The 52,318-nt window shown below is 38.3% G+C and overlaps 7 protein-coding genes and 1 long non-coding RNA gene across 9 annotated transcripts in view; 1 reads left to right on the forward strand and 7 right to left on the reverse strand.

The window, feature by feature from the left end:
• Positions 1-5,979: 5,979 nt before the first annotated feature.
• On the reverse strand, positions 5,980-11,398 carry LOC137721291 (uncharacterized). Its single transcript, XR_011066618.1, has 4 exons — positions 11,311-11,398; positions 11,119-11,179; positions 10,642-10,686; positions 5,980-8,268 (listed from the first exon to the last, which is right to left on the reverse strand). It is a non-coding gene; the product is annotated as an uncharacterized lncRNA (long non-coding RNA).
• A 4,278-nt stretch (positions 11,399-15,676) lies between these two features.
• LOC137720337 (uncharacterized) lies at positions 15,677-18,785 on the forward strand. The gene is made up of 2 exons (XM_068459393.1): positions 15,677-16,603; positions 18,440-18,785. Exons 1-2 carry the CDS (start codon positions 15,815-15,817, stop codon positions 18,470-18,472), a joined length of 822 nt encoding a protein of 273 aa, XP_068315494.1. The 5' UTR covers positions 15,677-15,814; the 3' UTR covers positions 18,473-18,785.
• Positions 18,786-19,693: 908 nt separating this feature from the next.
• On the reverse strand, positions 19,694-20,669 carry LOC137720338 (NDR1/HIN1-like protein 26). Its single transcript, XM_068459394.1, has one exon. The coding sequence runs from the start codon at positions 20,577-20,579 to the stop codon at positions 19,944-19,946; it is 636 nt and encodes a 211-aa protein (XP_068315495.1). The 5' UTR covers positions 20,580-20,669; the 3' UTR covers positions 19,694-19,943.
• Positions 20,670-24,279: 3,610 nt separating this feature from the next.
• LOC137720114 (two-component response regulator-like APRR5) lies at positions 24,280-28,141 on the reverse strand. The gene is made up of 8 exons (XM_068459125.1): positions 27,825-28,141; positions 26,948-27,109; positions 26,712-26,842; positions 26,477-26,617; positions 26,140-26,293; positions 25,701-26,043; positions 24,847-25,597; positions 24,280-24,726 (listed from the first exon to the last, which is right to left on the reverse strand). The coding sequence occupies exons 1-8, from the start codon at positions 28,033-28,035 to the stop codon at positions 24,604-24,606; spliced, it is 2,016 nt and encodes a 671-aa protein (XP_068315226.1). The 5' UTR covers positions 28,036-28,141; the 3' UTR covers positions 24,280-24,603.
• Positions 28,142-36,847: 8,706 nt separating this feature from the next.
• On the reverse strand, positions 36,848-37,828 carry LOC137721034 (F-box/kelch-repeat protein At3g23880-like). Its single transcript, XM_068460156.1, has one exon. It carries the CDS (start codon positions 37,826-37,828, stop codon positions 36,848-36,850), a length of 981 nt encoding a protein of 326 aa, XP_068316257.1.
• Positions 37,829-39,728: 1,900 nt separating this feature from the next.
• Positions 39,729-42,343, reverse strand: LOC137721534 (uncharacterized). Its single transcript, XM_068460627.1, has 3 exons — positions 41,370-42,343; positions 40,273-40,373; positions 39,729-40,184 (listed from the first exon to the last, which is right to left on the reverse strand). The coding sequence occupies exons 1-3, from the start codon at positions 42,219-42,221 to the stop codon at positions 40,079-40,081; spliced, it is 1,059 nt and encodes a 352-aa protein (XP_068316728.1). The 5' UTR covers positions 42,222-42,343; the 3' UTR covers positions 39,729-40,078.
• A 6,692-nt stretch (positions 42,344-49,035) lies between these two features.
• On the reverse strand, positions 49,036-50,424 carry LOC137720953 (large ribosomal subunit protein P1-like). The gene is made up of 3 exons (XM_068460079.1): positions 50,271-50,424; positions 49,506-49,721; positions 49,036-49,235 (listed from the first exon to the last, which is right to left on the reverse strand). Exons 1-3 carry the CDS (start codon positions 50,337-50,339, stop codon positions 49,182-49,184), a joined length of 339 nt encoding a protein of 112 aa, XP_068316180.1. The 5' UTR covers positions 50,340-50,424; the 3' UTR covers positions 49,036-49,181.
• Positions 50,425-50,845: 421 nt separating this feature from the next.
• The window catches only part of LOC137720545 (serine/arginine-rich splicing factor SR34A-like), a 4,915-nt gene continuing 3,442 nt past the window's right edge, over positions 50,846-52,318 (reverse strand). For both annotated transcript variants that reach the window (XM_068459629.1, XM_068459630.1), the window contains 4 exons: positions 52,074-52,153; positions 51,868-51,951; positions 51,720-51,774; positions 50,846-51,241 (listed from right to left, as the gene is read on the reverse strand). In XM_068459629.1, coding sequence (XP_068315730.1) covers positions 51,221-51,241; positions 51,720-51,774; positions 51,868-51,951; positions 52,074-52,153 — 240 coding nt within the window. In that variant the 3' untranslated portion in view covers positions 50,846-51,220. The remainder of the gene's footprint in view (positions 51,242-51,719; positions 51,775-51,867; positions 51,952-52,073; positions 52,154-52,318) is intronic.

The following is a 52,318-nucleotide window of genomic DNA, read 5'->3' on the forward strand; positions in this document are numbered from 1 at the left end:
GAGAACAAAGTCACATTGAGGATATAATAAAATAATAATACAGTTTGTGTGGAAGCTTTGATTGTATCACACTTTGTGATAAATCCGTACATAGTAAAAAGTAGTCAAGTTAGAAATTATATCGATGATGTAGGTAATAGATTACAACAAGAAAATATGTCCGCGCATTGTTGCGGGAATTTGTTGTTTCAGGTGTAATCAGATGAATAAAATACATTTAAGTTGAATAAATTCAACACAATTATAAACAAACAGAGGGATAATGAGTGAATGAGATCGATAAGATAAGCAGTTTTTTTTTTTTTTTTTTTATATACATTCAAGTGAGCTGGCATATAAATATTAAGAATATATTGTAATTAATGTATAATATTGTGTTTGTCTAAACTAAGAAAGATTATTCCATGAATTGTGGATCGCATCTTTATAGGATTAGAATTAGGGTTTGACTCTTCTATTTTGTATTTGTATATATGGCTTACATAGCCTCTGTTAAACATATGAAATATTCAGCCATTCAGCCGTATTGCTTCTTCACACGTTCTCACATACATCCCAGAACCTACCTAGCTCTTTCTTTAATTTGGTATCATAGCCTAGCAAAGTTCCCCTTCATCAAACTCTAGCAAAGTTTCCAACACCATGACAGACAATTCAACATCCAACACCAACACAAACAATAGCCCTAGTATGGATTTATCACATCCATACTACATTCATCCTTCAAATCACCCTGGCCATATCCTTGTTTCTGAAAAACTGAATGGCACTAATTATTCCTCCTGGAGCAAGTCCATGCTCCATGCCTTACGTGCTAAAAATAAAATCGGGTTCATCGATGGTTCCCTTCAACCCCCTTCGGAAGATAAACAACCAGGAGACTATGCCTTATGGGCACGCTGCAACAGCATGATCCTATCATGGATCTCCAACTCAGTCGAATCTCATCTCTTTAACAGAGTTGTTCATGCCGCATTTGCGTACAAGATTTGGGAAGATTTCAAGCATTAGTTTTCCCAGCAAAACACACCAACAATTTACCAAATCCAGAAACAGATTGCCTCTCTGTCTCAAGGCTCCATGACTGTCTCAGCATACTTTACTGAACTTAAGCATCTCTGGACCCAACTCGATGCTTATGAAGACCCCGTCATCTGTAACCTGATGGATAAGCATCATGAGCAACGAGAACAGTACCAGATTATGCAATTTCTTATGGGTCTCAACGACGTTCACGACACCGTTCGCACTAGCATCCTTATGATGACACCATTGCCCAATATTCATCAAGCTTATTCCTTTGTCAGCAATCATGAGCAACAACGTCAGTTGACATCAGAACAACGTCAACAATCGCCATCCGATAATTTTTCCCTTGCTGCCGCAGCACAGACCTGCAACTCTACCCAACGCTGTGATCATTGCAACCGAGAGGGACATACCATTGACAATTGTCGTACTCTGAAATACCATTGCAGTTTCTGTGACAAACGGGGACATACAGATGATAGGTGCAAGATTAAGAATGGCACATGGGTCCCTAACCCTAATGGAGGACACGGCAACAAAAACGGTCGACAGCAACGAGGCCCTTCTTCACGTCCCGTGCATGCTGCTCATGCAGCAGAAACCATCTCAGGTCCTCAAGGGCCATCCATGCCGCAGCCAGCATGCCCTCCTGCATCCACCACTACCAATCTGTTGAGTGCACTCTCTGCGGATCAGATTCAACAATTAACTCATGCTTTCTCTTTACTTTCCTCTGGTAATGGGAACGCATATGCAAATGCCGCAGGTTTGAATTCCTTTACTTCCATTAATTCTGCGTTTACTAAACCATGGATCTTGGATAGTGGAGCTACAGATCATATCATTTCTGATTCTACTTTATTTACCACCACCAAACCTCCACCTATACCCGCTGTTAATTTGCCCATTGGTTATTCAATTCCCATCACTTGCACTGGTACCATACCATTTAATTCTGACATACCTTTGGCCGATGTTTTGTGTGTTCCGTCCTTTAACCTCAATCTCATGTCCGCTAGCAAAGTGACTGACTCTCTCAATTGCTGTGCTATTTTGTTTCCCTCCTTTTGTGTTTTGCATGACTTGGCTTCAGGGAAGATGATTGGTTCGGGTAAGATGCGTGATGGTCTTTACTACATGTCACCTATTCCACAGCCACCGGCCTCTCATCAAGTCTCAAATGCCTCCCATTTATGGCACCAACGACTTGGATATTCATCCCCTTATCGTCTCAAATTAGCTTCTTCCTTGTTATCTCCTCATACTATTTCATTTGACAATAATTGTAGTGTTTGCCCTTTGGCCAAACAGACAAGACTTCCATTTTCTTTAAGTTCAATATCAACTTATGCACCATTTGTTTTATTACATTGTGACATATGGTGTCCTTACAAAATTCCCACTCACACTGGGGCTCGTTTCTTTCTCACAATTGTGGACGATTTTAGTCGATGCACCTGGGTATTTTTAATGTCTCACAAATCTGAAACACAAAATCTTTTAAAGTCCTTTATCACATTTGCTCACACTCAATTTAATGCCACTGTTAAAGCCATCCGCGTAGACAATGGGTCTGAATTCCTATCCATGAGAGGTTATTTTCAATCCACTGGCATCGAACTTCAACGCACTTGCGTTTACACCCCCCAACAGAATGGGGTTGTTGAGCGCAAACATCACCATATCCTTACAGTGGCCGGTGCTTTACGTTTTCAGTCCAACGTTCCCCTCATATTTTGGGGTGATTGCGTACTCACTGCCGTCTACCTCATCAACCGTTTACCTTCACCCTTACTTTCCAACAAATCACCCTTTGAACTCTTGTACAACCGTCCATCATCCCTTGAGCATCTACGTGTTTTTGGATGTCTCAATTATGCTACCACTGTTCATCCTACCCACAAATTTGAACCTAGAGCTCACCGGTGTGTTTTCTTTGGCTATCCCACAGGTCACAAAGGGTATAAGCTCTACAATTTGGAAACAAAAAAATTTTTGATCAGTCGTGACGTCAAGTTTCATGAGACTTCCTTCCCATTTTATAACCTTTCATCTCCTAGTTTCCCTCCAACTACCCTTAACCCTCCTACTCCAGACCCTACGTCATTTTCTCCCATTTCCACTTTACCCCCACAACTTGATGTACCTCCCACCATCCCTGCTGACACTGCCCATTCCCAGGCCGACATTTCCTCTCCCACTACCCCACCTATTACCCCCTTCCCTGACACTATTCCAGAACCCATGCCCCATTCTCCAGAACCCGTGCCCCACTCTCCTCACCCTGAACCCCCTCCACCTTCCACTGACATTCCCACTTCTTCCCTGCCCCTACTCCCTTCTCTTAGGCAATCCACTCGTTCCAAACAACCCCCAACATGGACTAAAGACCACCACATGTCTCACTCTGTCCATCATCCTTCTCTGGTGCCACGTTCTACCCCAGGTACCCGTTATCCCCTCTCTAATTTTCTTTCCAACTCTCGTTTTTCTCCTGCCCATTGCTCTTTTTTAGCTAACATTACAGGTCTCTCTGAGCCCACCACCTATGCAGAAGCTATCCTCGATCCACATTGGCAACAAGCTATGTGCACTGAATTAGATGCCTTACACCATAATCACACTTGGGACTTGGTTCCCCTTCCTGTTGGTCACAAGCCTATCGGCTCCAAATGGGTTTTCAAAAAGAAGTACAAGTCTGACGGTTCTCTTAATCGTTACAAGGCTCGTGTTGTTGCCAAAGGATACACCCAGGTTGAAGGTGTTGATTACCAAGAAACCTTTTCACCCACTGCCAAACTCACCACCCTGTATTGTTTTCTTACTATTGCTGCTGCCCGTACTTGGTTCATCCACCAGTTAGATGTTCAGAATGCCTTTCTTCATGGCACTCTTCTTGAAGAGGTCTACATGGAACCCCCTCCAGGTCTTCGCCGACAGGGGGAGACTCTTGTATGTCGGCTCAACAAGTCCCTTTACGGACTCAAACAGGCATCTAGAACCTAGTTCACTACTTTCTCAGAGGCTATTCAAAAGGCCGGATATCATCAATCGAAAGCAGACTATTCCTTGTTCACCAAGGTCCGAGGTACCTCAATCACCGTTGTTCTTATTTATGTTGATGACATACTTATCACAGGAAATGATCTCCAAGAGATGGAACAACTCAAAGCTTTTCTTCTTAAATGCTTCCGCATCAAAGACCTTGGTGATCTTAAGTATTTTCTGGGTATTGAGTTCGCACGCTCAGAAAAGGGAATTTTTATGTCACAACGAAAGTATGCACTCGATATTCTACAGGATTCTGGACTACTTAGTGCACGGCCAGATCATTTTCCAATGGAACAAAACTTAGTACTTACATCCACTGATGGTGCATTGTTGAATGACCCAACCAAATACAGAAGGTTAATTGGGAGGTTGATATATCTCACAGTTACTAGACCAGACATCGTTTATCCCATTCGTACTTTGAGCCAGTTCATGCACGAGCCACGAAAACCACATTGGGATGCAGCTATGAGGATTCTTAGGTATATTAAAGGCACTCCAGGTCAAGGTTTACTATTTTCAGCGAACAATAATCTAGACTTAAAAGCCTTTTGTGATTCTGACTGGGGAAGATGTCGTGCCACAAGAAGATCAGTTACGGGATATTGTGTTTTTCTCGGCAACTCACTCATTTCGTGGAGGTCCAAGAAGCAAGATAATGTGTCTAGATCATCAGCTGAGGCGGAATATCGTGCTATGGCAAATACTTGCCTAGAAATAACTTGGCTGCGATACATATTACAAGATTTACAAGTTCCCTAGAAAACTCCTGCTTCATTGTTTTGTGATAATTAAGCAGCTTTGTATATCGCAGCAAATCCTGTTTTTCACGAACGTACCAAGCATATTGAGATAGACTGTCACATTGTTCGTGAAAAATTACAAGCTGGAATAATCCGTCCTACGTATGTGCCTACACTCTTCCAGTTGGCTGATAAACTTACGAAGGCTTTAGGGAAGGATCAATTTATGAAGCTGCGAGACAAGTTGGGCGTTCCTAATCTTCACTCTCCAACTTGAGGGGGAGTATTAAGAATATATTGTAATTAATGTATAATATTGTGTTTGTCTAAACTAGGAAAGATTATTCCATGAATTGTGGATCGCATCTTTATAGGATTAGAATTAGGGTTTGACTCTTCTATTTTGTATTTGTATATATGGCTTACATAGCCTCTGTTAAACATATGAAATATTCAGCCATTCAGCCGTATTGCTTCTTCACACGTTCTCACATACATCCTAGAACCTACCTAGCTCTTTCTTTAATTATAAACACATTGTACAATGAGTGGGAAGAAATTGAATGTCTTTGATTAGAAATAGATGGTTTCCAAAAAAGTTCTGTTTCCTGAAGAAACATGTAGTTCACACATAAAATTTCAGTTACCAAATCCAAAAAAAAAAAAAAAAAAAAAAAAAAACAAAAACACAAATGTGACTCTCTATATGGCTTTCTTACTACACAAAATTATCCCTTAGTTAAAGCATGCCACACATCATGACATTGCTATTATATGAAGTATATTCCTGAGTGGCAAGGAATATACTCTCCTTAGCATGACCTCTCAATCCCCTCTCCTTATCTCCCTAAAATCGTACAACCCATAAATACGGTGCCCCTTTAAAGTCCAAGCATACATTAAAAATTCAACAACAGTTACAAAATATCTATAAATGAATATACCTCAAAAAGCCAACGGCCCAAGTGATACACTGCATGCACTCACACTCACACACTGAAGAATGAACGCATTATATTCAGTTAGCACCATTCAACTTTAAAAGCAGTGAGACCTTCCAAAGGCATAGCCTAACTGGCTTCGGTTCAAATAACCAAATTGAGAACAGTTGAATTTTAGAAAAGCTGTACAGAGGGAAAAAAAAAGAAAAAAAAAAGAGAGACAAAACAATCCTATAACCACAACTGAAAAAAAAAATCAAAATGAACAGAATAAAATATCAGCGGAGCATGAACACTAACATCCTTTGAAAACATGTGCTGGTTATGTATAATATATATGCGCATAAATTAAGAAAATGACTTGAGTGCCCTAGCAGTAGTCTTTACGTTGAACCAAATCACTATTAGGTTAATTGTAATGATTCACGCATCTTCTTTTATGTGCTAAATCTCTCCCCATACCTATACCTCCCTTACCCGTTCGCTTTACCCTTGCAGAAAATCCTCCCATCTCTCTCTCTCACCCTTGTCCCATCTCTCTGTCTGCAAATCGCAAAAAAGAAACCCTAAACAAATCCCTAAAATCCCTTGCCTAAATCCTCCCACATTTCTCTTGGACACCCCCTATCTCTCTCTCTCTGCAAAACCTAAACCAGATCTCCTAAATCCTATCTCAAACACTTGACATACAGCCAAGAAGCCAAGATATTAAAGCAATCTCTACATAATACTTTGGAACAATCAAGCAAAATGGTACTTACTCAGATCATTGCCAACAAAAAACATCCATGATTAATAACATAAGTGCATTGAGAAGGTGTAAAAAAGAGCAATGACCCTAAAACTAATGATTTCATTCATCACTCACATAGAGACAAATTGGTTTGTGGGCTTCACATCGAGGCATAAAGGGACTTATCAAAATAGATCCCACTAACCTCCCCATTTAAAAACATAACATGATTTAGGTAATTAAAACTCATTTGAACAATTAGCAAAACTTGAGTGAAAACAATTAACTAATTAACCATTTGCACCCTGCTCACAGCGAAAAGCAATTTCAAATCAACAGCCATATGAATCGAGATTCATTAACATGGATGATTGGCGGATAAAAATTCAGGGCACGGATGAAACCTGGCTAAACTTGGCATTTGGTAATTCAAACAACAAAATGAAAGAACAAAATTATGTCCAATCATTCCCAAACCACCACTTTTGCCATAATTTTATTCTTTCATTCAATTGTTTGAATGACTAAATGGCTAGTTTGCCACGGTTTCATCTGTGCCCTAGATGATGTCAATCTTAAACTCCACAGGCTATTCATGTTTGAGAAGGCATCAGACATGCCGGTCAAAATAATTACCAAGCTTACATACTTTTAGAGGGTTTACTTAATAGACATAAACTATAGGTGCACAAATTTGCATTTCTGCTATCGTATTAAACTATCAATCATAATGGCCTATGAGGAGTGTTAAAAAAGAATTAAATCTCAGACAGAGAGCACCAATTGGTATTTAACCTCACTTCCAGAAAATTACTCAAAAAACAATGAGATAAAGAGTTTCAAAAATATGATGCACATTTCAATCGAGCCTTATTAAGAACAGAAAATATAGCAGCACAAAGCATAACAGAATGTTTCTGCTACCGTATTAAACTGTTAATCATAATGGCCTATGAGGAGTGTTAAAAACTAATTAAAAAATTATGCATATTTCAATCGAATCGATGCATATTTCAATCGAGGCTCATTAACAACAGAAAAAACACAGCAGCACAAAGCATAACAGAAAATTTGAAATGGAAATGGAACCTGCAATAGGGTTTTTTCAGAAGCAAAAATGGCATTACGGAATACAGAATCACATAGAGAATCAGAGACAGAGAGAGAGCGGAGTAAGCCAATCTGAGCAAAAATAAAGAAAATGAGCTTTACAAAGTAGGAAAGGATGTCGTTCAACAAACTGAACAGTCAATAAACCATCTCTAAATTTGAGTCAGAGGACACACCAACTGAAAACAGTGCATTACCGTGGGGCACACAGCATGTATATACGATGAATCATTGTATTTTTAGCAAGCTAAAATAAGATCACACGTTAAAATCTCTATCATTTTTTCAGTGAAGCACCGTAAGTTGGAAAGGAGTAAAATTTAAATTGAAAACATTAATCTAATAGGAACAAATTTAAAAACAGAAAACCATTAGAATCTTTACAGAAACCAACTAAAATTGGAATATGAAAACAAAACTGCTTCATCAGGTGCTGTTGCATATATTGGCTTTTTCAGAATTAAATGATAAAAAAACACATGCACCCAATGTATTGTTTTTTCACAAACCAATCACATATTTAAAATCCAAGTACGAAAGCTTTGCAAATATAAATAAAAAATTTATATAACTAATTAGACTTTGAACATGCAATCAGGGTGCATAATCGCATACCTAAAAATAGCAAGGGATCGGCTTCTTCCTCCCACAACCAGAGTTCCTGAAATTTCCAAAGAAAGTAAATCCGTTCGCAATTCAGAGAAATTGGAGGACCAAATATTATTAAATTTGAGTTAAATGAGCAAAGGTACACCAATTAAATGAGATACTATACACATTTGGAATCTATGAAATAGAAGAACAATCATGTTAAGACTCCCAAGATGGTGTCCAGAGCACAAAATTATAGCTTAATAAAGGTAAATCCCAATCCAAAGCTCCAACCTTTTAACCCAAAATGAAAACAAAAGGCATGGAACATGTATTTCTGTTTTATTATTAGATTTTCTAAATCCTCAATTTGAATGTGTTGTAAAGATAATACCACAAACTAAGGGTGGCAATCTGACCATGGTTGTGTATGTCATGTCGACTCTATGCAATTGAATATATAAAATTTAAGCAGCCCCAGACAGTCTCCTAAGCATCTACAAACCATTAACATTATTTCCCCAATTTTATCAAATGCTGGATAAACAATCACAATTTACTCGCTTCCAATTTCCACCTAACTCCGAATAAACAATATTGATAAATCTTTATCATCACCTTTAACAAAACAGATTACAGCGAAAAGAAAAAACAAAGTTCCTATGCAAACAAATTTAAGCAGTTTCAGATAGTCTCCTAAGCACAAAATTATAGTTCAATAAAGAAAAATCCCGATCCAAAGCTCCAACTTTTTAAATGAAAACGAAAAGCATGGAACATATAATTTAGTTTTGTTATTAGATTCTCCAAATCCCCAATTTAAATCCATTGTAAAGATAATACCATCAACTAAGGGTGGCAATCACAGAAATGGAATCCAGGTAAAACCAAAATACATTAAGAATCCTCAATAGTTAAACTGCAAGCTAAATCGATTAAGTGCTCCGAAGATAAACGCACAAATTTCCAAACAAAGCAAAGAAATTGAAACTGTGACATGAAAACTCATTCAAGTTCATATAATGTGATTGTATCATTAGCTAAGAGGCCACATAGAATGTCGGTACTGCATGGCACAAAAGCAGTGTAAAATCTACATGTTTAGGCAATATCATCACGCTTGAGAATTTGAAATGCACAAACACTGCACACACTCACACACCAAAATTCATATTATGATCCAGAAGCTTTCAAATTATGCATCAAAAGCAAAAGCAAGATATAAGAAATGAAAATGAAAAAACAAAATGAAAGCTAACATATGTCTTGGCCAACATATTTATAAGATATGGATACCAATCCACTGGACTCCAAACACCAAATAATTATGAACTAGCTTCTTCCTCCCACGACCTGAGTTTTTGAAATTTCCAAAGAAAATAAATCCTTTAGCAATTCAGAGAAATTTGAGGACCAAATTTGATTAAATTCTAGTTAAATGAGCAAAGCTACACCAATTAAATGAGAAATTAAAAACAGGTCGAATCTAAGAAATAGAAGAACGATCACACCACGACTCCCAAGATGACTATATTCAAACATTTTAGAGACGAAAGGCGCATAGGCAGGTCAAATACCTCTGGTAAAATGCAATGATTTACCAATCTGACCACCAGAAAGGAGCACACAACACCAATCCGAGAAATAGGAACTTCGGGATTGAATCCAAAATCACATGGTCAATGAATTTAATAAGTTTAGGGATTAGGTTGCTGAAAGATAATTGAAATCATAAAGAAACCAAAAATAAGGGTAAAATTCTATACATGGAAAGACAGTGAAACCTAAACCCTTATTTTCAAGTTCAATATATTTTCCGTTTTTATCATGCGAAACACATCAAAAACTAAAGTTCCCGATCATGTTTACAACGACAAACACATCACAACTTGCTGTTTTTAAGCGAAACACGTCCAAAAGTCAATAAATTTGTTGTTTTTTTTTTTTTCATGAACCAAGCTCAACCCACTTTATGATTGCAAGAAACACCAAAAAAAAAAAAAAAAAAAAAAAAAAGCACACAGCATGAACCTTACCAAAAAAATCTTCAAGAAACAACACAATCTCACCAGCGGTGAAACAATAATGGCCTTGAGCCAATAACCATCAATAACCAATGGGTCTGTGCCTTAAAACTTGTTAATAATAATTAACAAACAATGGGAGCAACAAGAGCTTGTTAATAATAATTCTACAAACCATTAACATTATTTCTCGACCCAATTTCATCGATGGCAATTTTATTGATGGCAATAGATGGTCTCCTAAGCATCTGCAAACCATTAACATTACACCAACTTAAGACATAGCAATTATACATTCCACTATTATCGTGGTCATACATAGTCAAAGGATGCCACAATTACATAGCCAAATCCAGTCCCAACGTGCGCAAAAAAAAAAAATGCAACAACAGTCATGAAACCACCGTAAATAAATATACCTCAAAAGCCAAAGGGCCAAGTGCTCCATCCAACGATCCAAGTTTCTGAAAACCGCAAACACAGCAAATCCATTAGCACTAACTCACAAAACAACGACGAAAATAATAGCTCAGAAACAATGCTGAAATTCCATTAGCACTAATCACACACTGCCGGAACAGAGATGCTAGCAAAGCTACACCAATTAAATGACAAAGACTAAAAACCACAAACAGGAAAAAAATAAAAACAGAGTTATCAGACAGGAGGAAACTGCCAGAATGACTCTGGCAGGTGGAGAGAAATATATATATATACACACACACTCAAAAATTAGAAGAAAAAGAAACATGATCTTATTTGTCAACAAACAGGAAAAAGAATACAAAGAAGGCGTGGAAAGCTTCAACAACAAAAAAAAAAAAACAAAGAAAATGCTCAACTTGTAACCACACTTATGGAGGTAATTACACACGTAAGTTTGAAAGTCATTATACCTCATGTTAGTTTCTCATATCCTCACTTGGGCTCCATATGGAAATATTTTCTTGACAGTTCCTGAAACATTATATAGCAAACCAATGTCAGTTCTTATGAAAATTAAGATCACAGAATCTCAGCACAAACAATGAGAGAACATAGCAAGCAACAAAAAACATGAATAAATTAAATGTCGAAATCCAACTGACCCAAGCTTCCTTCTCACTCAATACCAAGTCATTCTTAGCTTCGTCTATTCGAGTAATCTGCGCATGCATCCGGCAACCCACCTTCACCATTAGGAAACAACATGTGTAAGAAGCAGATTAACAAATCAAACATATGCAACTATCTAAGGGAGGAAAAAGTTAAACAATGAAAAGTTGTCAGTGCCCTGTTTAGAGGCTGAGGCAGGATGCGAATACCCGGCCTACCCTGCCTGTTGCCATTCCTAGTCTCATTACTTGTACAAATAGCTTCACCAAAAAGAAGATTTTCAAACTTGAATTTAAAAATTTCACTTAAGTTCAAACACGTCAGGGGACGAATTGATTAACTACAATATCTGCTGAAAATATATGACAAAAAGTTAAATTTGAATACTGATCAGGAGGTCAAATACCTTCACCTAAATACAATGCTTTAGCAAGCTGACCACCAGTAATCTGCACACAACACCAATTCGAGAAATACGAACTTCGGGATTGTGTGAAATATCACCTGGTTAATAAATTTGGATTAGTATTCTGAAAGAGGATTGAAATATAAAATAAAAAAAACAAATAAAAGGGGTGAAATTCTATAAATTGAATGATAGTCAACCCTAAACCCTGGTTTTGAAGATCAATATATTTGTTGTTTTTATCATATAAAACGCATAGAAAGCCAAAGTTGCTGATCATGTTTACGATGAGAAACACTTGACAACAACTTTAAAAGCATGCTTGTTAAAAGACATAAGCTATAATCAAACCAAACAGAAAAATTAAATCTATTTCTAACAACAGCAACCATAATTTGCCACCAAAAATAACATATCTCAACATATTTGTCAGGAAATGATTCACAGTGCATCATATGTGAATGAACAAAAACCAAATGCATGATGTATTTTAGAGGGATAAAAAAACTAACTATTTGATTCATAGGGTCAGCACAACAACAAATAATAGGGTAATGAACAAAAAGGGCCAAATTGCATACAGTTTGATTTCTGCAGAGAAGCTATAACACTGAAAGACCAACACAACATGAAGAAAAAGAGACATGAAGAGGAAGTGGTATTATCAGACAGTGAAGAAAGCAGCACAAAATATCTGTTTTTCTGTCCCAATTTAATAATTTAAAAACATATCTTGCACTCCCAACTAAAATTTGAATAACCGAACCAGAACCAGACAGAAAACAAAGCAGGAAAAAAAATAAACAAGTTTCTAAGCAGGTTCAAACCAGAAACAGTGAAATAAGGGAAAATTCGGTTCAAAAGGGACACTTAGCTTTGAAAGGAAATGAAGCTGCCAGCTGGGAGAAATCCTCATCAATGCTTGCAGAGATAGCTTCCAGCTGGGACCAAATCTCTGAAACCAACCCTCGGTTTAGGTGTCCCTTCATGCCTCACCGCTTCTCTAAGCTTACCTCACCGAGAAAAAACAAAACCCAAACTCCGAGCAGCCCTACCTATTGCTTTGCTCATCCTACCCCTCCCTCTCTCCTTCAATTTTTCCTTCCAAGAGTTCTGCTCTCTCTTCTCTCTGGCATCGCACGACCCCTCTCTCTTCTCTCTGCCATCGGACGACTCCTCCTCTCTCTCTTCTCTCTGGCATCATTGCAGGCTAGGCCTGCCCGTGTCAGCTATCCATCCGAAAAACCCAACCACAAACAAAACCCACCAACCTGGTGACAGCCCAAACCTGCAAAAGCCCATACAACTAAACCTGAAGAAAAAAAAAAAAAAAAAAAAAAACCCAGACAAAATTCTTAGAGTAATGGCATGTCCGTAAATAGAGTGAAATTGGGATCCAAAAGCTATTCATTTGTACAGTGCAATTGAAAAGCCTTCTTTAGACTAAAGTAATTTAACTTAAAAAGTAAAATTAATTGTTTTTATTTTAGTTTTAGTTATTTTTTTTAAAACCTGAAGACAATCGTCAAATGAGTTTTTAGTTTTGAGTTTTAAAATAAATAAATAAATAAAAACAAAATAATTATTAAATGGTAGCAACCTTTACAAGTGAGAGTAAAACGGTATGATAATCAAACGGGTCACGGAAGAGCTAGCATTGTTGCCCTAGCACATCTCAGTGGTCCTCATGCATGATAGAATGTTACTCGATCTTCTCATTCTACTAAACATGATCAGGTTGCACTACTGCTCACTCATTAAACTACGCCATCAGTTTAACAAGCTACATATGTACTGAACACAGTCCGCTAGAACGATTCATTCCCACCACAAGCAGCCACTCCTTCATGGCGGCCTTCTCCTTCGGTTGGCACCGTTACTTGTTCACCGCATAGTTAAATCCGTCAAGAACCAACTGCTGGTGCTGCAGCCGTAATACCAAGACTCTCTCTAGGAAACAAGACGCCAAGCAGAAGCAGAAGCAGAAGAGGAGGACTGCCATGTGATAATGTGCATTGTGTGCACGGATAGCATGGAGGAAGGCCAAGCGGTGAGAGCGCCATGCAATTGTTTGCATGCTTTGTTTGTCGATTATTCCAGTAATAGAGATTCTTACTTAATATGTGGCCTTTCATTTTAGCCCTTAAGTTTATACCTTAAAATGGACAAATTCTAGTGTAGGGAAACCGAACCACTGGTTCCCTACGACACTCACTTAAAAACACCCATGGCTCACCTAACTCTGGTTTTTTTTATTTTTATGTTCACCCGATTCCATGTGTCCTACCCCTCTCACAATACTCATAGCTCAACACCAACGGTGATCTCATACAAGAACCTCTTCTTAAAATGATAACGTATTATTCTTCTTTTTCATGACACATCAAGTCTTTATTGACGCACACAAGCAATAAAAATCAATTAATACTAAATCAATTAGATATAAAATTCCCAGAGAATTGTTTATTTCATGGCTGAACAACTGGTATCATTCTTATTCATTACTCCATCCTTTCGTAAATGAATAAACATGCCCAATGACCAATGCTCTCAACAAACTTTGAGCCGTCTAAATCTTTTTCCTTTGTTAAATTTTTTAAACTGAAAATATGACTTTAACCCCTCAAACTCAATTTCTTTCATATAAAACCCGACATAAATTTTTTACTCGAATAAAACCCAATGACTAGACTTCACATAAGCAAATTCATTAATTATGTTTGACTTTACACATTTTAAATTTTTCGAATGCCTAAAATACCCCTTTTTGCATGTTTAATGTGCACAATTAAACATATGTAGATTTTAAGGAGGATTAATGATTTTACAAAAATAAAAAATAATAAAAAGGGTACTTCTAAATGCATTGCATGTTATATGAGAATTCAAGATTTCCACGTTTTGTAATTAATTCGGTTGATTCATGTTGCTCTCACTCCATAAAATTTGCTTGTAATTTGATATAGGAATTAATTTGGCAAGTTTTCTTAATCTTAACAACATTTTTCAATTTAAATATATACATTTTTTAGTGAAATAGTCTATCTTTTAAAATATTTATCAATAAAATAATGTACCTATTGTTCAAATTTTAGGACAAAAATTTACCTGTTCTTATTTAAGAATAATGTATCCACAATGTTATTTTTGTATGAATATAATTTACCTACTTTTTTATTTTATATGAAACTAATTTACCTACTGTGACAATAATGTATCTACAATACTACATAAAAGATTTACTTTTTTTAACAACAATAGTGTATCTACAATTTTGTTTTCGTATGAATATAATTTACCTACAATTTAACTTTTCAAAAAATGTATCTTCTATTTTATGTTTTACTATCATATGTATGTTTATGTGTTCGCAAAATAATTTATCTAAAGTTATATAGTTAAGAGATATTGTAATGCATTATATTAATCCATTATTAGATTGGTAAAAGAAATTGTTAAAATTGTTAGCCATAATGGTTAGCTAATAATGGTTGTATGAGAACAGTTATAGAAAGTTGTGGCATAAATTGTAAATAACTTATATTAATAGGTTACTTGTTTTCTTATGTGGCAAGTTATTTAAATTTTGGGTTTTTATTGGATGTTGATTCATAGGTGGGTTTTTATCCGAGATATATGAGTTGCATGGGCCTATATCTAAACAACCCTTTTTTAAATGGTTTCTTGAAGGAAAAAAGGGACAGATAAAAACTTAGAATGAGATTATAAGAAAATATATAAAATATTTGAAGCTAACGGAAGATTTGACACAGAGTCAAGGACAGTAACATTCTAGAATTCATTAAATCAATTCTACTTAGTGAAATAAGACTTGATTATTGTTGTTGTTTGTTTCCTTGAAGGCCTGTTGTTTCATCTTAGTTGATATGCTCAAATTCCCACCTCTTATTTTTTCCCCATCAAACACCAACACAACCCTTTCCCTCATTTCGTCTTGACTCTTCTCCATCTTCGGTGTTGACTCAGTTCGAAGAGAAGAATGGAGCTGATCACCAAAATTTCATCGCCCCTTCGCCCACAACAAATACCTCCAATTGCGATTTGTTATCATCATCTTCGCAGTTGTTGACATGTCGCCGCAAGAAGTAGTCAGCAACAACCTCCAAACGCTACCCGATCTCCTCCTGACGGGGTTCTCCATCTGCTTCCTCTTCTCCTTCTCCGCCCGAGCTACCCTGTTCTCCAAAACCCCATTTCTCCATTTTCCTTCCTACCCTCGGCGCCTATTCAAAATCCCCACCATGTCCCTCCGCCAGCAGCAGCAGCGCTTCCCCACCCCACAGTCCCTCTCCGAGTGGCTCAAGCCTCGATTGCTCTCCGATTCTCTGGCCTCTTGGGGGGTCAAGCCCGGGACCAAGAACGTCCACAACCTCTGGCTCGAGCTCTCCGAAGGCGAAAGCTCTTTAGCCAATTCATCCCCTCCGGTTCGAACGGTTCAGGTTGTGACGGTACGGATCATCGACAATAAATCCCGGGTTTTGGTGGAATCCCACCAAGAATTATCGGATGGCAGCGTCAGGAGCCGAGGCCGGCCATTGTCAGAGAAAATGAAGCCGGGAGAGGACCACGAATCTGCGGCGAACCGGGCGGTTATGGAAGAGCTCGGTTCAATATTGAATTCGGAAAGCAGCGGAATTGTGAAGATTGTTCCAGGTTCTTATGAGAAGAGGGTGGAGGAGCGGCATTCGATGTCGTACCCGGGGTTGCCGGCGTGTTATGTGCTGCACTCGGTGGATGCTTGGGTGGAGGGCTTGCCGGAAGGTGAGTTTTGCACCGAGGAGGAGCACGAGTATTCGGATGGCGGTGCGATGAGCATTGCTCACGAGGCTGTGTACGTCAAGAAGCATTTTTGGAAATGGGTTAGTCTTGATTCCCTAAATTGTTGATTAGTTACTGATCAAGTGATGAACTTTTTTGTTTTTTTGATATAAGGAAATTGTCTCTTTACAAATTAACAACGTAGTTCTTGTTAATACTGTAAAATACTGTGAAATTTACACAATACTGTACTGTAAGACGTTGTTTTGTGGCTTTCAGCTGCTATATAGTATATACTGCATAATTGATGTCTTTGTTCGGTTCATTGCGAACTGATTGATGCAGTTTTCGGGTGAATGTTACGAAATTCGTCAATGTTTGAGACTCTGATTGTGATAACTTTTCCTTTAGTTATATATTTGCATGATTTCTTTGCAGTTTTCAGTTTTGTCAAACTCCTGTATTCACTTGGTAGTTGATCATTCACTCACACAAGTCACATATGAACGAAATGAACCGAGCTAGTAACCAACTTAAGGAAGAAAAGAGGCGGAGTCTGTTCGGGCATATGCAGAGTAGGGCCTCTACCCAAACTAATAGATAGATTTATCAAACGTACACCCCCAGCTATAAGCCCTTTGAGGTCAATCAGGGCTGAGAGAGCCCTCACCGTAGTAGCCTCGGGTTGGAAAGTGCTCTGTATGGGAGAGCAGGGAGTGACCAATAATGGTTGTTTGGGAAGCAGTTAACATTGCCGCAATATACTGTACCGATGATTTTGATCATTTGACGATGTACAATGAATGCTTGACCTTGGCAGTTGTTACTTGCGACTTGCGAGCGCCTGTAAGAGCAAGTCCAGCATTTGTAGTAGCTCGGTGGACCGGTTACTTTTTCTATCCAATTGCTCTAGCTCCTTGCTCCAACCCGGGCAATTGGGCTTAGGGGGGGCCCGAGTGAGAGGGTGGGCTCGAATCGCAGACCCGAGTGCCTTAGGGCAAGCTGATGCAAGGCTGATGTCAAGATAACCTTAGCCATATTATAAAATTAATAAAAAAGTAAAAAAAAAAAATGTAAAAAAGCAATAACTTTTTTTTTAATGTAAAAAATTAATAAAAAATGTAAAGAATTAATAAAAATCCGAAAAAAAATTAAAAAATTAAAAAAAAAAAAAAAGATTTAATTTTTCTATAAATATCTTATCATTATCTTCCACCTTACACCACAATTTTATATTTTCTCAAATACTTTGGGTTATAATTTCTTATTTAATGAAATGTGGTACAACGAGACCGATTAAAAATCATATCCGAAATTTGAAATAAAATTATTTTTTATTATTTTATAAAATAAAAAATACTAATATTTTATTGTATATTGCCATGGCTATTCAGTTTAGGGGTAGAGATGCAAAAGATAATTATTGTTCATTAAAGGTAGTTACTGTTCATTGGAGGGGTTTCAATAGGTAGTTGCCCTGGGGGCCTTTCCTACACTGGAGCTGCTCTAAGGAAGAGGGCTTCTCGCCCGACCCAAATAATCATATATAGTATACTACCTTTCTTAACCTGAACTCTAAGCACAATAAAGTAGCCTCAATGCAGCACTATAACTAACACTAATACTTGTTGACCTCCCTTAAACTACCGGAACACAAGTAGGTTTCTCCACCCGGGTATGTATAGAGTATGCATAGATTTGGTTCAAATAGTGTTGCTGCGTTAACTTGGCCATTGTTTACAAATGCTAATATGTGCCTGTAAAGTGGTGAAATTGCTATAGCCAGAGACAGAGGTGCAGTGAAGGTTAATAGTAAACAGTGAGAAGTAGTTCAGTAGTTCCTGTTTATGTCTTCGCTTGGTTGGTTAAAGCTTGGTTGGTGTTGTTGTACAGAATTTACTCGATTGATGTTGAAATGCAAGTTTTTTTTTTATCAGGTTGGAGACGCAAGCTATCTTTCGTATCGTTAAAAAGGTACTTTTCCTTTTGATATTTCTTTTGAGGACGCACTGAAAGTTGAAGCGTTTGTGTGTTGCAAGATACGCCAAGAGACGGTCGTGCTTAAGTGCTAAACACTCTAATTGCTATAATCTAATGGCTTTTCGCAACTGCGCACGGGAGAAATCTTGCGTGGTAGTTGCCGGATCTGAATGTTGACAGGCTACGATCTCGCAAGATTTGTCCTGCACGGGAGAATTTTTGATAGATTACCGCTTTCAGCTGCCATTGAATTGGAGTCTCGGGGGTTGTGTTATTCACTCCCTTTACCTTCTACACAATTCATGTTAATTTCTGTTTTTTGTTTTTCTTTAAATCATTTAATCCAACGGTAAAAAATTATTCAAAGATAACAAAAGGTGTGCGGTTTGCAACACACTTTCGCCAATTGACGGAACTAAAAAGTTTGACATAAAGTTAATGAAACTGAAGGTGGTAAAAGGTGAAAAGCATCTTTACCACAAAGGCTGTAAAGGCAAACCATATTTGGTCATATTTTCTTCCATAATAGGTTGTAGTTTCAAAGTGGTCAATTAGTCGACTAACTGCAGTTTAAAAGCATTTTGATATCTTAAATGGTACAGTTTAATTTGTGTAGAACTCTGCAGAAAGTATACGAAGTACGACTTCTTAATTTTTCGATACAAGCGTGAGAGTTATTTTAATCAGACATCTCTATCAGATATTTTTCGTTTATTTTTTTTTCACTGGAATTAGGACATTCTGATGTATGTTCAATTGACAAATTCATTTCCATTGTTGGGTTGGTAGAATTATGCCCAACGATTCTGCTGCGACGTTGCTTCCATGCATTACAAGTCCACATGATTATTAAAGGTTAAGGGTTGAAGTGTAAATTTGGGAATTCCTTAACGTAGAAAACAATGAATTTTCCCTCCTTTTTGTTTCTCCTTTTCTTTCTTGTTGGCATGTTAGCTATCAATATCACTACTCTTTTATGTCCTTATACCCCTCAATCTCTTTCCTTTTCTCCTCCCCACAAAACTACCACCAAAACCCACTATTGAAAAAGAGTCTATGAGAACATGATCTTCATTTTCTATGTTTTCTACCCGCATCACTTTTCGAGCATATTCATCGTTACAGTCGAGGTTCTGTTTTTGAGTTCATTCTCACTCAGTATTGCTTGTATTGTAAAGAAAATAAAAAGAAGATAAGATCAATGGTACAATTGAGCAAGCTTATCATTCTCACTCATATATGATCATTACTTCCAGTCCCATATGTCAATCATATGATTGTTACAAATTTACAAGCACTTAAGTGCAGAACAAAAGATCAACAAACATGACCAAGCAAATATTCAAGAACCAAACAACAAACATATAGTAGTACGAAGTAGTCTTTGTAGTCCAAGGAAGAACTTCTCGATGCCACTACGGCGTTATCCCAAGCATGATATAGGTAAGTTTCTCTCGCAATTCAGACGTTGGTAGAACACTGAGTCCCTTGCCTTGTAGTGAGAGGACCAGTTGGAACAGAAGGACCAAAAGCCATGACAGCAAGACAATCTACGTTGACCCTATACTTCCCGGAAACCCAAGCTCCGACCTTCCATCGAAGCCGTCCGAACACTTTGAGATTCAAAACCAGTCTACCAGCCGTTTGATCACGTCCCATTTCATAACCGAAAGAGGGACCCACTGGCAGACCGATTCCCACCAAAGAAGCTGTCAAGATGTTACTGTCTTCATGTCCTTGGTAAAACGGAGGAAGAGAAGTGTAGACAGTGATTTGCTGGCCCTTGTATGCAGCATAGACTTGAAGCTCGTCGTAGTAAATCCCGACTTTCTGATTAGGGTTTTTTGAAAGTAGGGTGAGTTGGACGGAGGAGTTGAGGAGGTAGCTGCTGGAGAGGTTGAGCTGGTAGATATCGGCTTCCTTGAGGGAGAACTCGGGTTTCGTGGGGCGGAGGATAAGCCAAACGACTAGTATTATGGAGAGAATTGTGGTGGCAAATGTAGAGAATAGTAATAAAAGATTCTTGTAGAGCTTGCAAATGTTAAGTCCGTGTTTGTTGCCACAGTGTTTAGGAGATTTTGTGAGGGCTGGAGACATTTGGAGCTACAAATATTTAGAGAGAGAGAGTTAGAGGAAGAGAGAGAGAAAGAGAGAGAGAGAGAGAGAGGAGGTTTCCAGGGTTAAGTAAGAGGGGAGGGAGGTGACGGGGTTAATAAAGGGAGCAAAAAGTATCAATAATTTAGGGCTTGAGACATTTGGAGCTACAAATATTTAGAGAGAGAGAGAGAGAGAGAGAGAGAGAGAGAGGAGGTTTCCAGGGTTAAGCAAGAGGGGAGGGATGTGACGGGGTTAATAAAGGGTGCAAAAAGTAGCAATAATTTTGCTCTCTCTTGGACTTTTGACTGGCAGCTTCCTCATATTGTGGTGGGAAGGGGCTGTAAGTTATATATTTGCTTGTAAACTTCTACGCTTCTACTTTAAAAAGGTGATTGAAAAAATCTTATACTATACGACCGTGAATCTGTACTATTGTCAGGTAGTAGCATGTATTCGAATATATATACCTATATATATATGTGTGTGTGTGACATTAGATCAATTGATAGTCAGCAACATAACATACTTAATTATCCAAAAACAAAGAGAAAATATTACATGTTTATGTAAAATCATGCACATATATCAACAGTTGGATCATTGTACACCTGTTGATCGATGTTGAATGGTTGATCATGCTTCGTGGTTGATGTGCCTTGCTGTGGATCGACGCAGCACATCAGATAGGGTACTTTTGGGATGATTCACGAATGGGATGGACCGTGAGGTGAAGAGCTTAGCCTTTTCCTAAAAGCAAATTGCATTTCTATATATATTTGTCCATTTACTAACTTGCAAATGCAAAAGTTTGCATGAAGGAAATAGTAGTGCTGCTTGAAAACGACATGAAAACATAGGAAGTTGTGCTGGTTCAAGTAAACCCCTTTGCGGCTTAAGAGTCCTAAACAACTTACGACTTAGGGTTAGGGTGGAAAAGTTCTTGTTAATTTGGAAAATAGAGTAATCAAACCAATAGACCATCCATCATCTGTCTTGATTAATTCATGAATATTCTAGGTTGTTCATATTATTGTCAATATCCATGCACGTAACATTGATGTGTAAATGAATGTTAGGTCAATTGACTTACACGGATGTCGCCTTCTTGTTGAGAAAAAGAAATATATATATATATATATATATATATGCGGGAATATACATCATTGAGTAGGTCTCAAGATATGCATGATGATTCATGAATGTACATGTTGTGTGCCATGCAACAAAGTTTCAAAAGTTGAAATTATGGACGCTTCTTATACCTTTTTATGCTTTACCAAGAAATATAATGTAAAAATATATATAGGGTACCATGATGGTGATGATCAAAATTCAAAAGCAGACAGATGATACTGGGGATATCTCTGTCGATCAATCTTAGCCAGAATGAGAGATTGGGAAGCACTTTTGGAATAATTGAGAGGAAAGTGAAGGCTTTTAAAAGAGCAATGAGATATAGCCGGTCTTATTGATTGAATGCGAGTGAGAAGAAAATGGTGCAATATAGCCTAGTGGCAGCGCCCCCCCCCCCCCCCCCCCCCCCTCTTCTCCTCTCTCTCCTCAGCTTTGTCCTCCCTTGTTCTAGTAAATGGAAGATTAATCATTAAAACTTTGAGATTAGGGATTAAGATATGATTAATTGACAGCGAAAATCTTGCTTAACTAGGGTCTAAAGTCTAAACACAATCAGAGAGGGGGAGTTTTCAAATATATTTACCAGAGAGAGTTCATAAGGAGAGAAGACATGGAGAATCTGTAAACAGGCTTTTTGGAAGCCACTGGGAGACATCACCAATCATTCATTTTCTTGGGTTTATTATGTCTTTTTAGGTGTTTTTTAGTTAAGAAAATGCCACAAGACTGTTAGTTGATGAGCCCCAGCATTTTTTTTTTTATTCGAGAGATATTCTAATCACATCTAAATTATTAGGAGATGATTCAAACTTGAGCGTCATGGAGAGCACGCTATTCTAGTCAACTTGACTATACATATGTCTACGATATCAAAGTGAAACTCAACCTAAACTAAGGCTTACTTTGTTTTGTATTATGATTTGGTTCATTATTAGGAGGGACCCTCTTGTTAAGAATCTTGAAGAGAATATTATACAGTTGCTGTTCAATTGTTTGAAAGCTGGGAGGTACTTTGTTTTTTGGTTTATTGGAACTTTTCACTTGAGTGATTTCTCATCCACTCATCTGACTAGTCTTTTTTCCTCTTAAATTTTGCTTCTTTCTTCCATCTGGGTCCGAAAAAGAAAGCTCCTTTATGACTTTGATTATAATAGGGAAAAAGGAAAAAAAAAAAGATTTAGGGTTTTTATAATTCACTGATTGTTTAGAGATAAACATGTTCTTTTGGGGGCGTATGATAGTAGCCCTCTGGTTCCACCACCATCATATTCAGCCAATCCAGGCTAATAGAGTGTGTTGAGTCATTGATGAACTGGAGGACGAAGAGAAACTTCGGTAGGTGTGTCACATGGTTGGACATGCAGGACAAGTCACTAATGAAGAAGTTACCATGTCGATACAAACACAGCCATGGAGAGGGTGGGGGTGGTGGTGGGGATGGTTGTTGTAAGAGAAAATGAAAGACCCTTCTTTTCCTAAAGTTTACTTATACCTGAGATGTCACCGTATACATAAAAAAATTAAATACACGACAATATGGATTGATTTGAGATACTGTCGTAATGACATACTGAGTTTTTCGCTGGTTTAGTTGGGCCTAGAATGATTGCATTGAGAAGATAACCATATGATATACCTGCAAATTGGTGGTGGCGAAGACCACATGTTGTTCATTTGCATCCGTATCTTTCTATCCCAACATCTGCAAATATATCCCATGCATGCATTATTTCAACTAATGCACTGCACAACTTAAGCACGGCATGCATTAGTGATGGTATGAATTATTGACGAAGCCATATTTTCGTACTAGAAAAAGATGGAACGTGCCTTTGAGTTGAGTTGCCTATAAACTAAGACTTGTTTACAAGTTGGGAAATTACCTACCACAATTAGTGGGGAAAGAGAGAAGGCAATCATCAAGTTGTGGACACTGACGACTTTGACAAGGCCTTTTGTTTTTGGACAGCATGCAAGTAATCGTAGGCTGTATCCAAGACGACGACGTATCTATATCCATAGGTTGGTAGAAAATGATGTTTATGAATTCAAGCTGCAGAGTGGACTGGAGCACTCAGTTTTTGCTCACCACAATCAGAATTTAAATGTACAAAAACAACTCATGCTTATTTGTTTACGGAATGAGCAGGTATAGAAAGTAGCCTGCATGACGTAATTCACGTGTGGCAACATTTCAAGCTTGACACATGGGTGAACATGTTCGATGTTGTGAAAGAAGTTAAAGTTCGACCAAAAAACTAATCAGTAACAGGTAAGTAGCTCAACTCGTATAACAGCTTGAAAGCTGATACATGTGTGAACCTATTCTGATCTTGTGAAAGAAGTAGAAGTCTGACTCAAAAACTAATCAATAATAGGTAAGTAGCTCAACTCCTTATAACAGCTTGCAAAGCTTTTAAACTTTCCGACGTGGATTCTTCACAACCTCATGGTGGGGCACTTGATCTTAACAAAGGCGTAGTTAAACGTCGATAATATACAACTTATACCTAATACCTAATGGGGTTCTTTCAAAATATATGGTTAGTGATAATAACACAAGCAATGATCAAATGAAGTTTGTATACCCACTGAGATTTGAAATCTTGAATGAACAAACCTATGTGATAACAAACAAAAATACAATGACTAAAACATCCCTAGGAAGAAAAATATACAACCCCATTTTACAGAGGATACATTGGTAAAATAAGTTAATACATATATACTTGAAAGATGAAAGTAGAACTGATGTCAGAAGCTTCTTCAGGCCTGTACTATTCTCCTCACCTGTGTTTCTTGGCATCAAAAACTGAAAAACGGTATAACAAAGCTATATACTCTACCCATCCGCCATCTTAACTTGAAGTACAAGAAACTCTATAAGTAGTTAACCCTCATATGTATTGCCATCAGTGTCTGCAGGTGAAGGATCAGTACTCGCTTGACGAACAAACTGCCCTTTTATTCTGGGGCGCTGCTCTGCGAGTTTCTTTCTGCTCTCGTAGCGAACCTGAAAAATGAAACATCTCATGTTAAAATGCGAGTTTCTTTGGGGACTAGGGTAGGAGAGGCAGAAATAGTAGTAAAAATGAGAACAATGAGAGAAAGGTTGACAAAGATAGTGATGTACCTTCTTGTCATAGCATCTATCTTTGCGCTTCAAGCGGAACTTGTTTAGAGCTGCTTCTCTTTGGTTGGATCGATGAGAATTTCCATTTTGATTAAAGAAACTGTCTTCGTTCTTGTGCTCTGGAGCAGCCCTAAACATAGCCACCTGATCAACATTGTTGCTTCCACAAGCACTTCCATACCCCTTGCTACTGAGATGACCTGTATTGCCATTACAGAAACTGTTACTTGCACTTTGATCGGTTGCTGAGGACATATGCCCTTGATCCTCATTGAATCTCTGATCCTGATTCTGCATTGCTTGGTCCATTGTAACTTTGGCATTTTGATAAAGTGTGCCGTATACTTTCTCAGATTTATCTGTTTGAAGATTTGCGGGGTAAAATGTATTCATTAGGAATGAGGGTTCCTGCTGGGCAGCTGAACTAGCAATTGGTGATGGACTTGATTGTGCACAAAACATTGGAGGCAGTACCGTACCATACCCATTGCTTAGATTGTTAACCCTTATGCCTTTCACGGGAACTGGAAGAGGAAATAGTCTCTGCTCAGGGCATGACATTCCAACTTCGGATTGGTTAGATTGACCGGTAGCTAGAGTAATAATACTCCTGGGAGTACTAAAAGTCGTAGCAGGAGTACCACAATCAGCATTGGTATTAGATGTTTGCTTCTTCTCGCACGTAGTTTCATATGCCTTTTGCTGATCACACAGTGAAGTTTTCTGGGGCTGCACTGGCTTGTTGATGTATCTGCAAGACAGATCGTTAATTGATATAGAAAATAAGTCTGGTGGAAGAGCAAAACTGATGTGCACAAGTCACCAAATTCCAAGTGTACAAAATGGAAACTCACCTTGAAAAGGCGGAAGCATCAGAGTGGCCAAGGGCGTGCCTTTTCTCAGTAACTCGATTCTTAAAGCCACTGGAGTCGGGTCTTTTCAAGGACAGATCCAATTGTGGAGCAGAATCAAACATGCTAGGTGCATTACTTGAAGAAGAATTTCTCTGGTTGCTACTTGGATATTTACTGAATGCTCCAATAAAGTCAGTGATATCTCTAGAAGAGTTGACAAGTAGATCGTTATTGTCACAAGCTTCACTAGTCATATTATCATCCCTCCTCTGACTTTCTGCCTTGGCACCCTCGCCTGGTGAAACTGCTGTGTCAGTGATTTCATCGGCAGCCTCAGTTGTTCCTAATTGGATTGATACAATCATAAAATGTTAGCAGGCCTTCCTACATAGCTGAACAGACAAGAAGCTATTAAAATGGAAAGGTATAGATGTTAAACCTCTAGCTGCATTTCCATGCGTAAGAAATTTCTTGCCAAAATTGGCGTGTGCTTCATCTTTCTTCATTCTCAAGTCACCAAGAGAAGTTTTTCCCTGTATTTGCTTATCCACAGGGGCATTCTCAGTTTCGAAGTCTGGCTTTGTACAAGAGCTCTGCAAGAGAATAAATCGTACAGTCAGTCTACTGAAAAATTCAACCTAAATTGAAAGGAAGTTCCTATCATCAAGCATTTGAAGCATTATGATAGGATAGTCATAAAAAATCTACACTGTTAGAATTCAAATGCATGCTAAGAATGCTTTTTCTGTGCCATTTAGAAATTATAAAACACGAACCTGAGAATCAGTCCCTTTTCCCATGTCCTCGTTAACACGTGCCATATAGCCACTTGAATGATTGCTTGCACCATCGTTTTTGCAAGTGGCTTTGATCTTTTGTTGTCCAACACTCTCATTAAGGGGGCCATTTCGGGCTAACTGACAGACAATAAAATTTAGGTTTGTTCAGAAACCATACGACAAAAATTACAAGCTAAACCAAAGAACAGAACAGAAAGTTGAGCAGGCATACAGATTGTCTTCTCCAAACATGCTGCCATAGATTTGTCAGCTCATTCTTCCTAATAGGCTTGACTAGATAGTCAGAAACACCTCTCGTCATGCATTTGTAAACCGTACTAATTGAATCCTGAGAGGACATCACTGCAAGATCACAAAAGAAGAGCAAATTTGTTAAGCACCACCATTTTGAAAAAATCAAATCAGTTATTAATCAAAATCCACGTTTATTTGTTCTTCGTATCGTACTTATAACAGGAATATTTTTGCAGATCTCGTGCTCCATGATTAGCGTAAGCAAAGCAAATCCAGATATCGATGGCAGATCGACCTCTGTCAGTATCAGGTCTATGTTATGAGGCCTTGCTTTCAGTATCTCCCAAGCCTTTAAGCCATCAGCTACAGCAGCAACTGCTCAAACAAAAAACAGGAGCCTTCATAAGAACAGTTCAAAACATTCATGCTTAAGCAGAATATATAATCCTTTTCGTCAATAACGAATGAAGGCCAAAGCGAGTGACTTTAACCATTAATTCCTTTGTTCACTGAACTCAGAACAAGTGACAGTAAAAAAAGAAATCATTCTGTTTATGTAACTAGTGCTAAACGCCTTCATCGATATCGTTAAATTATAAAATTTACAGCCTTTTAATTGCTTAACAATTTGGTATGAATGCAAACTTATAAGATTTAAAGAACACACAATATATAGTTGACCTTACAGACTTTACATCCATTTCTATAACTGGCCTATGTTTCTTTCCATTAAGATAAGCCCAATATAAAAGCTTCCACTTCATGCTAATTCAAGTTCAACAATAATCTTCAATTCCTCATCCAAAATCTTTCCTTTTTTTTCTTATCCAACAAGTTAATATATTAAAAAGAGAAAAGCAGCAAAGAATCCAACTGACGGGATCATAAAAATTCAAACACCTAAAAATCCACCCAAAAATCGCCAAATAAACAAAAACCCAGTTCATCATTCATCAAGATCCACCACAAAATCCATCAAAACCGAAACTTTAATCAAATTAAACAAAATCCCAGATCATCATTCAGCAGAATCCGCTATAAATTCCATCAAAACAAAAACTTTAAGCAAATTAAAGCAAACCCCACTAACCTCTGTAGCTACATTTCCTGAGAAGCACAGCTATAATATGCCTGGTGGAGTCATCCGCTTCCACAAGCAACACCCGCATGTTCATCGTCGGCAGCAGCTTCTCCCACCGCATCGTCCCGACGGAAGAGTCGCACTCGCCGCCGTCCTTCTTCTCCGCCTCTGCTCGCAGCCTCGCCTCCACGTCCTCGCTATTGATACCCACCTCGCCCATTTCTCTCTAAATTTCTATTTGCACCCACCGGAGGAAACAGAGCGTCGCAATGTCTCAGCGATGCTTGAGAGTTTGGGAAATTCTCTCAATGCTTCTCATCCTTTCTTGCTCAATGTTCAGACCTTTTTGTCCGTAAAAATATCTGAAACTTCTAGTCCCAAATCAATCGGACGGCGAAGATGCCGATTCCCAATCAATCTAACGGTGAAAAATATCTCAGCCTACCAGTGGGTAGGAAAATATCTACGGCCCTGTTGCGGTGGGGCCGATCTGCCACGTCATCAACCCAATCGAAGACAAGTGGCCATAGATTGATCAGAAGGCGCGGCGTCATTGGCTTCGGCATCTGGTGGTCCAAATTAAAAGAAATCTCTTTTTTCCCGGGAGATTTTTTGGGTGAGGACAGCTGGCAGGGCGGGCCCGGCGTGGTAGATATTTTTGAGTGCCTGGGGGCGGCGATGATGAGATTTTTTAATGTGATTGGCACACGAAAGGTAGTACATCATGTGTTATTATACAAATTGTGGAATATGTGTATTAAAAAATTAATAACTTAATAAAATTTCCTACCACTTAGATAAAAACACGTAGTATACCATTTGTATTCCTATCACAATTAAAATTTTCTCGCGGCGATGGATCGCATGTGTAGGATCGAGCCACGTGGAGTGCTAGTGGAGGGAGTCTGATTTGTGGCCTTGGGAGTGGTCTTGGACTAATAGGGGCATCTTACGTTTTAATTGCGTTTTTCTGTGTACTCTCAATGGCTGTCCTCGCCTTCTTATTGGGGAAGGCTAGCGTGTGGTTGTTAGCTTCTAATTGGGCTGGCTTTACTCGTTTAACAGTCTTCGGCCAATGTCAAAAAGTCGCTAGCCTAAACATACCGTCTAGAGGATTAGATGAGGCCTAGGGGATTTTTTTTTTAGTTTAATTAAATATATTATATAATATATAAGTTAAAAAAAATTATATAATTATATCATAAATCATAAATTACAAAATAAAATGATATATAAATTATAAAGTACTATAGATTTAACGCCATGGTTAAGATTTTATAAATTTATAGTCATGGTTAAGATTCTATAGATAGAATTTATCTCTGAAACTAAAACTGAAAAAGAAGAGTGTCAAAAAGTTCTTAAACAAACACACTATGATAACTTTTTGTCGATATCGTACAATTGTGTCCTCAGTAGATAAAACAAGTTCACTTAATATAACATCATCACTAGGTAAGCAATATCACATAGAGGTTTAGTCGTTACACTTAAATTTTTTTTATTTATATAGACGTTATTTTACACTAAAAAAAAAAAGAAAAAAAATAGTCTCGGAATATTACGAATTAGAAAGGAAAAAAAAACCCTAATTACCAGGGTAATTCTCCAGTTACTACATTCAAAACTTTATAGATAACAAGATGGCACACGGAGGTAGGTAGACATGCAGCTAATGACCCGCATTAGTGGCTCTTAATCCTTCATTATAGCGTCTAATATTGTTTGTTTAATGGATAAGGATGAAAGAAAGTTGACTCTTCTTATAGGGCCATGCTAGATGGCATCCACTGATTGAGTCCTCACATTCTCAAAAAACATTTGTGTGATTGTCGTTTTCACTTTTTATGTAAACCTAGTTTTTTATTTTGGTGGAACGATTGTCGTTATTTGCACAAAAGATTATCGAACTCCGGTTGGATTTGAGTGTGGTATTTGGTACAAATGATGGACTAATTAGAATCATAAAATAATGGCACATGCTCTAATTATGTCGCAATCTTAAATTATTGGAGTGGATTGTGTCTAACCAATCACTTATGCCTTCACTATACCTCATGATTTTCTAGCAAACCCATTATTTATATATGACCCTCTTACATGGGGGCGAGTTTTGGTGCAACGAAATGTTGCTCTTTTGTAATTGAAAAGTCATAGGTTATAGGCGTGAAAACAGTCTTTTTGCAAAGCAAGAGTAAGACTATGTATGATACGCTCTTTTCTAACTTTTACAAAACGGAAAACCTTATTGGCTTATGGTCGCCTCCCTTTTATGGCTTCCTTATCATGTTATCATAGACATAATTCCATCAAGTCCGTGGTTACGTGCTAGCAATACAAGTTGGATAGCATGGGGAGATATTACTCCTACAAACTAACTTATAAGGGGAAGGTGCTTCTGAATATTCCATTATGCTTCCGTATTCAACGTCCTCATTGGTCTACTCTAGCTATTAGCACTGTCACAACAAAAACTCTTTCATTTGTATTAAACATATACGTGGAGAAGAACTTGTATGTCACGAAGACTAATTATCTTGTTCCTTTCTCACTCTCGTAAAGATTGGAAAACGAGAAAAGAATGTACATTCAGATTAACAGGCAAGTTGTTGTTCCATGTGGCTCCACTTATTATTGTCATCATGTGCTTCAGAGATATCAAGCTTCCACAAGCAAGCCTTTGAGAACCCCTTCTAAGCTTCATACCAAAATGCTTATTGTACGTTGTGAAGATGGAAATGCTTGTATACTTCTAGAGTAACGGCACCAGTCGGTCGGGATTAATTTTGAAGGTTTCGTGTCTTGTTGGATCTATTTACTTCTACTACAGAAACTTCCATAGGAATGCAGATAATGTATAAATTTTCAAACTCATTCATTCTCTTCCAGAACTATATGTAAACAATCTGATGAAGGTAAACATGCATGTTTCAATATTTGTTTTTCCCTACACTAACAGATCTCATTCTCTTCCACAACTATATGTATGCATAAATGCAGCTTGGATTTGCATCGATCGGGCTAGGTATACACACCGCACACAAATGTACATGATCATGAAAGGAGTAAATAACAATGGATAATAGCCAGTATCTTAATATGTACGACAATTACGTTATATTTTTACATTAATAGAAAGAGCAAGGCAAAGGAAAGGCTCATAATACCAGCTGGTATGCTTCAAATCAAAGCATGAGCTATCCGCCGCCAATGACCGGTAAAACCAAAGTTTCCACGTACTTTACCACTTGTGCGTTCCGGGCAGGAGTGTCGAGTACAATCCTGCAAATGTCTTGTTCCGGTATATATAATATCAAGTCACCTTTACTCGATTCCATCAAAACTTCATCATCGTCTTCCATAATGGATATAAGCTTCAACCACTTCACTTTTGGAGGGAAAATCTCCGGACGAATTTTCGCCAAAATAGTCCAAGATTGATCGACCCCATATTCCATCATCACCCATATGGTGAATGTTGAATAAGTGGCCAAGTGGCCATTCTTTAAAATTAACAATCCAAAGGTGGAAACACCTTTCCTTATTTTGGGGAGGAAAATGGGAAAAGATGTTTTGTTGTCTCTTAAACACCCGTGAGTGTTGGCTAAAAGAAAAGGAAATATTGGTTCAAAGCAAGGGAGTTCATTCATTTCGGTTTTGGTAGGAAACAAGTGAGAGAAAAAAAGCTCCTTTTGCAAAGAGAAAAGATAGAGTTTTGCAGAGAGTTTTGCAGAGAGCAAGGGAGTCTTGCAGTCAGCCCAAAAAGAAGAACAAGTTGCTGCTTCAATTGGTTAGTAATCATCCACCAAAGTAGGTGTTGTTGTAATAGCCGAGAGCTATATGTATAGAGAAGAAATTATTCATTATATTTCTTTCTCTATTTGTTTCTTTGGTGTGTGAGAGCTATTGGGTGTATTGGGCTTTTGGGTTGAGAGATTGTCAACACTTTGTAAACTCCCATTTGGTTGATAGTGGATTATTGGGTAAGCTCCTACTGCTCCGAGGACGTACTCCAGTTACACTGACTGTGGAGGAACCTCGTTAAAATCTTGGTGTCTTTTATATTTTGTTCTTGCATTTTATTTGATATATTTCCTGTGGGTTAGCTTGAGTTGGTTCCAAAATAGATTTGGTGCTATCCTAGCACAACAATTGGTATCAGAGCACTGGTTGCTCTTGGGTACTGTCTAGTTGCCAAAGATGTCAGACGGGCAAGATGAGAATCCTTTTGGAAGCAGCTCCGGGTTTGCAAGAACTACGGTGCAAAATGCAAAGTTCGAAGTGGAAAAGTTTGATGGCACAAACAACTTCGGGATGTGGCAATGTGAGGTTAAAGATGTGTTGGCTCAACAAGATCTTCTTGCCGCCTTGGGAGAGAAGCCTGAAGCTATGTCGAAACTGGAATGGGAGAAATTAAATTTGTGGGCTTGCTCTTCAATTCGGTTGTGCCTTGCAAAAACTCAGAAGTATTTTGTGATGCGGGAGACTTTGGCAAGTGTGTTGTGGCAAAAATTGGAAGACAAGTATATGACGAAGAGTGCAGAGAACCGGCTACACTTGAAGAAAAAGCTCTACCGCTTCCAATACAAAGAAGGTACAAAAATGATTAGACACCTTGATGCTTTTAATAAGTTGATTGCCGACTTGTTAAATTTAGATGAGGATATTAAGGATGAAGATAAGGCCTTAATATTGTTGAATTCTTTGCCGGACTCTTATGAGCATTTTGTTACCACTATTATGCATGGTAAAGAAACTGTGAAATTTGAAGATGTGTCAAATGCCTTGATGAATTATGAAATGAGGCATAGAGATAAAAATCATGATAGTACCTCTGAAGCTTTATTTGTTAGAGGTAGATCATCGGAGAGGAGATCCTCTTCTAGCAGGAAAAAATCACAGTCTCGACCTAGAGGAAACTCTAAAGGTAGAAAACCTTTGGAAAGGGATGAATGTGCCTTTTGTCGTAATAAGGGCCATTGGAAGAAAGATTGTCCTAGATTGAAGACCAAAGGCAAAGAAAGTTCTGAAGCTAATGTTGCTGAGGTTGAAACAGATTTTTCTGATTTTGCTTTAACCACTTCCTCATCATTTGATTGTGCTACTAAGTGGGTGTTGGATACGGGTTGTACTCATCATATGACTCCTCACAAGGATTGGTTTTCAAGCTTGAACGAGTTTGATGGTGGTGTTGTGTTCATGGGAGATGACAATCCTTGCACAACAAAAGGGATTGGTACAGTTCGTTTGAAGTTGCATGATGGCATGGTTAAAGAGTTGACAGGTGTTCGGTATGTACCGAATTTGAAGAAAAATCTTATTTCTTTGGGAACTTTGGAAGCCAAGGGCTTCAGGTTTCATTCAGATGGGCAGACATTGAAGGTGACTTATGGTGCACTTGTTGTGATGAAAGCTCCTCGAAGTGGCCATTTGTATTTATTGCAAGGAAACACTGTGACAGGTGAAGCATCTGTAGTCTCAGAAAATATGGGCACATCCGATTCTGATACTACTAGATTGTGGCATATGAGATTAGGCCATGCCGGTGAGAAAGCTCTACAAGGGCTTGTGAAACAAGGTCTTCTAAAAGGTGCCACGACTTGTAAGCTTGATTTCTGTGAGCATTGTGTCTTGGGAAAGCAAACTAGAGTGAAGTTTGGTACTGCTGTACATCAGACGAAGGGCATTCTTGATTATGTGCATTCAGATGTTTGGGGTCCTACAAAGACTCCCTCTTTGAGTGGTAGACATTGGTTCGTGACCTTTGTTGATGATTATTCAAGAAGGTCTTGGGTCTACACTATGAAGCACAAGAGTGAGGTGTTGAGTATTTTCTTGGGTTGGAAGAAAATGGTTGAGAACCAGACTGGGAGAAAGATTAAGATTTTGAGATCGGATAATGGTGGTGAATACACATCCGACCCTTTCTTTAAAGTTTGCAAAGAAGAAGGGATTGTAAGACATTTCAGTGTCAAGGGAACTCCACAACAAAATGGAGTTGCAGAAAGATTGAATCGAACCTTGCTTGAGAAGGTTAGATGCATGTTGTCTCAGTCGGGTTTGAGCAAGTCGTTTTGGGCAGAGGCAGTTACTTATGCATGTCACATCATCAACCGATTACCCTCAGCTGTTATTCAGGGTCAGACGCCAATAGAGGTATGGACTGGAAAACCTTCTAATGATTATAATTATATTCGTATTTTTGGTTCACCTGCTTATTTTCATGTAACTGAAAATAAACTTGATCCTAGAGCCAAAAAGGCTATCTTTCTTGGTTTTAGTAGTGGTGTCAAAGGTTACAGGTTATGGTGCCCGGAGATGAAGAAACTCGTAATCAGCAGAGATGTGACATTTGATGAAGAAAATATGTTCAGAGACTCTGAAAAGAATGTGAAAAATATCCAACAGGTGGAGCTTGAGAAAGTTGCCTCTAGTACTTCAAATCCTATTTCCGCTGATGTCGAAGCCACTACAAGTGAAGAAGTGGGAGACCATGAGGATGTTGAAGAAGTTGAACTTGAAGATTCTATTCAAGTTGAAGAGCAAGTTTCACCTCAAGAGTCTATTGCCAAGAACAGAGGAAAAAGACAAATTACCAAGCCAGCTCGGTATAGTGACTATGTTGCTTTTGCTCTTCCTATTATCACTGATGAGATTCCATCCAATTTTGAGGAAGCCATTGAGAGTGAGGAAAAGGAGAAGTGGTGCAATGCCATGGGTGATGAGATGAATTCTCTCTTGAAGAACAAAACTTGGGAGTTAGCTAAATTGCCTAAGGGTAAGAAAGCTATTGGTTGCAAATGGGTGTATGCCAAGAAGGAAGATGCTGATGAGAAAAGCAATGTAAGATTTAAAGCAAGATTAGTTGCTAAAGGGTATGCACAAAAGGAGGGCATTGACTACAACGAAATATTTTCTCCAGTTGTGAAGCACTCCTCAATTCGTATTATGTTAGCTCTTGTTGCACAATATGATCTTGAGCTTGTGCAACTCGATGTGAAAACGGTTTTCCTACATGGTGATTTGAATGAAGAGATCTATATGTGTCAACCGGATGGATATATGGTGAAAGGGAAAGAAAATTTGTTTTGCAAGTTGAAGAAATCACTTTATGGCTTGAAGCAATCTCCAAGACAATGGTATTTGAGGTTTGATAAATTTATGAGAGGCCAAAATTATTCTAGAAGTCAATATGATCATTGTGTGTACTTCAAGAAGTTGCAAGATGGGTCTTTCATTTATTTGTTGATATATGTTGATGATATGTTGATTGCCTCAAAGAATGTTGAAGAGATTGAGAAATTGAAGAATCAAATGAAGAATGAGTTCGAGATGAAGGATCTTGGTGAAGCAAAGAAGATCCTTGGCATGGAGATCACTAGAGACAGAGAGAAGGGTTTGGTTTGTTTGAATCAAAGACAATACCTTGAGAAGTTGATTCGGAAGTTTGGAGTTCATGATTCAACTAAACCGGTTAGTACCCCTTTGGCTCCTCATTTTAAATTGAGTTCTCTACAATGTCCTAAAACTGATCAAGAGAAGCTACAAATGAAAAATATACCATATGCAAATTTGGTTGGTAGTTTGATGTATGCAATGGTATGCTCTAGACCGGATATTGCTCATGCAGTTGGCATGGTGAGTCGATATATGCATAATCCTGGTAAAGAGCATTGGAATGCAGCTAAGTGGATATTGAGGTATCTCCATGGTACTCGAGATGTTGGTTTATGCTTTGAGAGGGATGACTCTGGTATTGGTCATTTTGCTGTTGGTTATGTTGATTCAGATTATGCAGGTGATCTGGATGGAAGAAAGTCTACTACAGGCTATGTGTTTACTATGGCTAAAGGGCCAGTTTGTTGGAGGTCCATTTTGCAGTCGTCTGTTGCTTTGTCTACTACAGAGGCTGAATATATGGCAGTTGCTGAAGCTATAAAGGAGGCCATTTGGATACATGGGCTGATTAGAGATTTGGGGGTTGATCAGAAGCAGGTGGAGGTGCATTGTGATAGTCAGAGTGCCATTTATTTGGCTAAGTATCAGGTTCATCATGCGAGGACCAAGCACATAGATGTGCGTTATCACTTTGTTCGTGAAGTTGTTGGTGAAGGAGAAATCATTCTCCAGAAGATTCCAACTAAAGACAACCCCGCTGATATGTTGACTAAGGTTGTTGGTGTAGCCAAGTTTGTTCATTGCTTGAACTTGGCTCACATTTTGCCTATATAAAGAAGGCGTTGAGCAGTAGGAGTTTTGGAGAATTGGCTCGGCATGAGTTGTTCTCTTGCTAGTGATTGGGAGTGATGTTGTGTGTTAATTGTGTTGTTTGGCTTATCATGACGTTTTTCGGAACTTGGCCAAGGTGGAGATTGTTGAATAAGTGGCCAAGTGGCCATTCTTTAAAATTAACAATCCAAAGGTGGAAACACCTTTCCTTATTTTGGGGAGGAAAATGGGAAAAGATGTTTTGTTGTCTCTTAAACACCCGTGAGTGTTGGCTAAAAGAAAAGGAAATATTGGTTCAAAGCAAGGGAGTTCATTCATTTCGGTTTTGGTAGGAAACAAGTGAGAGAAAAAAAGCTCCTTTTGCAAAGAGAAAAGATAGAGTTTTGCAGAGAGTTTTGCAGAGAGCAAGGGAGTCTTGCAGTCAGCCCAAAAAGAAGAACAAGTTGCTGCTTCAATTGGTTAGTAATCATCCACCAAAGTAGGTGTTGTTGTAATAGCCGAGAGCTATATGTATAGAGAAGAAATTATTCATTATATTTCTTTCTCTATTTGTTTCTTTGGTGTGTGAGAGCTATTGGGTGTATTGGGCTTTTGGGTTGAGAGATTGTCAACACTTTGTAAACTCCCATTTGGTTGATAGTGGATTATTGGGTAAGCTCCTACTGCTCCGAGGACGTACTCCAGTTACACTGACTGTGGAGGAACCTCGTTAAAATCTTGGTGTCTTTTATATTTTGTTCTTGCATTTTATTTGATATATTTCCTGTGGGTTAGCTTGAGTTGGTTCCAAAATAGATTTGGTGCTATCCTAGCACAACAGTGAAGACGTACTCCAAGTCAGCTGGATGATTTAACTGATCAATGCAGGAAGTGTGAAAGAAGAGACGATCTCCAGTAGTTCCCACTCCCGTCCACATGGAACATCCTTTATGCTTAATATGGGAAAAGAAACGAAATTTCTCCTGTGCGAAATCAAAGGACCTGATTGTTGTTCCAGTATTCGTAGAGTTCATATCAGTCCAATGTAGAGCTCCATTTAAGAAGCACCCTCGCATGTTTATGTCGGAAACCTGGAGGTAGCTTTCACTAACAATCTTCCATGAACCCGTTTTGAGTGCAAAGATTGCAACCAATTTTCTTTCAGCGGGATAATCAAAACCGCCCAAAAGGACCTTGTAGTCTTGAGTGGTGGAATCATAGCCGAATCCATAAAAACTTGGGCTCGAACGAAAACAATCGATGTCTGGTAGCTTACGGGTTGTTCTGGTACTAGGGTTCCACAAGAGAAGTCTTTTGTTTTCATACCGTTTTCTGTACGAGTGAGACCAGTCACCACGTGGAGGTTCAAGTAGTAGGCAGATGAGGCCATTGCAAGAACCCACAAGGGTTGAATCCTTGAGACTAGTATCATCTGGAAATTCATCTTCAAGGTCTCTACGTATTGCTGCTGCAGACTCGGAGGCGGAGACGCTGGAGACAACGTTCTTCTTCTTCAGTGATAGGTAGTCTACGATTTGGGGAAATCGAGATGGGGGATCACAAAAGTGACGGGAAAGTCGAAAGGGACGTTCAAAGATGATCAAGATATTCTTATTGTTATCGTTGTAGTTGGTACGTCCTAGGTGCTTGGTGATGAAATCGGAAGTGGAGATTAAGGCACGCCATGACTTGCATACACAACGGAATCGGAGGAGAGATATAACCGGTAGCCATGAAAGTATCTCTACGATTATATCTTCATAGTTGGAGGAGAAGATCGACAATTCTCCACCATCATCCGCCATAGTAGTAGAAAACGAATGGCTGAATACTTCAAATCTTATTGATCGATCGTTCGGGTTACACTAATATATATATATATACGGTACTATTAGATTAGGAATGTAATCGTGTAAATCCTATCATGCTATATCTATATATATATATATATATATATATATAGTACTATTAGATTAGGAATGTAATCGTGTAAATCCTATCATGCTATATCTCTTGGATTATATATTATCCTATTAGAATTGTAATCTTATAGTGGGGTATTCAATTGAGATCTATATCTCTTGGATTATATATTATCCTATTAGAATTGTAATCTTATAGTGGGGTATTCAATTGAGATTTTGAGATATTTTAATTTTTTTTACAAATTCAGAGGTATTCAATCAGGATTTTAAGTGATTCTCTGAAAGTCTAGGTGTATTCAATCAAAATTTTAAATGATAGTTTATAATATTCCATGTGTATTTAATTAAAAATTAATTTTAAAGGATTATAAAAAGTTGGAGAATTCGAGAAAATTTGAAATATTTCGTAATTTATTTTAAGAATTCTAAAATCTCACATCTTTCTTTAAAATTCAAAAGATTTCACTCAAAATTTTACATAAAATCTCTAAAAATTAATTAAATAAATTCTATCAGAATCCTTAAATTTATAAATCCATAAAAATCTCAATTGAATACACATTTGTTATTGGGCTAGCTACAAGGGCTTGAGTTTTCTGAGTAGTCAAGGGGCGATTGTTTTCAGATCTTTCTTTGTGCAAGGGAGGGTCTAGATATAGGGAATTCTTAGAGCTGCGAAACGTTTTAAAGAGAATGGATTATCTCCTCTCCTATTCTTATTCCCTTCTCTCATTTCCTCTCATATATTGATTTTTGTTTTATTATTTTTATAAAAAAAATTAATATAAGATATTGATGTAGCTTATCCGTGACCATTCAAATAAAAGAAAAGGAAATGGAAGAAAGATTAGAAGGGAGAGAATCCCTTCCAAAAGAGAACGACGTTGGGACGCCTAACTATCAAATCAATGCCGCCAAAGCGGTCGAAGAATGCGATTGTTCTCTCGATTTCTTCAACTGACTTGAGACAATGCCTCGTGCAGATTAACCTTGTTGAGAACATCGAATATCTTGTCAACGGGAACGCCGCGGTGAAGAAGCGATCTGACTTTCTGATCCAAAACCCACCAAGAATCTTGCTTCCGCTGTCCCGAAAAGCCGCTTAAGCCGCGACGGCTCAATCTTCCCTTCCAAATCGTCGAGCACAAATTGCAGAAACGGACCAATTTCCTCAGCAGTTAACAAACTTGGGGATTTTATAATCAACTGAGAAAGCACGAGGCCGTCGATTCCAACAGAACGGAATGAATGAATCCGAGAATGCAGTGAACCCAAGGGTATCGAGCCAAAGCTGGATTCTTGTTAAAAAGCACTTGGCTTTCTTCCTCGCCGACCACAATTTCTTCAAGGAACGAGAAGAGCATCCCTGGCACAAGTTATACCGATTAGAATCTTGTAGAGTTGCTTACCTACTTCGGCGACAGCATTGATGGGCACGGAAGGTTGGAAGTGAAGGCGGTGAGAAATGAGCGGTGGCCGGAGGAGGAGGAGGAGGAGCTAGTTAAAATGAAAAGAGAGAATCCGAGGAGGATGAAGAAGAAGCGGGAAAAGGGTGAGCACACAGCGGCCATTTTCCTGATAAAAAAAAATGGTTTCTTCTCGGCGTTTAGATGGATGGAGCTTTTGTTTACAGTCGTTTGCGACTTTTGAGCCCAATAGGCTTTCAATACAGCCAGAAACCAATAACATAGGCCCATAGGCCGATGATTATCTAAATTGATTGAATAAATTAAAGAAGAATTGTGAGCAAAAAAATACAGAGCCCTGAGCCGCGTAGAAGGAGAAAAGAGGTGTGCGTAATCATTTCCCATTTCGTATCGGTAGGTTTGCAAAACTTTCAAAACTACAAACTCCTTTTGGGGAAAATAGCTTCTATTATGACATTTGTTTCAGGCACCGTGATCATCGGCACCGCCATCTCGAAGCCCTGTGCGTGACCGAACCTCCTCCACTCTTTCGTAGAGGGAGATGACATGTTCAACTGAATCTTTGCACTTAAAGAAAGACCGCTGGTACCATCATATTACGTTGTTGCATTGCCGATAGTTAGCTCTTTCTGGTGCAAAACTCTTTTTCCGGTTTCTGGTCAATCAAGCTTTGTATTCTTTTTGGCTGTCCTTGAGACACTTCCTATGAAGCTTTCCTCCTTTTTTTACCATCTGTAGGAAGGCCTTTAACACATATAACAGAGGAGCCATGCTTCTCCAAATTTCTCGGTGTTCGGTTGAAAGGAAACCTGCATGACATTCAACAAGAGAAGAATAAATACCTACATGCAGCAACACAAAATGTTAAAGTCAGATAGTAGTTTCAAGTGCACTTGCCCTTTTCTTATATCTTTGGTTTTATTATCCGGCAGGTATTTGTCGAATTCTTCCCCTCCATCATTAAGATTATCTAGTGTGTCATTTTGCGGCTTCTGTCCCTGAACAATGAAGCAAGGGCAACAAACTTACATTTCTTAGTTTCATAATAACATGCACAGAAACTCTACGAATCTACGATTATGGCATCAAATTGCATGCAAGATGCAACATATCAGAAAAAACACAGATGAGTTTCTGTCCTGCCGTGATTCATGCTTATTTATGTTAAGCAACAACTGCATACTAAATTCAGAATTGGAACATAAAATTTAATCAATTATTCTACGAATCTACGATTATGGCATCAAATGCAACATATCAGAAAAAAAACACAGATTAGTTTCTGTCCTGCCGTGATTCATGCTTATTTATGTTAAGCAACAACTGCATACTAAATTCAGAATTGGAACATAAAATTTAATTATTCATCATAACAGTTGAATCAAAAACCTTTAGGTGGAGCCGGCTACATCCAAAGCATTTAAGGGGTGCGAAAACAGAAAGATTCAGAGACCATGGATGCTCTCCGAAGAACTTGCAGCATTGTACTTTACATGGCCTTAAAGCAGATATACAAATTAATCACCGTTACAGATGCATCAGTTAGAGTGCTATCCTTTCACCTTCCATACTGATAATTGTCATTAATATAATAACAAAGCGCAATGAGATTAACTGATTAGAACGCCTAACAACACAAATGGTAAAAGGAAGGAGTGCTCTAAATGTAACCAAAAGAATACAAAAGCCGGAGAGGTAATCGGGCACGTTAAACTTATCGATTTCAGTTTACCAAATTACTAGAAAAATGCCTAAACCACAAATATGAAACAACCATGAGCGAAAGATTAACTAGAAGATATATACAACTCTGTGAATTATGAACCAAGACACATGTAATCACAGTATAAGCATTTGCAGATGAAGAGAAAGCAATGACGATACTAAATCATTAAATCGAAACAGAAAAACACATGCAATCACAAGCTATAGATAGGAAGTAGGAACTATCACAAAATTAACAAATTAATCAAGACAGAATCTTAGTATCTTACTTCATGTGTGGAGTTGAGAGCTATACATTCATCCCCACCAGCTTCAACATCCAAAACCGAAACCTTAGCTTTCTTTTTGTCAATGTCATCACCAACATGTTCCTCATCAACCACTTTCCTCTTATGTCTCCCAAAGCTCCTCCCCTTGACCTTCTTCTCCCTAACTTTCCACACATTCTTCCTCCTAAACACCAACTTATCCGTCTTCCAAACCCCGCAGCTCGTATCGATCACCGTCACTTCGCTTCTCGAATACCCTTTCATCTCCCCCTTATCTTCCTCCTCCTCCTCCTCCTCCCCCTCACATTCCCCACCACCCACATTCCCTCCCCCTTCCTTCTTCTTCTTCTTCTTCTTCCCCACCAAGCTGCTGTTATCGGACGCCGACTTGTCGAAGGCATTTTCGACATTCCGCTCGCAGCCGGAGCTCTTCTCTTCCGCTGCATTTGCAGTGGCGTCGCCATTAGAGTTGCTCGAGGAAGCGACACAGACTCTGGGGTTTGCTTGCTTTCTAGGAATCTTTTTCCCAGAAATTTTAGAGCTTTCGTCGGCGCCGCCCATAAAAAATAGCTCCGACAGAACATTGCTCATCATCCCGATGATTGCCCCACTCTGGTCGTCTCGGCTGGGGTACGATGTTCCGTAGCGATTATCGACTCGGTCCGAATCCGGGCGAGTCGAATTTGTGCATGGTGAGACAACATTGGGATTCGGGAATTCCGAGGAAGAGCTTAGGTTTCGGGTAAGGAAGTTATCGAGGTCGGAACTCTCGCAGGTGGGGAAGCCTTTGTTGGACCGGAGCCGGTTCAGCCAGTTCGACCCGGACTTGGTCGCTGGCACAGAACAGAGCATTGCTGAGGGGGACGGATCTGAAAGGCCAGGTGGGTTGGAGCTCGACGGGCTTTGACTGTCGGGAGTTGCAGCCGGATATGGAGAGAAATAAGGTTTTCTGGGTTCGAATTCTGAAACCTTGAAACTTGAAACGACCGTGGCGGCAGGTGAAGTTGCTTTTACTTTTACTATCAAACATGAAACACGTGGGGCTTTGTAAGTACTATTTCATATGCCAAAGGTTTCGACTTCAAGTACGATCGTCACTTGATTTGGTCTCACTTCGTTGGATTTGTTGTAGACATGGTAATTAATTGCATATACTATCGTCTAATGTCATTTTAAACTCCAAATTACGTGGTAAGAGAAATGAAAAAAGTAAATATATTGACGAAATAGTTAAAAAAATTCATATCTTTAAATGTGAGAGATCATCAGTTCAAACTGAAGAGTGGGCAAGACCACACCAGTGAACGGATGACGTGCTTTGTGTATACAATCGGACAATTAAGCGCTTTGGTCATCCGTACCCAAGAAATTATCTTAACTCAACCCTACGTGAGAATACAGAAAGACCAAACCTTTGAAGTTATTTTAAGTAAAAAAAATGTTGATGCATCAAATACACTTAATGCACACTCTCAAATGCAGTCTTCATGTTCCCAACGTAACATTATGCATCTAAGGAAGCTTTTAACGGAAGGAATCCCTATTTAAAAAAAAAAAAAAAATAGGAACATCCTCGTGACCGTTATATTTGACTTTAATGAAATCCTATGGTTGAGATTCTGTGGCCTATGATTTAATCTCAACCATAGAATTTCTTTAAAGTCAAATCTAACGATCAAGAGGAGTATCCCTTTTTTTTTTTTTTTAAATAGGGATCTCTTCCCTTAAAGGGCTGATACATCTAAATCATATACTTAATTCATAAAGGTTATGAAGACCCCATCAATTAAGGGAATATAACTGCAATATGCATAATTAGTTGATATCAACCATGTATATCTCACACAACTAAGAATGCAGGGCCAAAATCCAAGATGGCTTCCCCATCCTTAATTTTCGTATTTGCATGATTTTGTTCTACTTGCTATCGAGTATCACCGTCAAAGAATGCAAAAGGGAGATCGTACAAGGTCGAGTCTATGAATATAATATGGTCTTATACGTGCATTATTAATGGCAGCTTTGGAACGTACTTCTACAGGAGGAACATCGTACATTCGATTTTTCGATAGACTGACAAGTTTTAACAAGGACGCAGTGTTTGTGATTTTTTAACTTGACGAAATTTCTGGACTCAAATGTTTGTCAACATTCTGAATTAGTGCAAGTTGATGTAGCTAGCCAAACGTTATGTTGGAATCCTCCGCCTGCCTGATATTTTTGTAATCCTTCAACTAGTACCTTGCAAGTATACTTAATTTTCTAAACAAAGATACGTGTATCATATAATGTCGTAAGAAAAATCGCCATCAAGCAAATAAAACCGCAAAGGTAATGAAATCAGAAAACCAACATGTGAACAACACAATTACATCTTCCAGCTAATTTGCCAAGCTAAAATCTTTTGATAGGTAAGTGAGAGCAATATCAACGTACAACATTTTGAATTTTTTCTCAGATTCAAACAAAATTTGGAATAGAATTGTTCATCAATTGCCTAAAGAGAAAAAAGAACACAACGGATATGAAAACCTCTGGTCGAACAAGCTGAATCCCATGTCATCATCGCTCTCTTCCCTTAGTCCTTCCTACAAATACAGAAACGGAAAATTTAGATAACAAGTATCATCCCTTACTGTCAAGGCAAGTCGAAGTTTGGAGACTCATAGAATATAACATACAAACTACAACGCTACCAGCCTATAAGTCTACAGAGGAAAGCAAATGCCAAAGCATCACAGTATCATCAAAACTATAATTCGAAAGTCCTCAATCATCAAAACTCTCATGTATCTATAATTAACAATAAACATAGTGAATAAAATATAAACAGAGATGATATTCTCTCCTCCTTCTCCTCGACTGCAGACATCTCCATCTATTTTGTAGCCTTTTATTGCTACAAAATATGCCATCATCATGATGCAGACATCTCCATCTATTTCGCTCGTCCAAGCCTAATGCACGACCATTTATGAGATTTTGCGGGCTATGTGCGAAATTTATAAAATGAGCCCTTCTTAGGATAATCTTGAAAAAAAAAATTGAATAATGTATTGAGACTAAAAAAGTAATACCGAAACAAACTCTAAACCTCACACTAATTATAGGTTTCTATATACCATTAAATGTATAGAAAACTACAAAATTAACCATATTATTAAATAATCAACAGCCAGTTCAATGGAATTTGTATCCTAGTTCTTCTGCACCTTGCCAATTAGGCCTCTGCCCCAAAACGTACGTATAGCATTTCTTCCGTTTATAAATTGCACACTGGCAAACAAATCCTTCAGAGAGTGCCATGAGACATTGAGCAAGGGCATCCTCCCGGTGATGGTGACATTGATGAAACCTTTCACCAAGACTACGAGTTGACAGAAGAAATTTTGTGGTGCACTTTCAGGAATTTTAGTTAGTACCTTTTCCGAATTTTTGTTAATTTGAGCCATTAGCCATTGCATTGGATCACGGCTGCCAATTAGTCTTATGTAAATCTTTTGAGTTTGTTTGTCGAATGAAGTTGTAGGGAGTACTTGAATCTCTGTGTGGTGTTGTCGTCAGAATGTGTTGCAGAAGTTGTATGAATGCATATAAATTATAATGTACAAATTTTCAAACTCATTTCATTCTCTTCCAGAACTATATATAAACAATTTGATGAACGTAAAATGTTGATATGCTCAATTCTTGATTGCTTCATTCTATTGTCGCTTAGCCTTCTTTCGGCGTTGAAAGTTCATTTTTACATTACCATGCTGCAACTTTCAGTACAAATTCATTGATGTTGTCATCTTTGTTTTACCCTACGCTAACCGACCTCATTCTCTTCCACAACTATATGTATGTATGTTTGGTCTCGTTTAGAGAGAAATGCAGCTTGGATTTATATCGATCGGGCTAATTATACACACTGCACACAAACGTACATCACCATGATAGTAGGAAGAGACCGAGAGTAAGTAGTATAAATCTAAATAACACTGGATAATAGCCAGTATCTTAATTTGTTCGACAATTACGTTATTACATTGTTACATTAATAAAAAGAGCAAAGGAAGGAAAGGCTCGCAATTCCAATTGGTATGTTTCAAATCAAATGTATGAGTTAGGCGTTGCCAGTCACCGGTGAAACCAAAGTTTCCACGTATATAACGGCTTGCACGTACAAAGCCGGAATTTCTTCAATACCAGGAATGTTGAGTACAATCTTGCATGTGTCTTCTTCCTCTTCATCTTCCTTGGTATATAACACCAAGTGACCTTGACTCGATTGCATCAAAACTTCACCATCATCTTCCATATGGGATATAGGCATCACTCACTTCACATCTGAAGGGAAAATCTCAGAGCGGATTTTTGCGAAAATAGTCCAAGATTGATCGACCCCATATTCCATCATCACCCATATGGTAAGGGCCGGCGTCCTCCAAGTCATGATGATTTGTAAGGCTATGGCAGGAAGTGTAAAAGAAGAGGAGATTTCCAATAGTCCCCAGTCCCGCATCTGTAGTATATCCTTTATGCCTAACAAAGGAAAACGAACGAAATTTCTCCTGTGCGAAATCAAAGGACCAGATTTTTGTTCCCTTGTTCCTTCTGTCATTCTGATTCCAATGTAGAGCTCCATTTAAGAAGCACCCTCGCCGACGGCTTTCTACCGAGGAAGCCTCGATGTGGTCTGCTCCCACAATCTTCCATGAACCCGTTTTGAGTGCAAAGATTGCAACCAGTCCTGGATCATCGGGATAATTAAAACCGCCCAAAAAGACCTTGTAGTCTTGAGTGGTGGAATCATAGCCAAGTCCATAATAAAGTGGATCGAAACGAAACAAATCAATGTCCGGTAACTTACGGGCTTTTCTGGTACTAGGGTTCCACAAGAGAAGTCTGATATTTTCATAGGATTTTGGATAGCATTCACTAGGTGGAGGGTCAAGTAGTAGGCAGATGAGGCCACAAGGGATGAATCGTTGAGACTAGTATCATCTGGAAATTCATCTTCAAGGTCTCTACATCGGCTTCTTATTGCTGCTGCAGACGCGGAGGCGGAGACGCCGGAGGCATCGTTCTTCTTCTTCAGTGATTGGTAGTCAACGATTTGGGGAAATCGAGATGGCGGATCCCGAAAATGATGGAAAGTAGAGGGGGACGTTTAAAGATGATCAAGATATTCTTATTGTTATCGTTGTAGTTGGTACGTCCTCGGTGCTTGGCGATGAAATCGGAAGTGGAAATTAAGGCGCGCCATGACTTGCATACACAACGGAATCGGAGGAGACATATGACTGGTAGCCATGAAAGTATCTCGACGATTATATCGTCGTTGGTGGAGGAGAAAATCGGCAATTTTCCATCGTCATCCGCCATAATTACTCAAAACGACGTCGATCTCTGTGCATGTGACTGAGAGAGCGGCTGAGGAATTGAAACTGGCAGATTCTGTTGCTTGTCTGAGACTCCTTGTAAATGCTTTGAAGGTTGCCTCAGTAATATGGTGAGAATTTCTTCCAACAAGCTGTGCCCAACCAAAAGAATAAAACTGTCAATATACAAAGACACTGGAGCTACTTGAAAACCATCACACGCTGACCCTACTAGTTGATCACCCAGATCCTCTCTGGATCTCTAAAAACTGAGGCAAAAGATCAAATGATTTGGACCGTTGAAAGTTGATCCAACAGTTACAAACAGAAAACTCATCTAAAAATTATAATAATTGTAGCCGTTGAATTAAATTTCAACAGCCCGAATCATTTGTTCCTTAGACTCAGTTTTTGGGGATCCAGAGAGGATCTGGGTTCCTAGTTGATTAATCAAAATTCTGGCAGTGATCAGGAGGTTGATCCCACATATTGCATGTAAAATCAAGTTAGCATGATCAACCTCAACCCAAAGCAGCTTCATCATATTGTTTAGTGTTGTTCCCTGAATTATTCACCAATTGCTTGAATTTGACAATCAAAACGAAACAAAAAACAAGCACTGAAATTCAATTTAACAGTAAATTATTATCAGGAGACAAAGACCTCGAGTTGGGGTTGAGAGAGACGATGGAGAGTCGGGGACGAGGAGGGAGCTCGATTGGATATGCATGCACCGCTGCGAGCCTGCCAATGTGGGTATCTCAGTGATGCGACTCTGAGAGAGACAGGATGTGTGTTGTGATAGGGGTTGAATCAAACGGTGGAGATTAAGGGGTGGAACTTAGGATTTAGGAAGATTTTAAATTTCGATTTTTGGTCAATAGATTTTAAAAGGCTTTTAAAATTAGTAAATTTGATAGACGAAATTTCTTACAATTTTTATATGGACTTTTATACTATGTTCGAATGATGCAAATAAATTTGAAATTTGATAAAAATTAAAATTTATAAATTTGAAATTTGAATTCATAAATATAAAAATTTAGAATTTCAGCATGGAGAAAAAAATTTAGAATTTGAGACCTTAAATTCTCAAGTTTAAAATAACAAATTTTGTATTCAAATTCAATTGTTCTTTTAGGTTAACCACATAAAAAAATTCACAAATTTTAAAAACTAAAATTCAGTCATTTCAATTTTCTTCATTTTAAAATTCATTAGTAATGTTAAATTTCGTCATCCAAATAAAGTGTTAAGAATTTTATATGAATGTTTAAAGATTTATGTAGATTTGGTTTATGATGTGTTAAGAATTCCTTTTTTTCCTCACAAATTTATAAATTATTATAGAATTAAAAATAAATAAAACAAAAACGCTTTCGAAAATAAATTTGACGTATATATTTTGGAGTAACCCCTATCTCCTCCCCAACATTCTCCCCCTCCCAATTCTTCTCTCAATAGATCTATTATTATGTTATAACTTATATCAAAATAAGTCACGTGTCACGCATGTGAAGCTGAATCAATGAGTAAATATGAAAAACCAAATAAGAAAGTTATAGCTTGGGTTTATATCAATCGGGCTGCGTATATACACCACACACAAATATACATGATCATGAAAGGAGAAATAGATCGAGAGCAAGTAATAAAAATTTAAATAACACTGGATAAGTCACTATTTTCATTTGTACGAAATTTACGTTACATGGTTACATCAATAAAAAGAGCAAGGAACTGAAAGGCTAACATTACCAGTTGGTATGCTTGAAATCAAATGTATGAGCTAGACTAGTTTCCACGTACATAACCGCTATCACGAATAGAGCCAACGATTTTTCCCTACCAGGAATGTCGAGCACAATCATGCATGTCTCTTCTTCCTCTTCCTTAGGTATGTATCTGACACATGTCAAATGTCTTAAGGGACCTATTTACATACGACGCTGTGCAATAACAGGGAACCCACCAACCAACAATGGACCTTCCAAACAGATGGGACAACGGACCTTCCAAACAGATGGGAAGATAGTGTGGAAGGATAGATATTGTATGAGCATCAAGGTCGTCAGTTTCGTCAGAGCCGATGCCAGGGGTACAACGTTGGATAATTTCACACGAGGGAAAGATTTACAATTTGAGTGTGTATAATTCAAGGTCTATCCTTTTGTACACGGATCAGGAGTTGGCGGACCAGTTTTGGAGTTTCGGCAAGTCAGTCAAAAGTTTTTGATAATGGCTAAGCTCAGCACTTCTGCTAAAGTTATGTTGTAAACACGATCAAATCTTCCAGATAATGGCTAAGCTAAAAGTTTTTGATAAGTGAGAGCAACATCAACGTACAACATTTCGAAATTTTTCTTAGTTTCGAACCAAAATTTGGAATAGAATTGTTCATGAATTGCCTAAAGAGAAAAAAAGAACGCAACGGATATGAAAACGTCTAATCGAACAAGCTGAATCCCATGTCATCGTCGCTCTCTTCCTTTGCTTCTTCCTGCAAATACAGAACCGGAAAATTTAGATAACAACATCAATGGAACAAAGTGTCATCCTTTACTGTCAACGAAAGTTGAAGTCTGGAAGAATCATAGAACACAACATACAAACTACAACGCTACCAGCCTGTAAGTCTACTGCGGAAAGCAAATGCCAAAGCATCACAGTATCATCAAACTCGAATTCGAAAGGCAATAATCATCAAACTCTCCTGGGTCTATAACAATAAACATAGAGAATGAATTATAAGCAGAGATGATATTCTCACCTTCTTCTCCTCGACTACAGGAGCAGCGGCGCTGGCAGCACCACCTGCACCACCAGCAGAAGCAGTCACAGCTGCGGGAGCTGAACCACCGCTAGCGCAAGCATTCAAGAAAAGGTCCTCGAGGTTTTTCTTTTCTGCAAGCTTGGCAAAGAGGCCAGGCCAGTATGACTCCACCGCCACATTAGCAGATTTCACCAAGGCGGCGATCTTCTCAGCCTATTACAGTTCATTATGAACAAATTTCAAAACGAAAGGTTCAACTACTACACGGAAATAAAGAAACCAATAATCTAGCTACAAAAACAAACCAAAGGGGCATATATACTACTGTTTTTCACATTGTGTATTCTGGCTTCCTTTCACCACTCTAGCGAAAACCTACGTCCTAAGTAATATACAAAAATGTATACAACAATAATGCCTTTTCCCACTAAGTGGGATCGGCTATATGAATCATAAAATGTCATTGCGCTCGGTTATGTGAATATACAAAATGTATAAACAGATAAATTATAAGGTTTATACATTCATATAAACTAGCAAAATGATCTTAAACATACAATTTTGTAACACAATTACCCACCATACAGCAAAATTTTATAATTAGCAATTAAATTAAAATGGTAATCTGGATTATGCTAGAGATGTAAACAGAATGCACATATTAATAAGTGGCTTATGAGGTGATTAGTTACTGACTAGCGGGCATAAAGAAGTATATCATAGAGATTAAAAGCACACAACGAAATGAGGAGCAGTACTCACAGTGACGGCAATGCCATCATCCTGAAGGATCATGGCGGCGTAGGAGCAAGCAAGCTCGGCGGTCGACATTGTATCGCTCACGAAAGACTTGGATGGGTGGCGCAACACAGAATCAACGGAGAGAACGGAAGAGGAGACTAGGGTTTTGGAAATTGGGGTTTTATATCGCGAAAGTTGGTACAATGTGGGAGTTGCCCCAAAAGAAAGCCCAGTCGGATCGGTGGTGTGACTGATTTTTGGGCCACGGCAAATTCTTAAAAAGCCCCATTTGTTTCTTAGAAGCACTTTCTAAAAACGTACATGCCAAGAAGCACTTTATTTAATAGAAATCACTTTTAACAATATCGCTTGTGAGAATAAATGTTAATCCCCTTTCCCTACAAACGTCCCAAGTACAAATTCCCCTTCGATGATTAAAACGTAGGTGCATGTAACCATCTTGTTAATTTATGACGGCTTGTTACCGGAAACACATCGCAAAAAATGCTACCGACGGCGTCAACGGTTGTCGCCGCCATCGATACAAACAAAATTTCTTTCGCCTATAAAGAAACTAAAAGCCAACACGACAGGCAGAGCTTAAATGATAATATTACATGTAGCGTCAAACAACAACATCCATAACCAATAGATTCATGTCTTGTTTTAACCACATACAATCAAAACACCGAAGCAAGCAACAGAAAATTCGACGATATAACGCCCAGGGAATATGTCCGGAAACAGGCCAAGCACAAAAGCACAACCCAAGTATTCTAGATAACATATCAATTAACATAACGCAATCCTTAAATGTATAATAACTAAGCATTATCAAAAACACACATACTCGCCATAACAAAGATAACCAAGGTTCTTAAAAACGAAATTTTTCAACAAGTTCACTCGGATATGATAAATCTTCGCGGATCTAACACCCAAGGACGCCGCAAGGATGACTTGCCAGAGAATCAGGCACTACCAGACCGAGCCTGAAAATAGATCAAGTTTAAAGTCAAAGACATCAAATAAACGTGGTCTTTATTTCAAGAATGCGGTAAACTTTGAATTCAAAAGGATAGAGAAAAGATAGTTCGGTTACCCCTCTACCACAAACAATCTACAACTCGAGGCACCTAAAAGCATAATTTTTTTTTTTTTTTCTTCTGCTTTTTTCTCCACAACTAAGCTGTTATTCATCCTTTTCTCTGTTCTTATGTGCACTTTGCTAGTTAGGATAACTAAGGATTATATGTTAGCAGGCCGCATACATCCATCATAAATCAGACCCATGGAAGCAGACGTTAGAGACACATGTTGCCCTAGATGATTCTTTAAATCCTACCCTAAACCAAAAATATCCTGGAACATCTTTATTCTTTACTCAAATTACACTTTCAAGTATTTAAATATCACATTTCTATGGTATGTGCCGCATGAACTCGTTTTATCAGAACATATTCCACTTACCGCTAGGGGTGATTCTGACCTTGACCTTGACCTTGACCTTGATATTGATCGTGGCCTGCAATAATATATACATGCATTAAATATCATAGAAAGGTGAATTAGAGGATTAGAACCGCCTAGTGGAAAATGTATTAACAAAGCCAAATACCTGGAAGATTTAACCGGCGATGGAGACCTAGATCTTGATACTGATCTTGATACTGATTTTGATACAGATCGGTCCAATGACTTGCTGCATGATACAGAAGATCTCTCAAGATAGAGCACACATGAAAGCAAAAAAAAAAAAAGAGAAAGCAGAGAAAGATAATGATAAAAGTTAATAAATAAAAGAATTGGGGGTGCGTCCAGTACCTCCGATTCCTTCTCACACTTCGGCTTCTGCTACGACTTCTACTACGACTCCTTGAGGGACTCCTATCGTAATATTTAACCTGTACAGTTAATGCACAAACAAACATCACAATGTTCTCAGAGTGCCTCTTAAGCCCAGCTGTCACCATCATTACTGTAATGCATAAGTACATAAACTACTCTAGACCTCTCAAATACTTTGTTCCAGGATTACAAACAAACATATTTAACATAAATCAATGATT

The sequence above is a fragment of the Pyrus communis genome, chromosome 16 (genome assembly GCF_963583255.1).
Source record: "Pyrus communis chromosome 16, drPyrComm1.1, whole genome shotgun sequence".
Lineage (NCBI taxonomy): Eukaryota > Viridiplantae > Streptophyta > Magnoliopsida > Rosales > Rosaceae > Pyrus > Pyrus communis.

Excerpts from the sequence above, each read along its gene's own strand:
- LOC137720338 (XM_068459394.1), bottom strand. The coding sequence starts at position 20,579 with ATGTCTCCAGCCCTCACAAAATCTCCTAAACACTGTGGCAACAAACAC.
- LOC137720337 (XM_068459393.1), top strand. The coding sequence starts at position 15,815 with ATGTCGCCGCAAGAAGTAGTCAGCAACAACCTCCAAACGCTACCCGAT. Across the intron at positions 16,604-18,439 it reads AGAAGCATTTTTGGAAATGG|GTTGGAGACGCAAGCTATCT; the intron begins GTTAGTCTTGAT and ends TTTTTTTATCAG.
- LOC137721034 (XM_068460156.1), bottom strand. The coding sequence starts at position 37,828 with ATGGCGGATGATGGTGGAGAATTGTCGATCTTCTCCTCCAACTATGAA.
- LOC137721534 (XM_068460627.1), bottom strand. The coding sequence starts at position 42,221 with ATGCTCTGTTCTGTGCCAGCGACCAAGTCCGGGTCGAACTGGCTGAAC. Across the intron at positions 40,374-41,369 it reads CTCTCAACTCCACACATGAA|GGACAGAAGCCGCAAAATGA; the intron begins GTAAGATACTAA and ends TTCATTGTTCAG. Across the intron at positions 40,185-40,272 it reads ACCAAAGATATAAGAAAAGG|GTTTCCTTTCAACCGAACAC; the intron begins GCAAGTGCACTT and ends AATGTCATGCAG.
- LOC137720953 (XM_068460079.1), bottom strand. The coding sequence starts at position 50,339 with ATGTCGACCGCCGAGCTTGCTTGCTCCTACGCCGCCATGATCCTTCAG. Across the intron at positions 49,722-50,270 it reads ATGATGGCATTGCCGTCACT|GCTGAGAAGATCGCCGCCTT; the intron begins GTGAGTACTGCT and ends GAACTGTAATAG. Across the intron at positions 49,236-49,505 it reads CTGTAGTCGAGGAGAAGAAG|GAAGAAGCAAAGGAAGAGAG; the intron begins GTGAGAATATCA and ends CTGTATTTGCAG.
- LOC137720114 (XM_068459125.1), bottom strand. The coding sequence starts at position 28,035 with ATGGGCGAGGTGGGTATCAATAGCGAGGACGTGGAGGCGAGGCTGCGA. Across the intron at positions 27,110-27,824 it reads CAGGAAATGTAGCTACAGAG|TTGCTGCTGTAGCTGATGGC; the intron begins GTTAGTGGGGTT and ends TTGTTTGAGCAG. Across the intron at positions 26,843-26,947 it reads CAAAAATATTCCTGTTATAA|TGATGTCCTCTCAGGATTCA; the intron begins GTACGATACGAA and ends GTGATCTTGCAG.